The sequence below is a fragment of the Ranitomeya imitator genome, chromosome 5, assembly GCF_032444005.1.
Source record: "Ranitomeya imitator isolate aRanImi1 chromosome 5, aRanImi1.pri, whole genome shotgun sequence".
Taxonomy (NCBI): Eukaryota; Metazoa; Chordata; class Amphibia; order Anura; family Dendrobatidae; genus Ranitomeya; species Ranitomeya imitator.
In genome coordinates, this window is record NC_091286.1 from 244,639,778 (window position 1) to 244,711,866 (window position 72,089).

General features: G+C 39.6%; 1 protein-coding gene across 1 annotated transcript; it reads right to left on the reverse strand.

Moving 5' to 3' along the window:
* Positions 1-14,564: 14,564 nt before the first annotated feature.
* ARG1 (arginase 1) lies at positions 14,565-42,600 on the reverse strand. Its single transcript, XM_069726019.1, has 8 exons — positions 42,420-42,600; positions 38,229-38,301; positions 24,297-24,471; positions 22,901-23,060; positions 22,078-22,172; positions 20,937-21,041; positions 19,764-19,900; positions 14,565-17,839 (listed from the first exon to the last, which is right to left on the reverse strand). Exons 1-8 carry the CDS (start codon positions 42,477-42,479, stop codon positions 17,673-17,675), a joined length of 972 nt encoding a protein of 323 aa, XP_069582120.1. The 5' UTR covers positions 42,480-42,600; the 3' UTR covers positions 14,565-17,672.
* Between the last annotated feature and the right edge of the window lie 29,489 nt (positions 42,601-72,089).

The window sequence follows — 72,089 nt, forward strand, 5'->3', positions numbered from 1 at the left end:
ACTAAGGACCTCTACAAGCGCCAATTGAGACAGGTACAAAGTCTTGCAAATACTTTCTGGGACAGGTGGCGCAAACAATATTTGTCTACCCTGCAGCCACATACAAAGTGGCAATCTACTAAACATAATCTGAACATAGGTGATCTTGTTCTTGTGAAAGACTGTCAAATTCACCGGAACCAGTGGCAACTTGGTCTAGTTACCGCAACGTTCCCGAGCAAGGACAGCAACGTCCGCAAAGTTGAGCTAAGGATGACCAAAAGGAATGAACCTAAGACATTTTCCAGACCGGTATCTGAACTGCTTCTATTGTTGCCTTCAGAAGAAAGGAGTAGTGACATCCGTTGATGTCAGACGGGGAGTGTTCTGTCTCAGCCATACAATTTGTTCATACCTTTATTTCTTTGTAGTGCTTTGGCTCCCTCTAGCGATCAGAGTCATGTTGACAGTTCTATTTTCTGTTTTTTTGTATTTTCCATGTCTTATTCTCCTCCCCCTTTGCAATGCATTATGGTAGCTCAGCCTCCATTTCCCTCCATTTTCCTTTCACTTCCTCCAGTTTGCTTTCAAGGAAAGACGCTTGCACTTCATCCCCCTTGCGATTGCATTGCCGGTATGTCTTTATGCTTTCTGTAGTCTGCTCTAGATTAGCCTAGCTTAACCAGTTGTACTCCTAGTTCAGTTACTAGCTTTCTAAATGTTATGCATAATGTACATCATGTGTAGTATGTATTTGTTCTATACCATGCACTGATTCTATGCATATCTTTGTTCAGAGTTTCACCGCATCAATATACCACTACATTTAATAAAGCACAGACTCAACCACAGTCTCCTTATTGGACTCCGGTATAGTGGTTTAGCTGACTGTATAGCTACGTGGGCCTGTCTCATTTAGTGAGGATAGAACAGGGAGGCATCGCTCAGCTGATCTCCTCTGGTGCTAAGACTTTCACGGATCTAATATTGATGATCTTTACTAAGGATAGTACTGGATGACACAAGGTCTACTTTCCTGAGGTTTTAATACTTCTTATTTTTCCTCTTTACTGAATTACCAACTGCCACTGTAAAGGTACGGCAGATATGTGCAATGTCTGTATAAGCAGCTCTGAATCTGAGCCTGCTTCATGCGCTTTGGATGCTGACGTTACATAGCCATCTCCTGAGAACAACTGATGCGATCGGAGCAAGCTCCAATTACAATAGTTTAATTCCTTTTAGATGCTTTAAAGGCAGAAGTTCTCAATAATGTAGAATGGCACTTCCTTCAGAATGCAACAACCATTAACCCAGACCAAGCAGTACATTAGGATGAGGAATGAAGAGGTCCATAATGTAAAAACTATTTTATGGAACGCATATAAACATGTCTCTGAAAAAGCAAACTTCTGCATAGGAGACACTGAAATGACTAGTAATAACTCAAAGTATGAGAAGCTGTAATTCTGTGAAGAATGGGGAAGAGAAACTACATGGTATTACAAAACAACCATATAGCTGTGTACATTGACTACAGGGCCAAAATAGCAGCACTAGTAATGGACAACCCCTTTAATAATCAGTATGGTGGTATTATCAATACTGTTTGTGTTGGTAATATTTGGGTATATTACCGTATTATTGTGGTATTACTATTATTACATCTTATATAGCAGTATTATTGAAAATATTGATAGTTTAGTATATCTTGATTTCCTCCAGACAGGGTAATATTAGTAATATAGATATCCCCCATCAGGACTTTGGTGGTGAGGACAGCGTGGGTCTGTGTGCTTTCAAATGCCAGGGCTGAATTTGTCCCATTCTGTCCCTACCTGGATGTTGAAATTCTGCATAAAATGTTTCTGTTTTTTTAAAAATGAAACAGAGACCAACATAAATAATTCTAAGCTATAATTCATGTTGAGTTATCTCAAGACATAAGCTGAAATATACCTGCCATTTATATTACCAGCTCTTAAAGGGAATCTGTCACCTCATTTTTCGCATATCAGCTACGGCCACCACCATTAGGGGCTTATCTACAGCATTCTGTAATGCTGTAAATAAGCCCCCGATGTAACATGAAAGATAAGAAAAACAAGTTAGATCATACTCATCTAGGTGCGGTCCGGGTCCAATGGGCGTTGTAGGTCCGGGTCCGGTGCCTCCCATCTTCATGCGATGACGTCCTCTTCCTTCCTTGCTTCTGGCACTGCTCATGCGCAGGTGTAATTCTCTGCCCTGTGGAGGGCAGATCAAAGTACTGCAGTGCGCAGGCACAGGGAAAACTCAGAGAGGCCCAACACCTGCGCACTGCAGTACTTTACTCTGCCCTCAACAGGGCAAATCAGTACGCCTGTGCAGTAGCCGCTACACAAAGCAAGGAGAATGATGACATTGTATGAAGATGGGAGGCACCAGACCCGGACCTGCGGCGCCCATCGGACCTGGACTGCACTGGACCGCCCCTGGGTGAGTATAATCTAACTTGTTTTTCTTATCTTTCAGATTACATCGGGGGCTTATTTACAGCATTACAGAATGCTGTAGATAAGCCCCTAATAGGGGTGGCAGCAGCTTATATGTGAAAATTGAGGTGACAGATTCCCTTTAAGTAACAAACTTAGAGGACCTACAAAATTAGCTAAAAATATCACAGAAACTTTTGTAACTTTAAAAATTATTATTTTTTCACTAGACCTTGGATGACGCCTGTCGTAAAGTTCTAATGTCATTGTGTGCATCATGTCAGTAAGATGTACAGTTACATTAAATTCTTGGTCAAGCTGGAAGTCCCAGTCCCATTGTAAAACAGGCCAATGGAGATGTGCACAATTAACGACTAACATTAAATGTGTAGCAACTAAGTTTGATTGTGAGAAAATCCAATTATAAGCTGCCATGTGTTTAACGACTGCATAAAATATTCCCTCGTCACAGATTTGTATATATATATATATATATATATATACATATATATATATATATATATATATATATATATACAGTATATATATTTGTAAAGATCCCTATAAGCTCAGATACACTGCTACATATATTTCACTGACTTCTTTATTTACTTCATTCAAGGTGGGTAATGTAGAAGTTCCAATGGAAGTCAGGGCAATAGATTTAAAGAGTGCCCCAATAATAATAATGATGATGAGGAGCTCTTGACTCACGAAGAGTCAACCTTCAGCACTTGGGAAAGGAAAAACCCCCAGTGGAGGAAACCTCTAGGGAACATGGCTGAATGACTGCCTTTCCCTTAGGCTGTAGATGTTCATTTGATGAGAACAGTGACCAAGCCTGGAATCTGTCTCATGGTGCAGCAGGTAACTCAATCCATTTATGAAGCTATCTAGCTGCATAATGACCATCAAATTTTTTATGCATTGATGAGAACAGAGATGGAGCCCGGAATCTCACTTTATTCGTGAGTGCGTCTAGCTGCATAATGTCCAGCTAATGTATCCAGTGGTGGAGAACAGATACCGAGTAAGGAATCTGCCTCGTTGTGCAGTAGGAAACTCACTAATTTTGTAAGTGCGTCTAGCTGCGGAACATCCAGTAATGTCGTATTCAATGGTGGAAAACAGATGCCGAGTAAGAAATCTGCCTCATTGCGCAGTAGGAAACTCACTAATTTTGTGAGTGCTTCAAGCTGCAGAAAGTCCAGTAATGTCGTATTCATAGTTGGAGAACAGAGACCGAGCCCGGAATCTGCCTCGTTGTGCAGGAGGAAACTCACATATTCTGTGAGTGCTTCTAGCTGCAGAAAGTCCAGTAATGTCGTATTCATAGTTGGAGAACAGAGACCGAGCCCGGAATCTGCCTCGTTGTGCAGAAGGAAACTCACTTATTTTATGAGTGTGTCTAGCTGCAGAAAGTCCAGTAATGTCGTATTCATAGTTGGAGAACAGAGACCGAGCCCGGAATCTGCCTCGTTGTGCAGAAGGAAACTCACTTATTTTATGAGTGTGTCTAGCTGCAGAAAGTCCAGTAATGTCATATTCATAGTTGGAGAACAGAGACCGAGCCCGGAATCTGCCTCGTTGTGCAGGAGGAAACTCACATATTCTGTGAGTGCTTCTAGCTGCGGAAAGTCCAGTAATGTCATATTCATAGTTGGAGAACAGAGACCAAGCCCGGAATCTGCCTCGTACAGAAGGAAACTCACTTATTTTATGAGTGCGTCTAGCTGCAGAAAATCCAGTAATGTCATATTCATAGTTGGAGAACAGAGACCGAGCCCGGAATCTGCCTCGTGCAGAAGGAAACTCACTTATTTTATGAGTGCGTCTAGCTGCAGAAAGTCCAGTAATGTCGTATTCATAGTTGAGAACAGAGACCGAGCCCGGAATCTGCCTCGTTGTGCAGGAGGAAACTCACATATTCTGTGAGTGCTTCTAGCTGTGGAAAGTCCAGTAATGTCGTATTCATAGTTGGAGAACAGAGACCGAGCCCGGAATCTGCCTCGTACAGAAGGAAACTCACTTATTTTATGAGTGCGTCTAGCTGCAGAAAGTCCAGTAATGTCATATTCATAGTTGGAGAACAGAGACCGAGCCCGGAATCTGCCTCATGCAGAAGGAAACTCACTTATTTTATGAGTGCGTCTAGCTGCAGAAAGTCCAGTAATGTCATATTCATAGTTGGAGAACAGAGACCGAGCCCGGAATCTGCCTCGTGCAGAAGGAAACTCACTTATTTTATGAGTGCGTCTAGCTGCAGAAAGTCCAGTAATGTCGCATTCATAGTTGGAGTACAGAGACCGAGCCCGGAATCTGCCTCGTGCAGAAGGAAACTCACTTATTTTATGAGTGCGTCTAGCTGCGGAAAGTCCAGTAATGTCGTATTCATAGTTGGAGAACAGAGACCGAGCCCGGAATCTGCCTCGTGCAGAAGGAAACTCACTTATTTTATGAGTGCGTCTAGCTACAGAAAGTCCAGTAATGTCGTATTCATAGTTGGAGAACAGAGACCGAGCCTGGAATCTGCCTCGTTGTGCAGGAGGAAACTCACATATTCTGTGAGTGCTTCTAGCTGCGGAAAGTCCAGTAATGTTGTATTCATCGTTGGAGAACAGAGACCGAGCCCGGAATCTGCCTCGTTGTGCAGAAGGAAACTCACTTATTTTATGAGTGTGTCTAGCTGCAGAAAGTCCAGTAATGTCATATTCATAGTTGGAGAACAGAGACCGAGCCCGGAATCTGCCTCGTTGTGCAGGAGGAAACTCACATATTCTGTGAGTGCTTCTAGCTGCGGAAAGTCCAGTAATGTCATATTCATAGTTGGAGAACAGAGACCAAGCCCGGAATCTGCCTCGTACAGAAGGAAACTCACTTATTTTATGAGTGCGTCTAGCTGCAGAAAATCCAGTAATGTCATATTCATAGTTGGAGAACAGAGACCGAGCCCGGAATCTGCCTCGTGCAGAAGGAAACTAACTTATTTTATGAGTGCGTCTAGCTGCAGAAAGTCCAGTAATGTCGTATTCATAGTTGAGAACAGAGACCGAGCCCGGAATCTGCCTCGTTGTGCAGGAGGAAACTCACATATTCTGTGAGTGCTTCTAGCTGTGGAAAGTCCAGTAATGTCGTATTCATAGTTGGAGAACAGAGACCGAGCCCGGAATCTGCCTCGTACAGAAGGAAACTCACTTATTTTATGAGTGCGTCTAGCTGCAGAAAGTCCAGTAATGTCATATTCATAGTTGGAGAACAGAGACCGAGCCCGGAATCTGCCTAATGCAGAAGGAAACTCACTTATTTTATGAGTGCGTCTAGCTGCAGAAAGTCCAGTAATGTCATATTCATAGTTGGAGAACAGAGACCGAGCCCGGAATCTGCCTCGTGCAGAAGGAAACTCACTTATTTTATGAGTGCGTCTAGCTGCAGAAAGTCCAGTAATGTCGTATTCATAGTTGGAGTACAGAGACCGAGCCCGGAATCTGCCTCGTGCAGAAGGAAACTCACTTATTTTATGAGTGTGTCTAGCTACAGAAAGTCCAGTAATGTCATATTCATAGTTGGAGAACAGAGACCGAGCCCGGAATCTGCCTCATTGTGCAGTAGGAAACTCACTTATTTTGTGAGTGCATCTAGCTGCACAAAGTCCAGTAAATGTCACATCTGGTGGTTGGGAACAGAGACCGAGCCCGGAATCTGCCTCTTTGCACTGATGTAAAGTTGTTCTCTCCAGCTGGATCCCATGTTCACTGTGGGTTCACAGTGAGACCTCTCTGCCTCATCTGCAATAAGAATGTCACAAAATTAGCAAAACAGTAAAGATTAATATATGTATATGGAGACAGATTATAATGTGTGGGGCAACTGAAGATGTTTACATGTCATCCATTATCTCTAGATTATAATACAGAACTATGTAATATATAGTGGGCATCATTTAATGTCTATGTACAGGTATGTTCTACATCCTATCAGTGCTGTGATAGGAATTGTACCCTGCCTATTATTTTTTGATCTTCTATAATGAGATTACAGCTATCCCTCGTCATGGTACAAATACAGCACTCCACCCCATTTCCTATAACCCCATGAAAAAGCTGTGATGGTGAAACAACTGTCAGGGTTAAGTGTATTAGAACAAGCACTTACTTATGGCATCTGGAAGTACATTTGATATTGAGCATCTTTTATCCTGCCATCAGCTATTTTGATTTATACATTTGCACTTTAAGCCAGTATTGCTATACATCAAATGTGATCATGACAAAATATTAATCTATTTGTTTTTGCCATGACAACCCACTCTTGTTTGTACTTTCAATGTGTTAGTCATGTGCTCAGCCAATTTTGTTTTGTATTGTGATTTATTATAGATGATTTATATTGTTCTTTATCATATTCATGATTAGTGAATAACAACACCCATTCTCCAGTAGTCCAGCAAGTCTTATCTCACAGACTGATGATATAGTTTGCATAAAGAAAAGTAATGCTGTCAACGTTTCGTCAACGTTAGTGCCCAATTTCTAATTATTTAAAATATTGCATGTTAATACTAATACATAACATACATCATAAAACACATTTTAAAGCCATAGGCCAGAAGTTCCTAAAAGACAAGCTTCACGAGGATTTTATATTTCTCTAGGTCTTTGTCCAGGCCAAGATGTTTATCAAAATATTAGCATGTATTAGCACACATCGCAGGAGAAATATGAAATGTTTTTATGGGTGATACATGGAGAGTCAGGGGGTTACATAAGTACTTAGGGAATATGCATAGCTGACACTGAATAAAATTATATTTTTAACAGGTAGGACAGAAAAGTGGTGACAGGTTCCCTTTAAATTATATAGGTATTATAATCTTTAAATGGTTCAGTTATGAAAATAGATGGAGCAAACCCTCAGAGTAACATTTATTTATAGGGTTATTCACTGACATGCTATTTTTGAGATTTTTTTTATTAGGTAGTTTTTTCCTGTTAAATACATGTTATAGTAAACATTATAAAACCCTGAGAACTTACTGTCAGAGGAGATGATCATATCTTCATATAGGTCCATAGTAGTTATGACATAATGGGGGCCAGGCGTAGAGATGTTGGAGTTTTTGAGGACCTCTCTCTCTTCAGCCATGGGTCCATGAGGAGTAGCCTCATTTGCAATCATTATTTCATCCTCATGTTCTCCTGTAACACAGAACATTGAATTCAGCATTTCAAAAGGAAAATATTCTGTTTCTTCTAGATTGTTTCCTCTATTAAAGGGACACTGTCACCTGAATTTGGAGGGAACAATCTTCAGCCATGGAGGCGGGGGTTTTGGGTTTTTGATTCACCCTTTCCTTACCCGCTGGCTGCATGCTGGCCGCAATATTGGATTGAAGTTCATTCTCTATCCTCCGTAGTACACGCCTGCGCAAGGTAATCTTGCCTTGCGCAGGCGTGTACTATGGAGGACAGAGAATGAACTTCAATCCAATATTGCAGCCAGTATGCAGCCAGCGGGTAAGGAAAGGGTGAATCAAAAACCCCGCCTCCATGGCTGAAGATTGTTCCCTCCAAATTCAGGTGACAGTGTCCCTTTAAGTAGTTTTTCCGGTTAAATACATGTTATAGTACACATTATAAAATCCAAAGAACTTACTATCAGAGGAGATGATCATATCTTCATATAGGTCGATAGTAGTTATGACATAATGGGGGCCAGGCGTAGAGATGTTGGAGTTTTTGAGGACATCTCTCTCTTCAGCCATGGGTCCATGAGGAGTAGCCTCATTTACAATCAATGTTTCATCCTCATGTTCTCCTGTAACACAGAACATTGAAATCAGCATTTCAAAAGGAAAATATTCTGTTTCTTCTAGATTGTTTCCTCTATTAAGTAGTTTTTCCTGTTAAATACTGTACATGTTATAATACACATTATAAAATCCAGAGAACTTACTGTCAGAGGAGATGATCTTATCTTCATATGGGTCTATAGTAGTTACGACATAATGGGGGCCAGGCGTAGAGATGTTGGAGTTTTTGAGGACATCTCTCTCTTCAACCATGGGTCCATGAGGAGCATCCTGATTTACAATCATTATTTCATCCTCATTTTCTCCTGTAACACAGAACATTGAAATCAGGATTTCAAAAGGAAAATATTCTGTTTCTTCTAGATTGTTTCCGCTAGGTCTACAGTAAATTCACTGTCATTGAGAGACTATTCTTAGGTTACAAGGTTGCATTTTCTTTTAAACAGATTTCATATATTGAAAGAAAGGAATAAGAATGTTACTAGAGTAATTATTCAGCTTTACAATGTGAATTGTGTCCATGTAATAAAAAAGCTGCCAAGAAGTACCGTATTTTTCAGACCATAAGATGCACTTTTTTACCAAAATGTTTTTTGAGGAAATGGGGGTGCATCTTATAGTCGCAATATACTTACAAATCCTGGCGGTGGTCCGGTGGCTGAGGTCCCTATTCACCTGGTGCGGCTGTAGCTTTGTGGTGTGGCGGCAGCGGGGCTCTGTGCTGGGGGGCTCCGCCAGCAGTTCGTCAAAGCCCGGAAACCCCCGTAGCTCCGTTGCTCTGATGCGATGGCCTCTGGAAATATGGCCAGCAGGGGCGGTACATGCTCAGATTCAAACTCGGCATTGAGATCTCATCCAGAGATCGCGTCTCCTGAAATCTTGTTGCCGAGATCTGAATCTGAGCATGCGCTGCCCCCAGCGGCCATCTTTCTGTAGGCCTCCGCATCACAGCAAAAGAGCTGTGGGGGCTTCCGGGCTTTGATGAAATGCCAGCGGAGCACTCCACGCAGCACAGAGAGCTGCTGCCACCCCAGCACACAACCCCGACACTGCGGCCCAGCCGCCCCACAGAGCCCCGCCACACCACAGAGAACCACAGGCCACTGCAGCCCCACAGAGCAGCAGCATGATCGCACCTGCCTGGGATGGGATTTTCTGGAGGCCACTGCACCAGCCTGGACCACCGAACAACCTCCTACTCCAGTGCCGAAACCCCTCCCCGGTAAGCTGAATTCAGACTGTAAAATGGACCCCCATTTGACACTTTTTTTTTGCCTATTTTCCTTCTGAAAATTTGGGGTGCATCTTATGGTCTGGTGCGTCTTATAGTCCGAAAAATAAATATGGTAGTTGTATGTACATAGATAATAATGTCAGATGTGTTAGGCTGTACGTACCGGTGGGATTAGCCCTATTCTTTATGCCTGTGTCCATGGAATCTTGTCCTGTAACATTTCCCCCAGATATTTTCTTTTTCAGATATCTTTAAAATGATAAAACAGAAGTCAACTTGCAAAGAAAACTATTTCTGTGTTCTGCAGAAAGTTATAAAGGCATTTATTTTTATTCATCTATTTTATCTATCCCTATCTGCAGAAAAGTCCATTGTGCTCGGACAGATCAGACCCAGCTCATGAACGACTAAACATCTCCCACTAAATTGTACCCCATGCTGAATCGTGTGATATTTCTTATACAGCCTCCCGTGTAGCCCATAAATCATTATAAGACTTACCCATATGTGATGGTACAGATGACACCGAAAATGAATCCAAAGAAGAAGTAGACGGCAGGAGCTATATCAAACATGAAGTGTTCTATTGGAAGAAAAGATCAAAAATATTTCAGGTATTTAGAGCTACTAATGTATACATTATATTTTGTTCCTCATTTACTTAACTAGACCTAGGACCATTCCTATGAGTAAGGGGACACATGCACAATAGCTGTCGGCCCATGGTTCAGCTGATCTGTTCAGTCGGCAGATATTTCTCCTGACTCCTCCATACGCAGGAGCGCTACCTCTGCTGATCGCACCTGTGTTCTCTGTAAGTAAGCCACTGGCAGAGGCTTACTTTGGCAGAGGCTTTTTTAGCAGAGAACAAAACACTTAGAAATTGTACATTGGACTGTCAGCAGAGCTGCTGATATCGGCAAATTTAACTGTCGTTAGTCTCATGTATATGGGGTGTAGGACTGAACATTTCAGGAACACAGTAAATCCCAACAAGTTGGAGAAATTCCCCAATTACCATACATTTGTTATTTTTTCTCCCAAAAGTATTGGTGAAGTCACACATATGAAGATCAAACACATATGTAACTTATATTCCGCTTACAGGGGATCTCCATTCAAGCTTACAATTTGTTTGAGCCTGGAATAGTGAACACATGATGGGAGAAGGCTCCTGGAATTACAAGTAACACATGAAGAATCCTCCATGAAATGTATCATGTGATTATTAACACTAACCCCATATTGGATGAATATCTGGTAAAGTACTTACCTGCAGGGGTCAAAGCCCTGGAATCATGGCGGCGGATGTTGATAGGAGCGCCTTGTACAGATGTAAGTAGCACGGTCACGATTAGAAGAAATCGAAACAGCATTTTAGCCAGGAGGAAAATCGCTTATTGTGTGATACACAGTGAGCCTCTCCAGACAAAGCCTCTTTCTGCAGGGTCATTCCATATAACCACACAGTCCGTGATGTCACAATGCTGAGCTCAGTGTGACATCATGAGGAGCGGAACATGAGTGATGTCACAATGGGTCAGATAGCGAACCACTAGAGATGAAGCAGCTTCAACCATTTTTATGTGTTTCTTACAATTCCTAGTTTTGTCTGTAGATCACTGATCAGAATACAACATTACACAGGATTCAGGCTGGAATATGACCATCCTCAGGGTTAAGTAGTAAATGCAATAGGCAGGGAGTAACTGGAGAACTGAAGGATCAGAGGATTTTCTGATCAGTGCTGACTACACAGATAGCGTGGCCTTTATATCTGTAGGTCCCATGGTGCTGACGTCCCCTTTAACCCTTTCATGACCTTGGGATTTTCCATTTTTCAGTGTTCGTTTTTCACTCCCCTCCTTCCCAGAGCCATAACTTTTTTATTTTTCCATCAATATGGCCATGTGAGGGCTTATTTTTCCAAACTTTGCTAAAAAAAAAACAATTTTTCATGATCTGGGATCGGTTGAGGACTTATTTTTGCGCGCCGAGCTGACGTTTTTATTGATACCACTTTGTGCAGATACGTTCTTTTGATCGCCCGTTATTGCATTTTAATGCAATGTCGCGGCGACCAAAAAAACATAATTCTGGCTTTCAAATTTTTTCCTCGCTACGCTGTTTAACGATCACATTAATGCTTTTTTTAAATTGATAGATCTGGCGATTTTGAACGCGGCGATACAAAATATGTGTAGGTTTGATTTTTTTTATTGTTTTATTTTGAATGGGGCGAAAGGGGGTGATTTATTAAACTTTTTTTTTTTTCCCCACTTTTTTTTTACCTTTTTTTTTTTTACTTTTGCCATGCTAGAAGCTGGCACAACTCGATCGACTCAGCTACATAGCAGCGATCATCAGACCTGCTGTTGTATGTAGGCCTTCAGACACCTGTGTAGCACTTAGGCCGGCGTCACACTCAGCATAGGGAAATACGGTCCGTATTTTACAGGCGTAATACGCAGACATGATCCCAAAGCAGTGATCTGTATGTCATCCGTAGGCAAGGTGTGGCTGCGTATTTTGGGCATGTAAACCTCCTTATGTAATCCGTATGGCATCCATACGCGGCTTACAAAATTGACATAGAATGGATCCATGGGCTCAAATATTCATGAAAACATATATACAGTATATATATATATATATATATATATATATATATATATATATGTGTGTCAGTGAGATATATATATATATATATATATATATATTTATATTTCATACAGCGCTAGATAGCAGAAAAGCCGGTAATTCAATTGCCGGCTTTTGCCATCTCCTTCCCAAACTCGACATGATATGAGACCTGGTTTACATACAGTAAACCATTTCATGTCCTTTTATAAGAGTATAATAAACTATTACAACACCCTGTGACTTTATTTCAATAAAATACATTTTCCTAATGTGTGTGTGTTTTATTAACCATTTACTACTATTGGATTAATAATGGATAGGTGTCTTATTGACGCCTCTCCATTATCAATCTGGCTTAATGTCACCTTACAATAGCAAGGTGACATAAACCCTTCATTACCCCATATCCCACCGCTACACGGGAGTGGGAAGAGAGTGGCCAAGTGCCAGAATAGGCGCATCTTCCAGATGTGCCTTTTCTGGGGTGGCTGGGGGCAGATGTTTTTAGCCAGGGGGGGCCAATAACCATGGACCCTCTCCAGGCTATTAATATCTGCCCTCAGTCACTGGCTTTACTACTCTGACGGAGAAAATTGCGCGGGAGCCCACACCAGTTTTTTCTGTGAATTAACCCTTTATGTAAACAGCTAGAGCCACAAAATTTTGCACACACACTACTAACATTAGTAATGAGGAATATGCAAAAAAAAAAGGATATGAAATGGTTTACTGTATGTAAACCATGTCTCCTATCATGTCGGGTTTGATAAGGAGATAGCAAAAGCCGGCAATTGAATTACCGGCTTTTATGCTATCTAGCGCTGTATTAAATATAAATATATAAATATATATATATATATGTGTCTCAATGACATATATATATATATATATATATATATATATACCTATACTATGTGTAGACATTTATTCTATCTATTCTAACCTGTCAGTGTGATTTTACTGTACACCGCACTGAATTGCCGGCTTTTCTCTAGAACACCGCTGCATATTTCTCGCAAGTCACACTGTTGGTCCGTGTGTAATCCATATTTTTCTCGCCCCCATAGACTTTCATTGGCAGACAAATGCAGCATGCTGCGATTTTCTACACACATAAAATACAGCTGAGAAATATACGGCAGATAGGAGCTGCCCCATAGAGAATCATTGGTCCGTGTGCAATGCGTAGTTTTTGCGCCTCTCACACGTCCGTAAAACTCTCTAATGTGACGACGGCCTTATTCTTATTAAATGTTTTATGGCTCTTTGGAATAAGGGTCTTTAAAGAAGCCCAGAGATATGGGCCATTTTATTTTGTGTTTAAGGGTACCGTCACACTATAACATTTCGATCGCTACGACGGTACGATTCGTGACGTTCCAGCGATATCGTTACGATATCGCTGTGTCTGACACGCAGCAGCGATCAGGGATCCTGCTGAGAATCGTACGTCGTAGCAGATCGTTTAGAACTTTCTTTCATCGCTGGATCTCCCGCTGTCATTGCTAGATCGGTGTGTGTGACACCGATCTAGCGATCTAGCGATGCGATCCAGCGATGCGTTAGCTTGTAACCAGGGTAAACATCGGGTAACTAAGCGCAGGACCGCGCTTAGTTACCCGATGTTTACCCTGGTTACAAGCGTTAAACTAAAAAAAAACAAACAGCACATACTTACATTCTGGTGTCCGTCAGGTCCCTTGCCGTCTTTGCTTCCAGCACTGTGACTGCCGGCCGTAAAGTGAAAGCAGAGCACAGCGGCTGTGCTTTCACTTTCACTTTACGGCCGGCAGTCACAGTGCGGGAAGCAGAGACTGCAAGGGACGTGACGGACACCAGATGTAAGTATGTGCTGTTTGTTTTTTTTTAGTTTAACGCTTGTAACCAGGGTAAACATCGGGTAACTAAGCGCGGTCCTGCGCTTAGTTACCCGATGTTTACCCTGGTTACCCAGGGACCTCGGCATCGTTGGTCGCTGGAGAGCTGTCTGTGTGACAGCTCCCCAGCGACCACACTATGATTTACCTACGATCACGGCCAGGTCATATCGCTGGTCGTGATCGTAGGTAAATCGTATAATGTGACGGTACCCTAACAGTCTAAAGATCATTTAGGAGTTAAAGGCATTGTCTGGCCAAAACCGTTCATTACTTATTCACAGTTCAGGTGATAACTTGTTGATCAGTTGGAGTCTGACCATTTTCTAGCCTCATTTGCATATAGATTCAAACACCACCATGGTTTGAACTGATGAAGAAGTGTGTCACTTTAAAACCCTTTGACTAAGAACCTGCATTCCTGGATTTTCCATGCCTCACAATCCTTATTTGCCAGCAGTGCAGATTTAACCCATTTTACTTCAGTCTTTTGAGGGCACTAGACCTGTTAGATCGCTGATGAAAATAAGGCAGCATAACATGAGAAAATTTTTTAAAAGTAAATATTTAATCTGATCTATATTAACAAACACATACAAATAAGAGAGACATTTAAACCGACATAGACAGAAAATGGTTAGGTTTTAAGCCACTTACAAAGTAAATTCCGGTAAAAATTCACCTTTAAACACCATTTGGTTTACAGATATCATTTTGGCTGTGGGTTGCATTTATGTTATGCATGTGTTATAGCTAAGAGCAGCATTCACAATTCTTCACACCTCAGACATGAAATATTACGGCACTCCTGTATGTGCAGAGCGTGCTGTAGTTCTGTTTGCTTTATTGCTTTCTGTTAAGTGACTTCTTTACTTCAGGTACTGTATATAAAAACCAAGCGCCCTCCCAGCTTGAAGCTAGTCTAAAAATCCACATCACAATCCCAAATGAATTAATAATTTCTCATGGATTTTGCCCTTTAAGACTTATTCACACGTCCGTATTTGGTCGGCATTTTGCATCAGTATTTGTATGCCAAAAGCAAGTATGGAACTTGGAGAGAAACTATAATTGAAAGTTTGAAACCTCTTTTGCGTTAAGGAGCCACTCCTGGTTTTGGCGTAGAAATACTGATGAGTGAATAAAGCCTTACCCAAGGTTAAATTACGTTGTACAGTCTCTAAGTTCTACAGAATTGTAATACAGAATCCAAAAAAGTGCAAGTATCCTTACTGTACCCCCATACACCTCAAATTTTAGGCTGGTCCAAGGTATGGACAATTATATTTTACCACCATATGGCCACAAGACCATATTTGTGCAGGACCTGAATTCAAGAGGACAGAGCTGGAGGAAAAGGAGAGAGCCCCGATGTAAGTTGCTGTGTGTAAAGGGTATCTATTAATTTATGGGTTTAGTCTGGGATCTGTATGATTGTCTCGTCAAAGTCTGAATGTATTTAAGGGTTTTCTTTTTGGGATCTGTTTTACTTTAGGTCTCATGGTTTGGTCTCATGTCTGTCATTTTTGGTTGGGGATCTGTACGTTTGGCTTGTGGTTTGCAATTTCTATTTATTTAGTTCTCTGGAGCCTTTAGGTTTAATGGATCCAGGTGTATTAATTTATTTCAAAGTCTAAGGAGTTGTGTTAATTATCGACTTTGATGAAGGAGTCATTAGCACTGCTTGTGATGCAAATGCATTAGCAGGGTTTGAAGGTATGGTGTATGCAAATTGGTATTCACATGGTAAAACAGTGCATTGTTTAGAAGACTTCTTTTTGGAATGTCCCTGATGCCCCCAGTCCAAAGTAGAGGAGCAGGGTGTGTGAATAAGTTGTATTGTTGTGCAAACCTGTCTTTATGTAAGGACAATTTCACGCAGCAGTATTCTGCTCCTAATTATGCATGAATATTTATGGGAAAATACAGAGAAAAAAACTTTAAAGGCTTGCACACCTTCTGTGTTTTGGACCTACAAATTTTTTTTCAAATTCTGGTGCAAAATAGTGTTCTCAGAAAAGCATAAAGAACTATGGGACTGCATAGTATGACAAACATCAAGAAAAGAGAATCACTATACTCTAAAAGAATTCTAACCACACAGGGAAATACACATGGGATCCAGGCATCCCACCCCAATGGATAACCTAAGCTTTACATTTTAGGGTCCATCTCTATTTTATATGTGGCTTTTCATTATCTTGGCCATTTGGAATATCAATGTCGTTGTATAATCTTTATTGTAAATAAGGCTATGTGCTACATATGCCCCTGACTTTTTTTTATATGTTAAGGGGTTACCATGGCTAACTTAGACTGACTTTCTGCCTATGTTTGTTATAAACGTCCGGTTGCAGCAGTTGGCTCGGTACATATTCTACCATGTTGGATCCCTTCTTTTTAGCTCTTCTTGTGGGAATTATTTACTACGTTGGTTAATTATATGATTTGTCTTTGGTCTCACCCTTTATATTGTTTTTATTGTATGTCGTTTATATCTGGAAGATGGGGTCGCTCAAGCTTAGAACTTTGGTGTTTTTAATGTTGTTTGTGATGATTACAATAAAGGATTTATTTGTGTGCTCCCATTTTCCACTCTAGTCTTTTTCTTTGTCTAATGGTCTTGCAAAATATTGTGCGAAAGTAACCTATAAGTCACCGCATTCCTGGCACTTAGGCTACAATCACACACCCATGTGACACATCTGAGTGTAGTCAATTGTTTTCTTGGACAGCAAACAGAACCATAGAGTTTCATTGATTCATACATATTTCTGTTTTAAAAACTGATCCCTGGGACAAAGAGTATTTCCTATTCTCATCCATTTTGCACATCAGACTCTGCCATACAAAGATCTGTATAAAACGGGTAGACATGGAAGACAAACTTTGGACTTCAGCGTTCCATCTGTTTTTCAATGATCCATTGTCAAGTCAATGGGTAGACAAAAGTTCAGCTTACCTACAGTGTGCCTCCTTCAGTTTTTAAAAATGGATACAAAAAAAAAACACAGATGCAATATGGATAACACATGAGAAAAAAATAGTCCATCTCTTATGCATGTAAAAATTCACAAGGAGGTAGCCTAACTTTCAGTCCTCCAAGCCTAGATATGGAGCACAGCGCTGGAGCTTGAGGATGTGTGTAAAACGATGGACAACCAATACTTGGCTCTCTGAAATGTTCCTATTAATCCCTCTAATACTAATAACCCAATCATTATCACTCTCGGTTGCTTAAGGTTGGGGAGGGTATAATTCACTTTAACTACTGAGGACATTAAGATGTCTTATTGCGGTACTGCTCCGACTTCATTCTCTATATCCCTGTTGTAGAAGCAAGGTAACTCAGGAGAGATGCAAAAGTATAATGATGCATTTACTCAAATCCTTAAGTATGTTAAATCTCCACATATAAGCCAAGTAAAATAGTGCTGAAAGGTGAACATGCGTATTCTTCCAGTTTATGCAGTCAATTTTCAAAAATGAATATAATAATTGCCATGATGTTGAAATATGCCGCGCTATGGTTTCACATCAGCGTTTCAGCTAAAGTCTATCAGTATGCAATCTGTGCTTCATCTTGGATGCTTCTTATTGATTTGTAAGCAGAAAGTGATTAGCGTATAATGTGAAAGTAGCGGATGGTTAAAGGTCTAGCTGATATCTGGAAGGTAAAGTGTTGATGCGTGAAATCCTTCCCGTGCTTTTCCAAAGCAGGATAATATCATATTGAGTGCGGTGTTCACAGTCAGCTGAGTATCGCCTTCTGTTTCCCCACGAGATGGGTTGACTTCCATCATATCCACGGCAGACAATAAACCTGAATTAAATACATTTTCATAATTTAGTTTCATGTTAAGTCAGTTTCACAAAACTCTATTTTCTTTTTTAGAAAAAACCTTTGCGGTAATTAGCTCTATCCAACACATCGTAAAATCAGAGGCACAGTATGGATGTACGGAGCCCTACACCAAAAGCTTTCCAGATATCATGCAAATGGCCTCCCATGCCACTTTTTCCAATGCTGACATTACATATCCATTCTGGTTTATTTTAAGACCGAGTGGGAGGGAATATGATAGATGCTGATTAAACCTCTTTAACCCATGAGTGAAATTATAATTTACATATAAATGCAGTTTAATGTGGCTACGGATTGCTTTCCATAGAGGTAGCATTGCAGTCACTATGGGACACATGGATAAAAGGGTGCCTAGCCCTGATTAGTATCACTGTGTTTGGTACTGGATAGCGAGAACTTATATAAAACAGATTGGAGTCTTATACAGGTTCTCATAACACAGTAGCAAAGAAATTGATACTAGAGGTGAGCGAACCTCGTCAGCTCAATCCTTATTCAGCAAGCTATAGCTCTTAGCAAAGAAGCTGCATCAGGATCCCGGATACCTGGAGCGCTCCCGATAATCAGCTGTTCTGAGCCACAACTGCATGTGTCGCGGCTGTGTGACAGTCACAACAAACAGGCTCTCCATGCATGCATTGGGACTGTCACAAACTCATGACACATGCAACTGCCGCACCGAACACCTGATTATCGGGAGCGCTCCAGGTACCCAGGTTTCCAATGCAGCTTCTTCGGAAAGCGCTATAGCTTGCCAAATAAGGAGGGAGCCGACGATCTTCGTTCATCTCTAATTGATACCAACCAGACTTGGGCACAGGTCTGTATTTAAATCTTATGCTTCCCTCGGCATTATTGGTGCTTGTACCACTATTGATGATTCAGGCTAATGCCAGTATTACACAACCATGTAAAACTGGCAATGCACAGACTGACTGCGGTATTCCTGACCCATATTCGACATCTATGAGGTTAACAAATTCGGTTGAGGAGACTTTGGGGTAAGTAATCACTGACTGTTCTCAGATGCAGGAAACCAACCTTAAAGTTGCTGATTGTGTTATGGGAAGGGTGGAGGATGATGGCGTCAAAATAGACACCCCAGGATCGAACCACTCAAACGCAGACATAAGTTTTCCTCACAAACTGACCAACACTTCTGTCCATAAATGGCTGCTGGTGGAGGAGCATGTGACCAGACCTGTCCATCAGCATCCTCCAATAGAAAAAACATTTTCCCATGGGTAGTATATTGCAAATTGAGGAGGCTGATGGACTAAACTGGTCACATGCTCCTATATCAGCAGCCATTTTCTGGACAGAAGGTCAATTCAGTTTGGGTAGAAAACTGCACTAACAACAGAAAATGGTAATCCTCTTTAAGTGGCAAACAGCAAAGACTGGAGCTTACTATATAGAACAGCCGGCACTTACTGTATATGGAGTGGGCTCAATGAAGGAGGCTTGTATTTTAATGTCTCTATACATCTTGGTACTGACGTGCTGCGTGTATACTACCCTTCCCACTTTCTGGGGATGTACGATGAAAATGAGAATGTAAAAAACCTTTAAACAATCTGCTACCCTAAACACCAGACCGCCAGTACTTAATGGAAAATATGGCCCTTGCTGGGCCAACTCTTTCCAAGTGCCCCATCTCTGCAGGGATTTTAAATGAGAGAGAGTTGAATTGGCCCCATGGATTTGCAAACCCCACAGCAGTCAGTGAATGCTGGTGGGAGCCGTAGTCCTGTAGCAGCTGAGGAGTCACAGGTTGGAGAACAATATAATCTGATGTTTTTGACTTCATCAAATCTTTGCAAAATAAAAAATATATCTATTCTGCCAGTTGCAACCAATGAGAGCAGAGCGATTAGTTTACCTGTGTTATAAACTTGTTCTGTAATGTACATGCCCTCCCTGTAAGTCAGTCCACCATGGACAGGTGTTCCAGTAGCGGGTGCCACGCTGGGGTCCAGACCATCTATATCAAAACTTAAATGGATTGGTCTTTTCTTCCTTAACAGATGGAAAAAAGAATTGTTAATGTTTTATAATGGCGAAAAGGTAAAAGATGTAATCATAACAATTGTAATACACATTCAAGAGGGAATTCATGCATAGCTTGCCCTTGATTTAGTATGCACACCCAGATATAAAATAAATAACATTTCATCTTTAGGTCATGTAAAATGTCTCATCGCAAAAACACAGAGCTATATCTACGATGTATCAGGGACTGTCTGGTTCATAAATTACGTTGCCAAGGAAAGTAGCCAAGGTAACTAGCATCGACTAAATGTTATCTTATTCCAATTTTGTCCTTTTACTTTATATCTGGTTGTGCATCTTTTATATAATATACAATTCTTCTTGTATATAGGTGCAAAAGAGATTCCAGCATTCACTTGAGAAATAGTCACAGTAGTTTTTATCTGCTGGTCAATGCAATAGCCAACATTAAAAAGTGCTGAAGTCTACTAGATGTCTGCCTTCTGTCGAAATTACTGTCCCCCGACTACTTTTCACCACTTAACAAAGAACCTAGACATGTTTGGTGTCTATGAACTTGTAATGACCTGGAGAATCATCATGGCAGGTCAGTTTTACCATTTACAGAAGACAACATGGTAACATTTTTTTTTTTTGGGGGGGGAGGGGTGAATTGCACTTTTTTGCAAATTTAACACACTTGGAATTTTTTTCCTAATTTCCAGTACACTATATGGTAAAATCAATTGTGCTGTTCCAAAAAACAAGCCCTCACACGACATATTGTTGGAAAAATAAAAAAGTTATGTCTCTGGGTAGAAGGGGAGTGAAAAACAAAAATTCAAAAATGGAAAATGCCAAGGCCATGAATGGGTTAAACCCCAAATACTCAAAGTAAACTTTTTTGTCTGGAATATGAAGTATCCCTAACTCGATTCAAGCTGGACCAGTTCATTGGAGGCTATATATCATTTCTTTAACACAGACCTTGACTTGGTTTAATTGCTTGACGAAACGTTTGAAATGATTAATTTTTCCACCTAGTCATTATTTGCATACTTACTTTCCCACTAAGTATTCAATAGTTTCATCCATCACTCTGTTAATTGTCAGTCTATCCACATCCGACATGGAATAGGCCTTTATACCCAATGTCTTCAGAATCAAACTATGAAAAAACACAAGTACGTTATCGCATGTCACACTTTGAGTTGCTGTGGTTTATTTTTCTTTTCTGGATATTAATGGTTAATATTCGGCTATTTTCCCCATTTACTGCTAAAGGGACGAAGGAAATGCGAAATATGAAATAAAGAAAATAAATTCTGTATTCGGTCACTAACGTAAGGCAATTCGATTTGTTAGTAGTATTTTTTTTGCTATGGTACCCTCTATGTATATTATTTGTTGCCATTTCCTCCTTTATTTTCTTTAGTCTAGTAACGTGTTCTGGCAAGTCTGTGCATCATGGAGAGGGAGCGTTTTGTACAGCAAGACTTCACTTGACCAATTACTAAGTATGTAAAGAGTGGTAACCTACGCCACAAAACACAAATGGAACATGTGAATGGGTGCTGTATTTACAATACTGTAGCTCATGATACTTTAAACTGTAATGATTGATATTTTCTGATATACTTCTTGTTTTAGTTCTCTCCTTGAATTCGAAATGTAAATGTTATTAGCGCTGGGGTTGCCATAAAAACTTTTGCGCACCCAGGGTGAATAAACACGATTGTCAAAGCTTGCATTGTAAAATATCATGTCTCAGAAATGGAAAATGAAAGGCTAATTTGCCTTAAGAAGATAAATAATCATATGAAACTATTACTGCATTTTGTGATTTGTGTATAAGCAATTGCTGCCATGATATCATCAATCGCCTATCTATTTTACAAAAACATCCTGACCGATCAGTCCCAATTCATTAATACTGGCACTTTGCATGCTGGTCTTATGGCTAGTTCACACCACCATATTTTCAGTCTGATCGCTATCCGTTGAAAAAACGGACTGCACTCAGATCAATGTTATTCAATGGGGCAGTGAGCAATTTTTTCTAACAGAAAGAATTTTTTCTAACAATAATTCTGGATTTTGAACAGGTATGTAAATGTAGATCCTATGTATATTAGCTGTCAAATATTACTAAATAGAGAAAGTATTTCAAGAATCTGAATGTTCTGACATGAAGATGAACTTACTGCTCTCCAGGATCCACATCTCTCAATCCTATGTAGACTATGTCTTTAGCAGACAAACATGGTCTCACCCAAGAAAATCCTGGGATGTCTGGGACCTACGAGACAAATATTTAGTAAGAATTTAAGCCAATTAATAAAACCTAAAATTTATTCTGCTAAACGGCTTCTTGTACAGTAAAAAGTTTACATTCAGCATCCAGTAGTCCAACAATATCATATATCTGGCACAGAATGGTAAAATAATGGTATCTTTCTGCACAGGATACTGACAAGAGAACAAAAATGATCTATGGGTCTCATTTTAAACCTCAATTATTTTTAAATTAACACAAAATATTGGAGAAACTAGAATTTAATCTAGAGATGAGCAAGTCAATACGTTGGACCCTGGTCCAGCAACAACAATAGTCGGTGGCCACCGGACGGGATCCATGCAAACTGGATATATCTCGTGATTTGCAGGCCCAGAACGATGTCCCACTGGGCCTACAAATTAGAACAGGTGTTAGACATTTAGACAGGTATAAGGCAGTAGCAAGAACCTTTCCAGTAGCTTGAATCCACTGACTTGGCCAATTAGATCATCTCTAGTCAGATTTATTACAGTACGTTGTTATACCATTTGTATTGTTAGCATAGAAGTCTGAATTCTGTACCGGGAGAGGCTGCACCAGTTGTTGGGTACAACAACCCTAAGTGATGATAATGAATATATAATTTGTTTTCAAAAGGATGGGGATGTAAAAACTAAGCTAGGTAAACTTCTATCAGTTCAGTTACTTGAAAACTAGGACATAATGGTCGCACCAAAGTCATTGTTCACCTTGTTTTGCAGTTCTTTTATTAGGAAAGAGACAGGCTGTCCATGAAGGTTGCCACTGGGTGATGTTGATGGAGTGTTGATGTCGGCATGGGCATCCACCCAAACTACACACAGATCAGGGTGAACCTTAGCATGACCTGCGATGGTCCCAACTGCCAAGCTGCATCAGCACAAACAAAAGATATGGGTAAACAATCAGAATGTCACAATCTTCTCATTTGGGACATCTAGTCCATGTGTGACTAAAGTACTGCTGTTGAAACATCATGTGATAGATTGCTTATGAATGTGCCAGAGGAACTGCTTATCTTACATTTCTCTTATAGCAGCACAACAAATATCATCCGCCCAGCGAGGTGATAGGACAGGTGGAAATTGACCCTCGAACACCATATAATTCTGTTTCCTTTGTATAAACTGCATATTTATATATATATATATATATATATATATATATATATATATAGTATATACGCATACAAATAAAGTTGTGAAACTTGTAATAAGCCATATGTGTAAAGGCAACATTTGAGAGACGTTATATAAATATATATACTGTATATATATATATCCATATATAGAGTATATACTGTATGTATGTGTGATATATAGGAGAGAGATTAATTTCTGTGAAAAACAGAAGTTCTAGACTTACGGTACATTTTAGAAATTTAGTAAGAGTCTTGAGGTCTAGAGTCCCATCCTCAAGTATTGCACTAAGCTACTGGTTTCTTGGCCCCTCCTGCTAATTTTCTTTCCTCGATGTAAGACTTTGTTTAAAAATTTACAGAAACAATTGCCTTTGTCAATTTTTGAGATCTGTGCAGTAAGTCCCTCCCCGGGAATTTACTTGCTATATCTATATATGTTGGGCTGCTGTAAGAAATGTAATGGAAGTGATTATTTAGAACATACATCTGTTTTCCTTCAGTCCCGTTGGCAGCACATGGCTCCCTACAGATAATATTTTAATAAAAATTTGCAATACGCAAAGGGCAGCGGAGATTGGAACACCTTTTGTTTTGTTCAGGTGGCAATTAAATTTTCCACCTGTCCAATGAGCTCTCGGGGCAGAGAATGTCCCCATCGGTTGTGCTGCTGACGGGACTAAGGGAAATCAGATTAATATGCTAAATCATCACTCTTCCTGGGTTAATCATTAAGGACAACTATAAGCGGTCTATTTTAGAATCTTGGTGTAGTTGTAAGATGTAGTGCTTGTAGAAGGAGCTGTGAGGCACATTACTACTCTCTGATTTATGCTGGGCATCAGAACTTTTTTCATTTTTTTTTAACACAACTTTGCACTAAATTTGCAGTTGCCTTAAGATGAATAATATTGTTTTCCAAGTCAAATCATTTAAGTTAATATATTAAAAATCCAACAAAGTCAGACCTGTGGTCCCCGCCGAGGGTCAGGCACACTCTGCCTGTCTTCTTGACGTCAGCAACTGTATTAGCAACCTTCTCAGTAGCTTGGCCAACAGTTCTGGGGTTTTTCACGTTTTGAAATGGTTCATCATTGGGTAACTCAGGAAAATGCAGATCACCAAAATCCTTCACATCATATTCTGCAAGAAAACAAGGAAACTACAGATTATTGCTTTATTGGAGATAGTATGGGAGACATTTAAGGGGTTTTCCAAAATTAGTTGAATTCATGGAAACATATCTGCATTTGCTAGTCAGATTTATATACAAATATGGAGGACGTTCTTGACTTTAATACGAAATCAACTGTCTGAAACCAGTTTACTTTCACTGCATGTGATGATGTATGTAAAAATGGTTTGAAGACAGCTTTGTTTGCACAACCAAGACATTTTATCAGTACATTCACATATTTTTTTCACTAGTTTTATTTAACTGGTTGTCCAGTATTTTTATATTGATGGCTTATTTTTAGTATGAGTCATCAATATCAGATTGGTGGTGGTGTGACATCTGGCACCCCTTTTGATTAGCTGTTCCCCCATGCTGACTGGTTGCCAGATGTGACTAGTTGCAGAGCTGCACGGTACAGTCAATTGTGAAGTGGTTGCGACCAGGTACTGTACATATACCCATATTTGAACGAATATTGTGGATCTACAGTACCCCACTGTGGCCATTATACAGTTGTTAGAGCTGTGATGTTTCACTCCATAACTGATCAAATTCACCGTTGGCACCGGTAACAGCTTATCATGGGCATGCCATATAATGCGCCCCAACAGATCTGATATTGCTCTATTCTGAGGATAGGCCATCAATTCTGCTACAGATGGATCTGGATAAGTTGGAAACTTGGGCTGAAAGGTGGCAGATGAGGTTTAACAATGATAAATGTAAGGTTATACACATGGGAAGAAGGAATCAATATCACCATTACACACTGAATGGGAAACCACTGGGTAAATCTGACAGGGAGAAGGACTTGGGGATCCTAGTTAATGATAAACTTACCTGGAGCAGCCAGTGCCAGGCAGCAGCTGCCAAGGCAAACAGGATCATGGGGTGCATTAAAAGAGGTCTGGATACACATGATGAGAGCATTATACTGCCTCTGTACAAATCCCTAGTTAGACCGCACATGGAGTACTATGTCCAGTTTTGGGCACCGGTGCTCAGGAAGGATATAATGGAACTAGAGAGAGTACAAAGGAGGGCAACAAAATTAATAAAGGGGATGGGAGAACTACAATACCCAGATACATTAGCGAAATTAGGATTATTTAGTCTAGAAAAAAGACGACTGAGGGGCGATCTAATAACCATGTATAAGTATATAAGGGGACAATACAAATATCTCGCTGAGGATCTGTTTATACCAAGGAAGGTGACGGGCACAAGGGGGCATTCTTTGCGTCTGGAGGAGAGAAGGTTTTTCCACCAACATAGAAGAGGATTCTTTACTGTTAGGGCAGTGAGAATCTGGAATTGCTTGCCTGAGGAGGTGGTGATGGCGAACTCAGTCGAGGGGTTCAAGAGAGGCCTGGATGTCTTCCTGGAGCAGAACAATATTGTATCATACAATTATTAGGTTCTGTAGAAGGACGTAGATCTGGGGATTTATTATGATGGAATATAGGCTGAACTGGATGGACAAATGTCTTTTTTCGGCCTTACTAACTATGTTACTATGTTACTATGTTACAAAAGTACTGGACAACCCCATTAAGTATCTTCCTGAAAGTTATGGGTCTTTTACACAAGGTGATAATCTACTGATCGTTCCTGAGTACAAACATGTCCAGTAAGACTGTAGGAAGATGGACCAGGCTAGTGGTCCCTCTTGCGTGTCAGGGCCGGAACTGTCGGGGCTGCCACCATTGTTGCCGGGGTAAAGAGTTTCTGACTGGAGCAGCACCTGACTGATGGGGGTGGGTCGGAGATAAAAGAGATTTAGCATGGGAAAATGGGGCTTTTGGCGGATACCCAGCGTGTGCGACAAGAGAAGGTTGGCTCCCTCTCCGCTGTTCAATGCTTATTGACAGGGCTGCGTAAACTGACTACGGTCCCCGCTCAGACAGACATTGCATCTGTAGGGAACTCTCCCACTCTTCCCTCTGACCCCAATACCGCTTGCCACACTGTATCGCTGACAACTGCAGATGCACCGCACAGTACCGATCCTGCGGTGCAAGCTGAATGCAGGAGTGAGGCTGTGGCCTGCTTCCCCAGACAGTTTATTTCACCTGCGGTGCTATGTACTTGCTAGCGGACAGCATCCCATACCAAGATCAGGAGATCACGTGCAGGAAGACCCAGATACTTCACCGCCGCACAGAGGCAGTGCTTTACTTGCCTCCAGGACCGGCTTAGAGACTTCTTGCGTCACCTACGGCACCATCATGGGATTTTCCAGCCTCCATCATCCAGGATCCAGAGGCTGATAAGTAATCTTGTTACTTGACCCTCTGCCATTACCCTGTTGTCATTAACGTTTTAGTGTTACCCACCACTTATTGTTTCCCCCATGCTCCCTGTGTGGAGAATTACTGCTGTTTAGTTAAACATAAAGAAGCTGTTAACTCTTTCTCTGACTCCTGCTTGTCACTGACAACCACAAACGAATATATACTAGTTTTTTTTCTTTTTTAGAATATCTTTTAGTAGGACAAAAAAATAATTGCTCGTTGGCAGTGCATTTCCTTGTGTAAAAAGGCACGTGCCACTGACATCAATGGAATGAACGGATTGTACAATCATTTGTTTGAAGTGATTCTGATAATTCCAGCTTTTGTATTTGCTTGTGCGCAATGTATTGTAGCATGAAACAGGCCGTAATGGAGTAATGTCAGTCTCTAACCTTATCTCCTGTGCTGTGTCCACATTAGCTGTGCACGATTCATGCTTCCTGTCATGCGAAGTTCATAGCTATGGATGGAGCAGCAGTGCAAACCGTTCTGGCAGCCTATGTCAAGCGGCCCGCCGCCCGACCTGTTCTCACTGCTGGAAGAAGTCACTGTCGCAGTCCTGGTGCCCATCTACTGTCATACTCACAGCTACTCAGTGTTCAGAGCACAACAGTCAAATTATAACCAGCTGCTGCACTCTTCACATTAACCATACTGTAAAATTTGGGATGTCTACTATATAGTGCCATAAAGAATTTCTCCAACCTACAGACATGTATTATCTGTGATTTGTGCTATGTAACCTGTATTATTTGTGTCCTGTGCTATTTTTACTGGTATTACCTGTGCCCTGTGCTATTTCAATCTGGTAACATCTGTGTCCCGTGCTGTATTACCTGTGCTGTGATACCTGGTATTACCTATATCCAGTGTTCTGTACCTGGCATAACCTGTGCTGTGATACCTGGTATTACCTATATCCAGTGTTCTGTACCTGGCATAACCTGTGCTGTGATACCTGGTATTACCTATATCCAGTGTTCTGTACCTGGCATAACCTGGGCTGTGATACCTGGTATTACCTATATCCAGTGTTCTGTACCTGGCATAACCTGTGCTGTGATACCTGGTATTACCTATATCCAGTGTTCTGTACCTGGCATAACCTGTGCTATGATACCTGGCATTATCTGTGTCCTGTGTTATGTACCTGTGCTATGATACCTGCTATTACCTGGGTTATGTACCTGTGACATGATACCTGCTATTACCTGGGTTATGTACCTGGTATAACCTGTGCCCTATGCTATACCCTGTATTACCTGTGTCCTTTGTTGTGTACCTGTGCTATGTTATCTGGTAATACCTGTGTTCTGTGCTATACTACCCGGTGGTATTACTTGTGTCCTGTGTTGTGTACCTGGTATATCCTGCACCCTGTTCTATGATACCTGGTATTACTTGTGTCCTGTGTTGTATACCTGGTATACCCTATGCTATGTCATCTGGTAATACCTGTGCCTTGTGTTGTATTGCCTGTGCTATACTACCAGGTGGTATTTCCTATGTCATGTGTTGTGTACCTGGTATATCTAGAGTCCTGTGCTATGTTATCTGGTATTACTTGTGTACATTGTTGTATACCTGGTATAATGTGTGCCCTCTGCTATGTTATCTGGTAATACCTGTGTCCTGTGTTGCATTACCTGTAATATACTACCAGGTGGTGTTACCTATGTTCTGTGTTGTGTACCTGGTATAACTTGTGCCCTGTGCTATGATACCTGGTATTATTTGTGTCCTGTGTTGTTGTGTACCTGTTATAACCTGTGCCCTGTGCTATGATACCTGGTATTATTTGTGTCCTGTGTTGTTGTGTACCTGTTATAACCTGTGCCCTGTGCTATGATACCTGGTATTATTTGTGTCCTGTGTTGTGTACCTGGTATAACCTGTGCCCTGTGCTATGATACCTGGTATTACTTGTGCCCTGTGTTGTGTACATGGTATAACCTGTGCTCTATCTGGTATTATTTGTGCCCTGTGTTGTGTATCTGGTATAACCTGTGCTCTCTCTGGTATTATTTGTGTCATGTGTGGTGTACCTGGTATAATGTGTGCGCTGTTACCTGTGCTATATTACTTAGTATTACGGTACCTGTGGCCTTTGTTTTGTTACCTATTATTATCTGCGCCCAATGGTATATTACCTGGTATTACCTCTATGTAAAAATAAATAAATTAAAAAAATTACAAGACAAACATAGTTTGTCACTGCATCCATAAAAATCTGGTCTCTCAAAATGTAATCGTAATAATCCCCTAAGATTTATGCTGTGAACTGAAAAATAACTGAAATGTCAGAATGTGGCTTTTCGGTCCCCAGAACTCCTTAAAAAATGCTATAACAAACAATAAAAACATCATATACAGTATATCAGTAAATCAGTATCACTAAAACCTCAGCTCACTAAACAAGACAAAAAAACAAGCCATTAAACATCTCTATCAACAGAAAAATACAAATGTTACAGGTGTCGGAAAATGGTGACGCAAACTATGTATATATATATATATATATATATATATATATATATATATATATATATATATATATCATATATACATATATATATATATATATATATACATACATATATTTTTTTTTGTTAAATGTCTGCAATTTTTGTCAGAGGTTCTCAGTGACACGGTCTGCACATCGAAATCACATTGCAGTCACCAGTCCTAAAGTTTATCCTCTCCTGTCCTTTTGCAAACACCCAGACAAGTGACATTACACAAAACAGAGCTGATGTTGCAACTGTAATGTGAACTAATACTACAATTTGTTTTCATGTTAAGTGTCAGCTGCTTAAAAGTTGAAAATATTAAAGCCTTTTTTTTTTTTTTTTTATTCCACTAAATAAAATGAAAATATTTTGTTTAAAAAAATGAAAGCATTACTACTTTAAACATTTTAATATTGTTTTGTATTTTTTAGGATAATTATCTTTTAAGCAACAATAACCTGTTATGGCAGTTATCACAGCAACTTACTAATGAAGAGCCACTTCCTAAGATAATCATTAACCATTAATCCAACAAAATAGAAATGTTTGCATGGACTGTTGCCTCGTCCATCACATCTTACCTAATCATCAATGATACAGTCAGGATGTCAACAAAAAATAAATACCGGTAATTAGCAAAATACTCAAAATACAAACTTTAATGCACCCCATGATAGGGGATGGCGAGAGCAGCAAAATAATGGAAGACTCAAATAGATGGTTCTATTAATAATAAAGAAGGGGTACTATGTAACAATGGACACGGTTAAACATAACGAAAGAGCACACAAGGCAAGAAGGGGCAATGTTATACGCAACTATGGAAAACAATATATACAAGTGCCTCTCACTAAATTAGAATATCATCAAAAAGTTAATTTATTTCAGTTGTTCAATACACAAAAGTGAAACTCATATGTTATATAAAGTCATTACAAATAGAGTGATCTATTGCAAGTGTTTATTTCTGCAAATATTGATGATTGTGGCTTACAGCCAATGAAAACCCCCAAATCATTATCTCAGTAAATTAGAATAATTAACAAAAACACCTGTAAAGGCTTCCTAAGCTTTTAAAAAGGTCCCTTAGTATGTTTCAGTAGGCTCCACAATCATGGGGAAGACTGCTGACTTGACAAATGTCCAGAAGACAGTCATTGACACACACCACAAGGAGAGTAAGCCACAAAAGGTAATTGCTAAAGAAGCTGGTTGTTCACAGAGTGCTGTGTCCAAAAATATTAATGGAAAAGTTGAGTGGAAGGAAAAGTGAGGCAGAAAAAGGTGCACAAGCAACCGGGATAACCGCAGCCTTGAAAGAATTGTTAAGAGAAGGCCATTCAAAAATTTGGGGGAGATTCACAAGAAGTGGACTGCTGCTGGAGTCATTGCTTCAAGAGCCACCACACACAGATGTATCCAGGACATGGGCTACAAGTGTCACATTCCTTGTGTCAAACCATTCATGACCAATAGACAACACCAGAAGCATCTTACCTGGGCCAAGGAGAAAAAGAACTGGACTGTTGCTCAGTGGTCCAAGGTGTTGTTTTTAGATAAAAGTAATTTGCATTTCATTTGGAAATCAAGGTCCCAGAGTCTGGAGGAAGAGTGGGAAGGCCACAATCCAAGCTGCTTGAGGTCTAGTGTGAAGTTTCCACAATCAGTGATGGTTTGGGGAGCCATGTCATCTGCTGGTGTTGGTCCACTGTGTTTTATCAAGACCAAAGTCAGTGCAGCCGTCTACCAGGAAATTTTAGAGCACTTCATGCTTCCCTCTGCCGAGAAGCTTTTTGGAGATGGAAATTTCATTCTCCGGCAGGACTTGGCACTGTCCACTCTGCCAAGAGTATCAATACCTGGTTTAAAAACAACAGTATCACTGTCCTTGATTGGCCAGCAAACTTGTCTGACCTTAACCTCATAGAAAATCTATGGGGTATTGTCAAGGGGAAGATGAGAGACATCAGACCAAACAATGCAGATGAGCTGAAGGCTGCTCTCAAAGCAGCCATAACCCTCAGCAGTGCCACAGGCTGATCGCCTCCATGCTACACCGCATTGATGCAGTAATTGATGCAAAAAGAGCCCCATGAAGGAGTTAAAATAGCAGTGCATGCAAGACGACACAGAAATGTCATAGAACTGGAAAAATTTTCCCGGGAAGAATGGATGAAAATCCCTCAAGCAAGAATTGGAAAAACTCTCATCTGACTATAAAAAGTGCTTACAAGCTATGATACTTTCAAAAGGGGTGCCACTAGGTGCTAACCATGCAGGGTGCCAAAACTTTTGCATCACGTCATTTTCATTTGCAATTTTTAAGATGTAACAGATGAAAATATATATATTTTTTTTGCCTAAAATACAAAGCAAATGTGTCATCTTTAGCTTAAGGTCATATAGAGATCATTTGCTTAACTGCTCACAATAACAGTAATTTTGACCAGGGGTGCCTAAAATTTTACATGCCACTCTATGCTGTTATATATTTTTGCAGGCAGTGGAGCGGCAGGAAGGTTTCTTGATTGGTGATGCATGCTGTTCGTAGTGGCGAAATAGATTACAATATTGTCAATCTGGATATGGCCCCCTACCCTTCAGAGACTTGGTCCCATGGTGATAGTCCAATTTGTCTTCATTGTAATCTATCCCTGCCAAAAATCCTGTTGCCCACCACTGAAGGTTTTGCATTCACTTGGACAATGCTAATGGGAACTCGTGTCTAAAGAGTAATGACATTACCTTTGTGAATAACTATAGTGTAAATCTGCATGTAATCCAACATGAGGTAAGCACCAAAAAAATCCACATCTGCATTAGCAGCCATCTCAGTAACTCGACCAACAATGGATCATCATTGGGAATGCAGGAATATGCAGATCACCAAAATCCTTAGCATTATAAAATAGTAAGGAAATAGCTGTGTATTGCAATTTTGCATAACGATATATAGCTGATGAAATGAGTATTAAACATGTCACCAATTTTCCAAGTGAATCTAATTCTAAAGGTGATATTCTCACCAAATGTTGGTAACAATACATCAAATCATAGATGTCCATAAATGTAAGTTATGCGTAATAATGAGAAATGACATGGAAAAAGGTTTTGAACACGAATCATCAAGATCTGCTGCTGGCAGCTCCCATGGCAATTGCTGACCCACATCCAGCACCAAAGCAGGTGGAATTTTGCATTCTGATGAGTTATTGGACCACAAAGGGCCCAAATACTGTTTTGCCACAGGAGCCCTGTTCTGTCCGTGTCCGTCAGTGCATTAATGTGTATTATAATAAGTCAGCTTAAACTTACAAGCACAAAGACCTCATAGCCCAAACAGTGCTGAAGGTTACGAGGAGCTTGCACAATGTTGAAGGCTGCTGTCATGTGTTGAACAAGAAATAACGTCACTCGTGTGAATCACAACACTGTAAATCTACATGTATCACATTACGGGGTAAATATTACATAGACAGGAAGTTAATTTCACAATATAAACTTACTAGTCATATATACGTGCAGTCAGTCAGAATAAGAACATTGGCCTGCTCACAGTAGCACTATTAATACGTGGATTATCTTTGTCATGTTGAAAACAACTCCTACTCCAAAAATAACAGGTTATTCCCTATATGCTCTATAGGGAAAAACTTGTAATTCAGAGAATAGATCTGTGGAACCTGGGAACTGTGCTCTGTATAGCCCAGCCTTGAATAAGGTGGAATTGCACATGGTTGACTTCCATGCAATTCATTGTCTATGGAACTGCATGAAATGGTACTCTACTTTCTTCAGCAGTCCCATAGACAATGAGTTGTATGAAAGTCAATCATGCACAACTCCATTCAACATAAAGCTCAGCAGAGCCCTATTCTGGTGGTTCCAGAGCCTTGTTTTTGTGTTTACTGGGGGTGCCAGTAGTTTTTGATATCCCACTAATAAGCATGTTATCCCCTATACTATGCAAGTGGAATATTTTGCTGTCTTGTAAATAACCCCTTAATTCATAGGGCTCTTTCATATTCAGTGATCCAGTGAATTCAGTTGTGTGCACCAACTGGACCATTCACTATAATGGTGCCGACAGAGTCAACATGTGCATCATTTTTTGGCACATACGCCAACTGGAGATGGACACACAGATAAATTACAAGTGTGTAAATACATTTTTAGTTCAGACTAGATTTAGTTTTTAAGTTTTTAGTTTGTAGCTCTTAATAAATAATTTTTTTTTACATCTGACTGAAAACTTTTTAATGCAGGTGCGGACATATAGGTACAACCTATGCAGCTGCACAGGGACCCAAGAGGTAGGCCCCAAAGCAGGTGACACTTTGCATTCTGATGGTACTAATGTACACATGAACTCCAATATTGCTGTAAACGTTAAAAACGAAAGGCACTTACAGTAGTATGAAAAAGTGTTTGTCCCTTCCTGATTTCCTATTCTTTTGCATGTCTGTCACACTTAAATGGTTCAGATCACCAAACAAATGTAAATATTAGACAACGATAACACAAGTAACCACAAAATGCAAGTATTTAAATGAAGGTTTTTATTATTAACAGAAAAAGAAATCCAAACCTACAGAACCCTGTGTGAAAAAATCATTGCCTCCTAAACCTAATAACTGGTTGGGCCACCCTTACCAGCAACAGCTGCTATCATGCGTTTGCGATGACTGGCAATTAGTCTTTTACAACGCTCTGGATGAATTTTGCCCCATACATCTTTGCAGAATTGTTGTAGTTCAGCCACATTTGAGGGTTTTCGAGAATTAACCGCCTTTTTAAGGTCATGTCACAGCATCTCAATCAGATTAAGGTCATGAGTTTGACTAGGCCACCCCAAAGTCTTAATTTTGTTTTTCTTAGTCCATTCAGGGGCGGACTTGCTGGTGTGTTTTGGATCATTGTCCTCCTGGATAACCCAAGTTCTCTTCAGTTTGAGGTCATGAGCGGATGGATGGACATTCTCCCTCAGGATTTTTTGGGAGACAGTGGAATTCATGGTTTCATTTACCACAGCAAGTCGTCAAGGTCCTGAAACAGCAAAGCAGCACCAGACCATCTCGCTACCACCACCATATTTTACTGTTGGTATAATTCTCCTTTTCTGAAATGCTGTTTTACTTCTATGCCAGATGTTATGGGACATACACCTTCCAAAAAGTTAAACTTTTGTCTCCTCAGTCCACAGAATACTTTCCCAAAAGTCTTGGGGAACATCATGATGTTTTATGGCAAAACTGAGATGAGCCTTTATGTTCTTATTGCTCAGCAGTGTTTTTCTTTTGGGAATTCTGCCATGCAGGCCATTTTTGCCCAGTCTCTTTCTTATGGTGGAGTCATGAACACTGATATTAACTAAGGCAAGTGAGGCCTGCAGTTCTTTAGATGTTGTTGTATTGTCTCTTGTGACCTCTTGGATGAGTTGTTGCTGCCCTATTGGGGTAATTTTAGTCAGCCTGTCACTCCTGGGAAGGTTCACTACTGTTTCATATTTTTGTCATTTGTGGATAATGGCTCTCACTGGGGTTCACTAGAGTCCCAAAGCTTTAGAAATGGCTTTATAATCTTTTCCAGACTGATAGATTTCATTTACTTTTTCTTATTTGTTCAAGAATTTCTTTGGATCGTGGAATGCTGTCTAGCTTTTGAGGATCTTTTGGTCTTCACTTTGTCAGGCAGGTCCTATTTAAGTGATTTCTTGATTGAGAACATGTGGGGCAGTGATCAGGTCTGGGCGTGTCTAATAAATTTGAACGCCGCTTCCCATAGAAGTGATAAGCCACAGTTAATTTATATTTTAGGCACTGTAGGTTTGGATTTCTTTGTCCCTTAATTATAAAGACCTTCATTTAAAAACTGCATTTTGTGTTCTCTTGTGTTATATTTATCTCATATTTAATTTTGTTTGGTGATCTGAAACATTTAAGTGTAACAAACATTCAAAGGAACAGGAAACCAGGAAGGGAGCAAACACTTTTTCACACCACTGTAGTTAGCGTTTTTTGATCAAACAGCACAAAAGCAATCTGACCACATCATGGTGACCTTTTAATTTGAATGGTCCTTAAACACTAATGTCCTTCCTCTCTATGTGCTAAACCAGCCTGATGTGAATGGGGAGTGAAAAAGAAACCAGGTATAGCTCCTAATTAAAACCTTTTATGGGAAAGATGTATAAGGCTGCTGAGCCCTGGATAGGTAGTACATATAGTAGTTAGGAACCATCCATATTAAAAGGTACACCTTGACGTGGTTGGATGGCTTTTGTTGTATTTGATCAAAAACCGCTAACTGAAGTTTTTAACGTTTAGAGCAATATTGGAGTTCATGTATTCATTTATTTACTTTTTGCTGACTCATAATGTATGTGTAGGTTAATATACTTGCCACACTGCATATTTGTGCATCTGTGCACTAATTTCATACTAAGGGTGTGTGAGTTCAATTTTTTCTTTTTGTGTAGTTCGTATCAGGGGGTGTGGTTCCCTCCAGGGCTCAGCACCCTTATCCACCCATCTTTCTCATACAAGATTTTAATTGAGAGCTATGCCTGGTATCCTTTTTAATCCTCATTGACATTAGGCGAGTTTGACACAGAGAGGTAGGACATATAGTGGTTAGAGACTGTCCATATTAAAAGGTCACCTTGATGTGGTTGGGTGGCTTTTGCATTTTCTGATCAAAAAACGCTAAGTACCTTATGTTTTTAACGTTTATAGCCATATTGGAGTTAATATATTCATTAGTCGCAGTGTGCTGACACATAGTGTATGTATCTGTTTGTGTATTAGCCACACAGGGTATTTGTGCACCTGCGCATTAATTTAATGCTAAAGGTGTAAGGGCCCTATTTTTTCTATTTTTATAACATAAACTTACTAGTAATTTATACATACAGGCAGTTAGAATTAGAACAATGGCCTGGCGGTGCTGCCGGCCATTGTAGCATGTTTTGAACATACAACTGCTAACAGTAGCTCTATTAATATGCGGACTGTAGTTGTCATATGGAAACACAACTCCTAATCCAAAAATAGCAGGTTATCCCTTATCGGCTGTATAGGGATAACTTGTTAATTGATGGAGTCCGACCTCTGGGTCCTGGGAAATGCTCTGTGTAGTTAAGCCTGGGGTTAGGTGAAGTTGTGCATGATTGACTTTTATACAATTCATTGTTGATGGAACTGCTGTAATTAACTGAAGATGTTCTTTGCTTTCTCTGGGCAGTCCCATAGACAATGAATAGTATGAAAGTCAATTATGTACAACTCTACTTTATTCAACATAAAGCTCTACAGAGCTCTATTCTTGTGGCTCCAGAGCCCTGTTTTTGTGTTTACCCGGGGGTGCATTATGCATTTTAATGTCAAGCATGTCGCAGTGCTTGTCAGATGAAGATGGTGGCACTCCAAAACAAGGATTCGTGCAGAGAGTGAAGACTGAGTATTATTGAAAAGCAGCTCCACCGCCATCAGTGATGTGCTCCTCTAATTCTGGCTAATCCTGGTGTTCAGAAGGAACAGAGAAGAAGCAGTGCCTGCAGAGCCAACAAAAGGGTATGTGATCCACACCAAGATGCACTCATAGAAGCCGCACTGGTAATTAAAGCATCTTAGAAAAGCGATTGCTAAGAAAAGTTAGGACCCATGAGAAGGGGCCCAAATAGTAGTGGACACCCCTTTAAGAATCTTTCTGGGCATTTTTTTTGTCCAAGCCACGATATTAAAAGAAAAACATCGTAACATCTTGCCATTTTTTTGCTCACGAAGTCTAATATTGGGCTGATACCTCTTGACAATTTTGCCAACTTGATTTCTTATTTTTTCTGGGCAGCTTCTCAAAAAGATCTCGGACAACAACATTTTTTATGGACACATCAGATGACCCGTATCAGACATTATGGTTATGAGTGATACATGTCTACAGCCCAGAATTCCTATATGAAAATAGGCTTAAAAAACAGCTTAAAAAAAAATAACGGACACATCACATTTTTTTTTATCAATGGGAAAGAAAAGTGCTCTATTTTTATACGCTGTCTAGGAATGTCTGGACGTTTGGCAGCTCTGCTTCTTCTGTAGAGATGACTTTTCAGCAGTCATCTAATTGCCATCACACTCAGGATTACAATGAAAGTATCACCTACATTTACATAACACAGGACTACACCATGACAATCAGTGACGGGCACAGGTCAGTCCCTCCTGTCCTTGAGTGATGAACTTTTTAGACTCTTGAGTCAGAGTCAATTCTTTGGCTCCACAGAAGATTTCAGTGGATTCGTAAAATAATATAGGAGGTATATTGCCTTTGAAACAGCACTAGACAGATTGTTAGAGCCCATGACCGGGTTCCTATCTATGCAGAGTACATTTTCATGACCACAGCCCAATGAACCTAACAAAAGTAGACCATTTGTTGCAACACCATAGTAACAAAGTATGAATTGAGATATTTGTCATGTGCCTTGTGACTTTTTGCTAAATATGTCTGTTATTAAAGGGAACCTGTCACCTGAATTTGGCGGGACTGGTTTTGGGTCATATGGGCGGAGTTTTCGGGTGTTTGATTTACCCTTTCCTTACCCGATGGCTGCATGCTGGCCGCAATATTGGATTGAAGTTCATTCTCTGTCCTCCGTAGTACACGCCTGCGCAATGTTCGTGAGTGTAACATTCCTATAGGCGTCCATTCACCAGATGGAGGCCAAAAGTGTGTTCTTTTATTCATTTCCAATACAGGACTTTCCGATAAAGGACTACGGCAGTGTATGATTCTTTAAAATGGATCCCTATGGTGGATGGATACTTCTGACTATTCCCACTATCAGGCACATGCCTCCTGATTGTATGTGCCTGACATTATGCACATATGTAGTGTGAATTGAGCCTTACAAAGTCTTACCCAGTTCTCTCAGTTTTTCAATTAAGCCAGCTCTTCTTATATATATTGGGCCTTCTTCCACTCCTCCTCTTGGCTAAGATAAAAGAAAAAAGAAGACGAAGATGTTTTAGAAGATTACATGCTTTATTGTCATGGTCATGTGCTACATAAATATATACAGTGGCATATAAACATTTTGGCAACCCTGGTCAAAATTACTGTTATTATGAACAGTTAAGCAAGTTGAAGATGAAATGATCTTTAAAAGGACTAAAGTTAAAGATGGCACATTTCCTTTGTGTTTTATGCAACAAAAAATAGTCATATTTTACATTTTAAAGATTACAAAAAGGAAAATAGGCCTCTGCAAAAGTGTGGGCACTCCTGGTTATTTGTGTCCTCAGATAACTTTGACCAAGGGTTCAGACCTTAATTAGCCTGTTAAGGTTATGGCTTGTTCCCTTAAATCCTTAGGAAAGGCCAGGTGATGTAAATTTCCAAGCTTTATGAAAACCCAACCGCCTCTAACCTTGTGTAAAAAAAAAGCAGCCATAGGTTCTTCTAAGAAGCTGCCTAGCACTATGAAAATGGTACAGACCCACAAAGCAGGAGAAGGCTACAAGCGGACAGAAAGAATTTTCATGTTACCCTTTCCTCAGTTCAAAATGTAATTAAGAAATGGCCGTTAATGGGAACATTGGAGGACTGTAAAACCAAGTGACATTTCAGTGAGAGCTGCTCATAAGATTGCTAGAGAGGCAAATCTGAACCCCCGCTTGACAGCAAAAAGCAGAGAAAAGAAAGATTTAACAGACTTTGGAGTGGTGGTTCATTGTTCTACTTTTCAGAGACACCTGCATAAACATGGCCTTCCTGGAAAAGTCATAAGAAAACCTCTCCTGCGTCCTCACAATAAAATTCAGCATCAGAAGTATGCAGAAGAACATCTAAGCAAGACTGATGCAATTTGCAAACAAGTCCTGAGAACCAATGAAGTTAAAATAGAACTCTTTGGCCACCATAATCAAAGGTATGTGTGGCGATAAAAGGGCACAGAATTTCAGGAAAAGAACATCTTGTCAACCATTAAAGGGAATCTGTCACCCCAAAAATGGCCTATAAACTAAGGCCAGTGGCTTCAGGGGCTTATCTACAGCATTCTGTAATGCTGTAGATAAGCCCCCGATGTATCCTGAAAGATAAGAAAAACAGGTGAGATTATACTCACCAAGGGGCGGTCCCGCTGTGGTCTGGTCCGATGGGCGTCGCGGTCCAGGTCTGGCACCTCCCAACTATATACGATGACGTCCTATTCTTGACTTCTTGCTACAGCTCCTGCGTAGGCGTACTTTGTCTGCCCTGTTGAGGGCAGAGCAATGTACTGCAGTGCGCAGGTGCCAGGAAAGGTCAGAGAGACCCGGCGCCTGCACACTGCAGTACTTTGCTCTGCCCTCAACAGGGCAGACAAAGTACGCCTGCGCAGGAGCCGCGGCAAGAAGACAAGAAGAGGATGTCATTGTATGAATATGGGAGGCGCCGTACCCGGCCTGCGACACCCATCGGACCGGACCGCAGCGGGACCGCCCCTGGGTGAGTATAATCTAACCTCTTTTTCTTACCTTTCAGGATACATCGGGGGCTTATCTACAGCATTACAGAATGCTGTAGATAAGCTCCTGATGCCAGTGGCCTTAGTTTATAGGCCATTTTTGGGGTGACAGATTCCCTTTAAGCATGGGGGTGGATCAATCATGCTTTTGGGTTTTGTTGCAGCCAATGGCATGGGGAACCTTTCACAGGTAGAGGAAAGAATGGATTCAATGAAATTTCAACAAACTCTTGATGCAAACATAACACCATCTGTTAAAAAAAAGCTGAAGTTGAAAAGAGGATGGCTTTTACAAATTGATAATGATTCTCATCACACCTCAAAAATCCACAATAGACAACCTCAAAAGGCCCAAGCTCAGTGTTTTATAATGCACTCATAGTCCCTGATCTGAACATCATTGAAAATCTGAGGCTAGACCTCAAAATCTGATCAGCTCTCATGTGCCCCTAACAGCTGTGGGTGGAATTGTGATCCACCCTAAGCTGTTAACATGTTAATTGCCACTGTCAATCTCTGACAGCGGCACTTGACTCATGCAAACCAAAAGTGTGTCACTAGCTCCGCCCATCGGCACCCGTGTCCAATGATTCCAGGACACTGATAAGTTGGCATGACAACCCGCGGTCTGCAGGAGACCCCTGTGGCTGTCATTGCAGATCTGCTATGAACGTCACCCCGTGACCAGCACTCATAGTAGATGATCAATTCTGCTACCCAAAGAAGGGCTGAATCCCCGCTATGTGTAGCATAAGCGATGGGATGATCACAGCTTTAAGTCTCCTTAAATAAAAAAGAACCTATACATGTTTGGTATCTACAAACTTGTAATGACCTGTAGCAGGTCAGTTTTAGCATTTAGTGAACATTGTAAAAAAGCTAAAAAAAAATTAAAACAATTGTGGAAATGCACTTTGTTTTGCAATTTTACCACAGTGGTCGGGTGACGTGAACAGCCCGTAATGTTACAAGTCACCTGACTGCTGCAGCCCATCACAAGCCGCAGCGGTCCTCTGGCTGCTTGAACGATGCTGTCATCACCCCTTACAGCGGCCTCTAATGTAGAAGTGAGTGATGGTAATGTTTTAGACTTGATCTTGATTGCATCAATTGCAGTCTGTAGTCAACCTGAATATTGCTTCAAAGATAATCTATATATTCGGAGCAAAAACTGGATCATCAGTTATAAGCAAATATCTCTAATTTTTTTCTGAGGTGAAAACACTTTTTTGATGGCACATGAAGGGATCTCAGTCTATGAATGCAAGATCCGTTCGCATTTTCAATAGGGTCTGATCCAGCTAGTAAGAAAAGCCGGAAGCCATGTAAACAGGTTTATTCTTATTTAATGAGGTTTGCGAACACTTTTCATTTGGGTGCTTCACTATTCCTGTAAATGGCATGTAAATGTACACCAAACTCTAAGATAGGGTCATTAACATGATTGTTCAGCAAATTACTTTGTCATTATTTGTTGGAGATCTTTTCGTCTATGTATGGATTTTTTTTTTCTATTTTGAATTAAAGTAGCAGATTGTAGCTGTTTCCTATAAATTCTCACTAAACCTATCACTATGAGCAGACATGTATTACAATAACTGTTATTGTATGAAAAAAACATAAAATATCAAGAAAGAGAAAATATATAATTGGTGATATCAACACAAAAAGGTATTCTCCCCCAAAAGTTACATCATGTACAGATGATAATTAGCCAATGGGTACAGAGAATACATAACCAAAATGAATATAGTATGTAGTGTTAGGAAAAAAATGACTGCGAGAGTTAAAGGCGATATAATGGCAAATATTAATATATCATCTATAGCAAACATATATACGGTAATGTTGTAATATACAGTATAAAAGATGTGATATATACCATAATAAAAGTAGAGATTAACTTAGCGCTAAGAAGAATAAGAAAAGTGAGCATAGTTCACATATACATCATAGTCATTAAATAAGTCACACACCATATATCATAGCGTGTCATAACTAACAATGTATAATGTATACCATACAGAGGTAAAAGTAAGTTTGATAAGTAAAGTACGCATAGTGATAGTGGTCACTAAATTAGTCACACATCGTATATCACAGCAATCTCACACTTGACAAAAGTAGCAAAGTAATCTTATGTAGGAATTTGAGCATGGCGCGTGATATGTTACCTTTTTGATACCCGACTGTGCTACTTTTGTCACGATTGACATTGCTTTGATATATGATGTGCTGACAAATGAACTCAGTTTGATGACCTGAAAATAATACATGTAATTTATGTAGCCCCTATCTAGCCAGGCTTAAATGAGATTCAGCTTCCAAACATATCCTCGAAAAATGATCTTAGAATGTCATGTCATTAAAAAGTAATAACAAGATTCCATGGGAAATCCAGTAGGAATAATTAAAAAATAAAATAACCATAATAATGTCTTTTGTTTTATAACAGTGCAGCTTAAAAAAAAATCAATTAATTGAACAGAGAATTTACCACTAGGGACAAGATAATTTTAGAAAATTACTAATATAATCAGTTTAGCTTCTTTTCCTAAATTCTAACACGGACACATAAGCATTCATTGTGGGAATATGCTCACCTGGCCCTTGGAGAAAGGAGCTCCAACCAGTCCCACTGATCTTTTAGCCCGTCCACTCATTGTGCCTGGTTACTCTCTTGTGTACTTCTGATTGCAAACATTCTCCCTTTTGTACATTTCTACTCTGCATTACTAAGAGATCAAGAGGTGTAACATCTCCACCCAGGAACAAAAATTATGCAATGTTTCTTTGGAAAAGCATCAGCTGCTGCAACTCGGTATTCACCCGATGATGTCCTTATCAAAAAGCAGATTGGTCCATTTTAACTAACCCACCTCAGAAATCACATGATTATATATAACTAACCCATGTCTGAAATCACAGGAATATACATTATAAATAACTCATGTCTGAAAACACAGGATTAAACAATATAACTACCCCATGTATGAAACCAAAAGATTATACATTATAACTCACTCATCTGAAATGACAGGATTATATATTAGAACTAACCCATGTATGAAACCAAGTGATTAGGCATTATAACTAACCCATATCTGAAAACACAGGATTAAACACTATAACTAATTAATATCTGAAAACACAGGATTAAATGCTATAACTAACTCATCTGAAATGACAGGATTATATATTATAACTAACCCATGTCTGAAACCAAGTGATTAGGCATTATAACTAACCCATATCTGAAAACACAGGATTAAACACTATAACTAATTAATATCTGAAAACACAGGATTAAATGCTATAACTAACTCATCTGAAATGACAGGATTATATATTATAACTAACCCATGTATGAAACCAAAAGATTATACATTATAACTAACTCATCTGAAATAACAGGATTATATATTATAACTAACCCATGTATGAAACCAAAAGATTATACATTATAACTCACTCATCTGAAATGACAGGATTATATATTAGAACTAACCCATGTATGAAACCAAGTGATTAGGCATTATAACTAACCCATATCTGAAAACACAGGATTAAACACTATAACTAATTAATATCTGAAAACACAGGATTAAATGCTATAACTAACTCATCTGAAATGACAGGATTATATATTATAACTAACCCATGTCTGAAACCAAGTGATTAGGCATTATAACTAACCCATATCTGAAAACACAGGATTAAACACTATAACTAATTAATATCTGAAAACACAGGATTAAATGCTATAACTAACTCATCTGAAATGACAGGATTATATATTATAACTAACCCATGTATGAAACCAAAAGATTATACATTATAACTAACTCATCTGAAATAACAGGATTATATATTATAACTAACCCATGTATGAAACCAAAAGATTATACATTATAACTCACTCATCTGAAATGACAGGATTATATATTAGAACTAACCCATGTATGAAACCAAGTGATTAGGCATTATAACTAACCCATATCTGAAAACACAGGATTAAACACTATAACTAATTAATATCTGAAAACACAGGATTAAATGCTATAACTAACTCATCTGAAATGACAGGATTATATATTATAACTAACCCATGTCTGAAACCAAGTGATTAGGCATTATAACTAACCCATATCTGAAAACACAGGATTAAACACTATAACTAATTAATATCTGAAAACACAGGATTAAATGCTATAACTAACTCATCTGAAATGACAGGATTATATATTATAACTAACCCATGTATGAAACCAAAAGATTATACATTATAACTAACTCATCTGAAATAACAGGATTATATATTATAACTAACCCATGTATGAAACCAAAAGATTATACATTATAACTCACTCATCTGAAATGACAGGATTATATATTAGAACTAACCCATGTATGAAACCAAGTGATTAGGCATTATAACTAACCCATATCTGAAAACACAGGATTAAACACTATAACTAATTAATATCTGAAAACACAGGATTAAATGCTATAACTAACTCATCTGAAATGACAGGATTATATATTAGAACTAACCCATGTATGAAACCAAGTGATTAGGCATTATAAGTAACCCATATCTAAAAACACAGGATTAAACGCTATAACTAACTCATCTGAAAACACAGGATTAAACACTATAACTAACCCATATCTGAAAACACAGGATTAAACGCTATAACTAACTCATCTGAAAACACAGGATTGAACACTATAACTAACTCATATCTGAAAACACAGGATTGAACACTATAACTAACTCATATCTGAAAACACAGGATTGAACACGATAACTAACTCATATCTGAAAACACAGGATTAAACACTAACTAATTAATATCTGAAAACACAGGATTAAATGCTATAACTAACTCATCTGAAAACACAGGATTAAACACTATAACTAACCCATATCTGAAAACACAGGATTAAACGCTATAACTAACTCATCTGAAAACACAGGATTAAACACTATAACTAACCCATATCTGAAAACACAGGATTAAACGCTATAACTAACTCATCTGAAAACACAGGATTGAACACTATAACTAACTCATATCTGAAAACACAGGATTGAACACTATAACTAACTCATATCTGAAAACACAGGATTGAACACGATAACTAACTCATATCTGAAAACACAGGATTAAACACTAACTAATTAATATCTGAAAACACAGGATTAAATGCTATAACTAACTCATCTGAAAACACAGGATTAAACACTATAACTAACCCATATCTGAAAACACAGGATTAAACGCTATAACTAACTCATCTGAAAACACAGGATTAAACACTATAACTAACCCATATCTGAAAACACAGGATTAAACACTATAACTAATTAATATCTGAAAACACAGGATTAAACGCTATAACTAACTCATCTGAAAACACAGGATTAAACACTATAACTAATTAATATCTGAAAACACAGGATTAAACGCTATAAATAACTCATATCTGAAAACACAGGATTAAACACTATAACTAACCCATATCTGAAAACACAGGATTAAACACTATAACTAACTCATCTGAAAACACAGGATTGAACACTATAACTAACTCATATCTGAAAACACAGGATTGAACACTATAACTAACTCATATCTGAAAACACAGGATTGAACACGATAACTAACTCATATCTGAAAACACAGGATTAAACACTAACTAATTAATATTTGAAAACACAGGATTAAATGCTATAACTAACTCATCTGAAAACACAGGATTAAACACTACAACTAACCCATATCTGAAAACACAGGATTAAACGCTATAACTAACTCATCTGAAAACACAGGGTTAAACACTATAACTAACCCATATCTGAAAACACAGGATTAAACACTATAACTAATTAATATCTGAAAACACAGGATTAAACGCTATAACGAACTCATCTGAAAACACAGGATTAAACACTATAACTAATTAATATCTGAAAACACAGGATTAAACGCTATAAATAACTCATCTGAAAACACAGGATTAAACACTATAACTAACCCATATCTGAAAACACAGGATTAAACGCTATAACTAACTCATCTGAAAACACAGGATTAAACACTATAACTAACTCATATCTGAAAACACAGGATTGAACACTATAACTAACTCATATCTGAAAACACAGGATTAAACACTATAACTAATTAATATCTGAAAACACAGGATTAAACACTAACTAATTAATATCTGAAAACACAGGATTAAATGCTATAACTAACTCATCTGAAAACACAGGATTAAACACTATAACTAACCCATATCTGAAAACACAGGATTAAACGCTATAACTAACTCATCTGAAAACACAGGATTAAACGCTATAACTAACTCATATCTGAAAACACAGGATTAAACACTAAAACTAATTAATATCTGAAAACACAGGATTAAACGCTATAACTAACTCATCTGAAAACTCAGGATTAAACACTATAACTAATTAATATCTGAAAACACAGGATTAAACGCTATAACTAACTCATCTAAAAACACAGGATTAAACACTATAACTAACCCATATCTGAAAACACAGGATTAAACGCTATAACTAACTCATCGGAAAACACAGGATTGAACACTATAACTAACTCATATCTGAAAACACAGGATTGAACACTATAACTAACTCATATCTGAAAACACAGGATTGAACACTATAACTAACTCATATCTGAAAACACAGGATTAAACACTATAACTAACTCATATCTGAAAACACAGGATTAAAAGCTATAACTAACTCATCTAAAAACACAGGATTAAACACTATAACTAACCCATATCTGAAAACACAGGATTAAACGCTATAACTAACTCATCGGAAAACACAGGATTGAACACTATAACTAACTCATATCTGAAAACACAGGATTGAACACTATAACTAACTCATATCTGAAAACACAGGATTGAACACTATAACTAACTCATATCTGAAAACACAGGATTAAACACTATAACTAACTCATATCTGAAAACACAGGATTAAACACTATAACTAACTCATCTGAAAACACAGGATTAAACACTATAACTAACCCATATCTGAAAACACAGGATTAAACGCTATAACTAACTCATCGGAAAACACAGGATTAAACACTATAACTAACCCATATCTGAAAACACAGGATTAAACGCTATAACTAACTCATCGGAAAACACAGGATTGAACACTATAACTAACTCATATCTGAAAACACAGGATTAAACGCTATAACTAACTCATCTGAAAACACAGGATTGAACACTATAACTAACTCATATCTGAAAACACAGGATTGAACACTATAACTAACTCATATCTGAAAACACAGGATTGAACACTATAACTAACTCATATCTGAAAACACAGGATTAAACACTATAACTAACTCATATCTGAAAACACAGGATTAAACACTATAACTAATTAATATCTGAAAACACAGGATTAAACACTATAACTAACTCATATCTGAAAACACAGGATTAAACACTATAACTAACCCATATCTGAAAACACAGGATTAAACGCTATAACTAACTCATCGGAAAACACAGGATTGAACACTATAACTAACTCATATCTGAAAACACAGGATTGAACACTATAACTAACTCATATCTGAAAACACAGGATTGAACACTATAACTAACTCATATCTGAAAACACAGGATTAAACACTATAACTAACTCATATCTGAAAACACAGGATTAAACACTATAACTAACTCATCTGAAAACACAGGATTAAACACTATAACTAACTCATATCTGAAAACACAGGATTAAACACTATAACTAACTCATCTGAAAACACAGGATTAAACACTATAACTAACCCATATCTGAAAACACAGGATTAAACGCTATAACTAACTCATCGGAAAACACAGGATTAAACACTATAACTAACCCATATCTGAAAACACAGGATTAAACGCTATAACTAACTCATCGGAAAACACAGGATTGAACACTATAACTAACTCATATCTGAAAACACAGGATTAAACGCTATAACTAACTCATCTGAAAACACAGGATTGAACACTATAACTAACTCATATCTGAAAACACAGGATTGAACACTATAACTAACTCATATCTGAAAACACAGGATTGAACACTATAACTAACTCATATCTGAAAACACAGGATTAAACACTATAACTAACTCATATCTGAAAACACAGGATTAAACACTATAACTAATTAATATCTGAAAACACAGGATTAAACACTATAACTAACTCATATCTGAAAACACAGGATTAAACACTATAACTAACCCATATCTGAAAACACAGGATTAAACGCTATAACTAACTCATCGGAAAACACAGGATTGAACACTATAACTAACTAATATCTGAAAACACAGGATTGAACACTATAACTAACTCATATCTGAAAACACAGGATTAAACACTATAACTAACTCATATCTGAAAACACAGGATTAAACACTATAACTAACTCATCTGAAAACACAGGATTAAACACTATAACTAACCCATATCTGAAAACACAGGATTAAACGCTATAACTAACTCATCGGAAAACACAGGATTAAACACTATAACTAACCCATATCTGAAAACACAGGATTAAACGCTATAACTAACTCATCGGAAAACACAGGATTGAACACTATAACTAACTCATATCTGAAAACACAGGATTAAACGCTATAACTAACTCATCTGAAAACACAGGATTGAACACTATAACTAACTCATATCTGAAAACACAGGATTGAACACTATAACTAACTCATATCTGAAAACACAGGATTGAACACTATAACTAACTCATATCTGAAAACACAGGATTAAACACTATAACTAACTCATATCTGAAAACACAGGATTAAACACTATAACTAATTAATATCTGAAAACACAGGATTAAACACTATGACTAACTCATATCTGAAAACACAGGATTAAACACTATAACTAACTCATATCTGAAGTCACAGGATTATATATTATAACTAACCCATGTCTGAAATCCCAGAAATTGGGACTCTGAAGAGCCCTCTTTGAGTGGAGCAGTGGCCGATCTTGCGCACCTCTGCTCCATTAATTCCTAATGCGAGCGCTGAAGACCAGTTGAACTCTGTGCTCTCCTATTTCCGGCAGTGAAGACTGAGAATGAATGGATAAGAATTGCTCATGATTGACCACTGCTCCATTCACACTAGGGGGTTCTGGAGTTTGGTGGGGGTTTCAGAAGTTAAGTTAATCCCTATTGCAAGGATAGAGGATAACTGCCAAACTTGGCACAGTCTGTTTAAAGGGACTCTGTCACCTGAATTTGGCGGGACTGGTTTTGGGTCATATGGGCGGAGTTTTCGGGTGTTTGATTCACCCTTTCCTTACCCGCTGGCTGCATGCTGGCCGCAATATTGTATTGAAGTTCATTCTCTGTCCTCCATAGTACACGCCTGCGCAAGGCCAGATTGCCTGGTGCAGGCGTGTACTATGGAGGACAGAGAATGAACTTCAATACAATATTGCGGCCAGCATGCAGCCAGCGGGTAAGGAAAGGGTGAATCAAACACCCGAAAACTCCGCCCATATGACCCAAAACCAGTCCCGCCAAATTCAGGTGACAGAGTCCCTTTAACTACAAAATGAAAATCAGAGCGCACTCAGACGATGCACAGATATCATACAAGTGCTATCCATTTTTTTCATGAACCTATTCACTTAAATGGGTGAATTTGTTCCACAACACGGAATAACGTATCATATACCTTTGTTTATTTTTGTGGACAATTGGCACATTGATTGCAAAGAGTCTATATCTATTAAATGAATGGATTACACCTGTCCCCCGATAAACTTCATGTGTGAAAAATTCTAAAAGCTAGATCCCCCAACCTCCATTTGAAACGTGTATATACATTATATACATATGTGAATGTATGTTTGCATATAAATATATATACAGTATATATATATATATATATATATATATATATATATATATATATATATATGTACGGTATATATATTTGCGTTAATGCTCTCGCACAGGGTTTTTAGATAAAAAAAGAATAAAATGTATTGTCCTTCATAAACGTTTCAGCTACCAAATGAAAACAGCTTTTCTTCAGTACAAATCAATAACATAAACAGGCCTTTGTTCAGACGCAATGAAACAAAGTCAATGTAACAGCCTCACCAATCTCCTTATTCCAGGCAGCAGCTCAGGCAATTTTACACACATTCACCAAACAAACACAACTCTCTTCAGCTCCACTCTGCTGAGCTAACCCAGCTGCTGTTATTAGGCCTGTAAGCCCCGCTCTGGATTATGGAAACGACGTTGACCTTTCCCATCCAGACTCTTCTGGTTGCCTCTAAATCCCAGGACCAAAATTCAGTCATATTAAAACTCTCTCCATAACCTTGTGTTACTAGTACAGACTTTAATAAAATGTTTAATGGTTGTCTGAGGCATGTTCTGCGACACTGATTGCACTTGGGCAAGCAAATCATCACAATCTGTTGCTGGCAGCTACCATTGCCAGTGATGTTCCAGATGAGCTTGATAAGAGACAAGTCCTGAGACACTGCAGGCCATGACAGAACATTTAGACCACACAGGTTGCTCACAGTAGCACAAGCAGTATGTGTTCTGGTGTATGAATGTGGAAATAACCCAACCTGGGACACTTTAGAGACGTGGCCGTACCACTGGTTTCACAACCAAATTAATGTATTGCCGAGCTGTGAGTTTATTTGGAATGAAGACTAGAGTGGCCTGACTACAATACACTGTACCACCCCAGAACATTCCCTCATGATGGCTTCTTAATGGCACTACCGACGTGGTCTCATTAAATTCAAAGAAACACACAATGTGACCCATTCTTTACTGTATGTGGGGGCGGAACAAAGGGTAAACACTCACCTAGGGCGTTGCTTTCCAAAGGGGGTGAGGGGGCGCAGCATTTTTTTAAACAAAATCCTGACATTGCTAAGTGCCCTTGGCTGCCTGGTCCTTTCCTCTGGCCACAGGCATTCAGCACAGTAAAGGCCGGGACACAAGTACAGTGAGCATTGTCAGTGAGTTATTGACACTGTTCACCCCTCTGCTCCTTCCCCACACTTAATTATATTTCCATCTCTCAGACATGAATATAATTGCCGTAAGTGCTGCTGATACAGGAGCAGGAACCCCTTGATAGTAGGTTTATGCTATACAAATGTGTATGTGGCTGACTTGACATTGCAATTGATTGCTGTACTAAGCCTGTTTTTTGTATTCAAGTGCTTATCGTTGTTCTGGTGATGTATTCCTGTACTAATGGTGGTTCTGTTGATGTACTTATTTACCGATGATGGTTCTGGTGCTGTATTCATATAATATTGACGGCTTTCGTGTTCTATTTATGTACTGATGATGATTTTGGTTTCATATTTATATACTGATGATAATTCTGTTGATGAATACATTACTAAAGCCATCATCACTCCATGAATACATTACCAGAACCACCAACCATCAGTTTTGCTGCAAGTGGTATTTGTCACATAATGGATGTAAAAACCATTTATACATATCCATTTATTTATAATGAGCAGTAGCGTAGCTACTGTGGGGGCAGAGGGTGTGGCTGCCCTGGCACCCACCTGGAGTTTTGCTACTTTGAACTGTATGGGCACGTGCAGGAACACGAGCTCTGTGCACTGCCTTACTGCTGATATGGGGCATGTGATCTGGGGAGCCTCCCTGCTTGTCATCGCAAGTTCATCTAGATGCTGATACAGTTGAAAACAATAATGGGAGAGGGAGCAAAAGATGATGCTCTCTCTCCCATCTTTCCCCCTCTGCGTCTGATGTCTCAGAACAGCTGGTGCAATGACGTCACCCCATGGCACCTGCTGTGCTGAGATGGGCAGGTGCTCACAAAGCTCGTCGCAGAGATTGGAGCAGCGAAGGAACGAGAAGGTGAGGCGAGTATTGTATTTTTTCTATTGGGAGTGAATTATACTGTATAGTGGCCTATGGGGAGCGCATTATACTATATGAAGGACTATGGGGAGTGCATTATACTATATGGAGGCTATTTTAGGGAGCCATCATAAAGTGTGGGGGCTATCATAGTGTGGGAACTTATGTGGGGGCCATTATGCAGTGTTCGGGCCATCAAACAGTTTGGGCTATTAATGGGTCAGTATACTGTGTGGGTGCAACTATACAGTGTGCTAATCTTTATACTGTGTACAAGAGAGCATCATACTGGGGGAGACTCGGGACATTATTAAATATTAAGTGGGCATTTATTGTTATAAGGGAACTCAGGTTATTGTGACTGTCAAAGGGGGCACACAGAGGGCATTATTACTTTCTATGGGGCAGAATGTGGGCACTGTTTTCTAGGGCACTTGCACAGGGCATTAATATATTCTATCTAATCTAATATATATACCATCTAGAGGGCACACAGTACCACACAGCTGGTGCACTAATAGGGATACATACAACAGTGGTTCAGTAATGGGGTATTTACAGGACAAGGAGTTTGTGCAGGTTGGGGATAGATGGGAATGGAGCTGGAAATGTAAGAAGTTATACATGTCTATGTTGTAATCTCTGCAGCCGAGTCCTAGCTGGAAAAAATGGTCATGAGGTTATCCTACATTCACTATTGGGGTGCGCCACCATAGTTGTAACCAATCGACTCCTATTATAGTTAAGCTATATCAGTTTCCCTGACTGTTCATGGTTCTGACATTTAAAATATATCACGATATGTCCCACTCAATGTGTAAATGGTCCACAAACAATTATCGATTCTATATGTTACTTTGCAATTGAAAACGATAACTATTCTAGTGGATGTGGTCGTTGGAGCTTGTTACCGTACCCATGGGGGGGCGTTAGGTGTCCTGTTACCTTAGTCTCTGACCTATTCCTTTGCTTTGGGGGAGGGGTTCCATCCGTTTTACCATGGCCTGCAGTGTTTCCAGCCTTTTGCCCAATCAATCGCATCAGGAAGTCATCGGTCTACAATTGCAAAGTGAGCTGCCAGCAGCGGATCTTGATGATTTGCATGCCCAAGTGCATTGCAGCACTTTCCTCAGACAACCATTAATAACCTCACTGATAGCATATAAGTACATGTATTTCTTCATGTGGCGCTCATACATGGTATTGAATAAATCGAGATGTTATGAAAATTTTGCTTCCATTTTTACTTAATTTACATGTCATTAAAGTATCTATAAAGCCTGTGAGTTCCATATAGGCCTAGAATTTTTAAAGTGGTCGTATGATTTTTTACAAAAATGTTACAAAAATAGTATAGAATGTGTAAAGGTCTAAAATGATTTGATAGACATAACATAGTTAATGAAAAGATGCAAAGTGATACAGATTATATTAGATATACTGTACGGGAAGTATGTGTAACGCAGTTGTGGACTGAACTCTAATTTCATGTGGACTTTTTGATGATATAAGAGAATAGTATTGGTAATGGTATAGAATGATGTCATTCACTGGTATTTTTGATACAAGAACACTATAGCAGACATGCTGGAAACTCTAAAATACAAATACAAACAGGGTCTAAATCTACCTTTTAGGCTGCCGTGACACTAGCAGTATTTGGTCAGTATTTTACATCAGTATTTGTAAGCCAAAACGAGGAGTGGAACAATTAGAGGAAAAGTATAATAGAAGCATATGCACCACTTCTGTATTTATCACCCACTCCTGGTTTTGGCTTACAAATACTGATAAAAATACTGCTAGTGTGACGGCAGCCTTATAATGGAATAAATGCCAAAAAAAGGAGCAACAAGTTGGTGACAAAAAATAACTAAATATGATACGATACGATACGATACGATACGATACACTTTATTGATCCCGTGGGAAATTATGGTATCACAGCAGCACAACTTAAATCATAAAAATCATAATGGAATTACAAAAATAACGAAAAAATAAAGTATCATGCCTAAGTAATCATTACTCAAGTAACTGAGCTCCCCCTCCCAAATACATTAAATGAAAACATATTATATTAACCCCTTTACCTCCAAGAGTGGTTTGCACGTCAATGGCCAGGCCAATTTTTACAATTCTGACCACTGTCCCTTTATGAGGTTATAACTCTGGAACGCTTAAACGGATCCTGGTGATTCTGACAATGTTTTCTCGTGACATATTGTACTTCATGATAGTGGTAAAATTTCTTTGATATTACCTGCGTTTATTTGTGAAAAAAACGGAAATTTGGCGAAAATTTGAAAATTTCGCAATTTTCCAACTTTGAATTTTTATGCAATTAAATCACAGAGATATGTCACACAAAATACTTAATAAGTAACATTTCCCACATGTCTACTTTACATCAGCACAATTTTGGAACCAAATTTTTTTTTTAGGGAGTTATAAGGGTTAAAAGTTGACCAGCAATTTCTCATTTTTACAACACCACTTTTTTAAAGGGACCACATCTCATTTGAAGTCATTTTGAGGGGTGTGTATGATAGAAAATACCCAAGTGTGACACCATTCTAAAAACTACACCCCTCAAAGTGCTCAAAACCACATTCAAAAAGTTTATTAATCCTTCAGGTGTTTCACAGGAATTTTTGGAATGTTTAAATAAAAATGACCATTTAACTTTTTTCACCAAAAATTTACTTCAGCTCCAATTTGTTTTATTTTACCAAGGGTAACAGGAGAAAATGGACCCCAAAAGTTGTTGTACAATTTGTCTTGAGTACACAGATACCCGATATGTGGGGGTAAACCACTGTTTGGGCGCATGACAGAGCTCGGAAGGGAAGGAGGGCAATTTGACTTTTCAATGCAAATTGACAGGAATTGAGATGGGACGCCATGTTGCGTTTGGAGAGCCACTAATGTGCCTAAACATTGAAACCCCCCACAAGTGACACCATTTTGGAAAGTAGACCCCCTAAGGAACTTATCTGGATGTGTGGTGAGCACTTTGACCCACTAAAGGCTTCACAGAAGTTTATAATGCAGAGCCGTAAAAATAAAACAAAGTTTTTTTCCCCAAAAAATTATTTTTTAGCCCCCAGTTTTGTATTTTCCCGAGGGTAACAATTGGACTGCAAAAGTTGTTGTCCAATTTGTTCTGAGTACGCTGATACCCCATATGTGGGGGGGGGAACCACCGATTGGGCGCATGGGTGGGCTCGGAAGGGAAGGAGCGCCATTTGGAATGCAGACTTAGGCCGGCTTCACACTTGCGAGTTTTACGGACGTAAGAGCGCAGAAACTACGTCCGTAAAACTCGCAAAAAATACGGCACAATTATTCTCTATGCCCCTGCTCCTCTCTGCCGTATTAAACTGATCATTATTATACGGCTTTCTACGGCCGTAGAAAATCGCAGCATGCTGCGTTTGTCACCGTATTGCGCAAATAAAACGTCAATGAAAATCTATGGAAGCCCCAAAAATACGGATTACACACGGACCAGCAGTGTGACTTGCGAGAAATACGCAGCGGTGTTAGAGAGAAAAGCCGGCAATTCAGATCGAGATCATAAGAGGGCGCCCTCTGCTGGTTGTCCTCATATGAACTCGAGCCAGGGACCTTTCTAGGAAAGTTCCCACTATCTAGGAACAGCCAGCAGAGGGCGCCTCACCACAAATGAAGCTAAATATAGGTCATTGACCTACTTTACCTTCATTCGCTGGGGTTTTGCAGGCAGGAGTAGCGTTGCATTAGCAGAACTCCTGCCTGCAAAATATTTTAACCCCTTCAGATGGATTTACATCGTTGGACCTTACAGATCCTCGGAAGGTATGTATATTCTTGGTTTATTTTTATTTTTTTGATTTACAGATCGAGTGTCTTCAGTGAGTGGATTGAGAGTAGAATAAATTAATACAACAACCTTTGTGTTTTTTTCATTAAATTAATTTTTAATAATGTGTGTGTGTTTTTTTTTTAACCCTTTACTAGTAATGGATTAATAATGGATAGGTGTCATAATTGACGCCTCTCCATTATTAATTTGGCTTAATGTCACCTTACAATAGCAAGGTGACATTAACCCTTCATTACCCCATATCCAACCGCTACACGGGAATGGGAAGAGAGTGGCCAAGTGCCAGAATAGGCGCATCTTCCAGATGTGCCTTTTCTGGGGTGGGGGCAGATGTTTTTAGCCGGGGGGGGCAATAACCATGGACCCTCTCCAGGCTATTAATATCTGCCCTCAGTCACTGGCTTTACTACTCTGGCGGAGAAAATTGTGCGGGAGCCCACGCCAATTTTTTCCGCCATTTAACCCCTTAATTTACTAGCTAGAACGGCCAAATTTTGCATATACACACTACTGACATTAGTAGTGTGGAATATGCAAAAAAAAATGGGGATATGAGATGGTTTACTGTATGTAAACCAGGTCTCATATCATGTCGGGTTTTAGGAAGGAGAAAGCAAAAGCCGGTAATTGAATTACCGACTTTCTGCTATATCGCGCTGGATGAAATATTAATATATATACATATATGTGTCTACTGACATATATATATATATATATATATATATAGACAGTATATATGGTTTTTTTTTTTTACACATGGATCCCTTGTATAGCCGTATGTCGGTTTTGCAAGCCTGCGATAAAAACACGCATTACGGCTGCCATACGGATTGCATACGGAGGATGCCATGCGCAAAAAACGCTGAAACACCCTGCCTACGGAGGAGCTACAGACCACTATTTTCGGGACTTTTCAGCGTATTACGGCCGTAATATACGGACCGTATTTTCATACGCTGTGTGTGACGCCGGCCTTAGATGGAATCTTCTGCAGGCGTCACATTGCGTTTGCAGAGCCCCTAATGTACCTAAACAGTAGAAACCCTCCACAAGTGACACCATTTTGGAAAGTAGACCCCCTAAGGAAATCATCTAGATGTGTTGTGAGAGCTTTGAACCCCCAAGTGTTTCACTACAGTTTATAACGCAGAGCCGTGCAAATAAAAAATATTTTTTTTTCCACTAAAATTATTTTTTAGCCCCCAGTTTTGTATTTTTTCAAGGGTAACAGGAGAAATTGGACCCTAAATGTTGTTGTCCAATTTGTCCTGAGTACGCTGATACCCGATATGTGGGGGGAACCACCGTTTGAGTGCATGGTAGAGCTCGGAAGGGAAGGAGCATCATTTGGAATGCAGACTTAGATGGATTGGTCTGCAGGCGTCACACTGCGTTTGCAGAGCCCCTAATGTACCTAAACAGTAGAAACCCCCCACAAGTGACCCCATATTGGAAACTAGACCCCAAAAGGACCGTATCTAGATGTGTTGTGAGAACTTTGAACCCCCCAGTGTTTCACTACAGTTTGTAACGCAGAGACGTAAAAATAAAAATTTTTTTTTTTTTTCCACAAAAATTATTTTTTAGCCCCCAGTTTTGTATTTTCCCAAGGGTAACAGGAGAAATTGGACCCCAAAAGTTGTTGTCCAATTTGTCCTGAGTACGCTAATACCCCATATGTTGGGGTAAACCCCTGTTTGGGCACACGGGAGAGCTCGGAAGGGAAGGAGCACTGTTTTACTTTTTCAACGCAGAATTGGCTGGAATTGAGATCGGACACCATGTCGCATTTGGAGAGCCCCTGATGTGCCTAAACAGTGGAAACCCCCCAATTATAACTGAAACCCTAATGCAAACACACCCCTAACCCTAATCCCAACGGTAATCCTAACCACACCTCTAACCCAGACACACCCCTAACCCTAATCCCAACCCTATTCCCAACCGTAAATGTAATTCAAACCCTAACCCTAACTTTAGCCCCAACCCTAACCCTAACTTTAGCCCCAACCCTAACTGTAGCCTTAACCGTAGCCCTAACCCTAGCCCTAACCCAAACCCTAGCCCTAACCCTAACCCTAACCTTAGCCCTAGCCCTAACCCTAGCCCTAACCCTATCCCTAGCCCTAACCCTAGCCCTAACCCTAACCCTAGCCCTAACCCTATCCCTAGCCCTAACCCTAACCCTAGCCCTAACCCTAACCCTAGCCCTAATGGGAAAATGGAAATAAATACATTTTTAGAATTTTTTTATTTTTCCCTAACTGAGGGGGTGATGAAGGGGGGTTTGATTTACTTTTATAGCGGGTTTTTTAGCGGATTTTTATGATTGGCAGCCGTCACACACTGAAAGACGCTTTTTATTGCAAAAAAATTTTTTTGCGTTACCACATTTTGAGAGCTATAATTTTTCCAGGGGGGCATCATGTTATAGTGTAAGATCGCTGATCTGACACCTCGCTCTAAGCAGGCACTGTGAAGCCACCTCCCTCCCTGCAGGACCCGGATGCCGTGGCTATCTTGGATCCGGGCCTGCAGCGAGGAAGGAGAGGTAAGAGACCCTCGCAGCAACGTGATCACATCGCGTTGCTGCGGGGGTCTCAGGGAAGCCCGCAGGGAGCCCCCTCCCTGTGCGATGCTTCCCTATACCGCCGGCACACCGCGATCATGTTTGATCACGGTGTGCCGGGGGTTAATGTGCCGGGGGGCGGTCCGTCCGTAACCGCTCCTGGCACATAGCGCCGGATGTCAGCTGCGATAGGCAGCTGACACCCGGCCGCGCTCCCCCCGTGAGCGCGGCCGATCGCTATGACGTACTATCTCGTCGAGGGTAATAACCCAAAAGAGAAATGGACACAGTGAGCTAAAATATAACAATTTTTATTATGTATAATTATTAAACAATAGAGAGAAGTAAAAAGCTTATTTAACAAGATGCACAAAAGAATAAAATAAGAGAGGCGACACTAGTGCCGCACACGGAGCAAATGATGTACTATAGGGGCAACACAAAGACTAAGATTATATGTAGTTCTACCACATTACCAATGTAAAAAGTATATATAAAATATATATAAGAGACAGTCCTCACTGAAAGTCATGTATAATGCATAAATGCAGATAGAGAAAGGACCGGCTAGTAGAATAAAATATATGAATCTATGGCAAGTAATGTATAGTATGTGTGCTCCCAGAGATATTAATACAGGACGATATACACTATGATATGCAAAAAGAAAACAGTGATAAAGTGCCTAGTGCAAGATATATATATCTATATATTCAAAGGTAATCCATACCATAGGAAGAGTGGCAGAATATGTAATACGGCACAAGATAAGCCAAAATAAAGCCAAGCTATAGTGGACGATATATACTAGGATATGCAAAAAGTAAGCAGAAATAAAGTGCTTAGTGCAGAGTATGCCTGAAGTATCTGAGAAGTACAATATGCATAGATAGGGTACCGACCTGGATCCGTGTGCGGGAGAGGGAGCCCCGACGCGCGTTTCGCATGTATTGCTTCCTCGGGGGGCGCTAGTGTGAGAGGGAATGGGGGTCTCTTTATATCCAAGCGGTAGCGTCGGCGCCTGCCCCGGCAGTGCACTTACCGGAAGCGGCAGAGTCAGCGTCCAACGTCACGAGACCGCGCCCCGCACTGACGCGTCAGTGGGAGGGGCCGGAGACGTGATGCAAGTAGGACGCGTATCTACGGCAACCCGAGCAAGCCGGCCGTGACATGCGCACACCGCGGCGGACAGAGATGAAAGAAGGAGGCGGACATAGAGATGGTGCCGGGCTGATAGAAGCTGAGGACAACTAATGCCCATACAAACAATAAGAAGAGATAATAGTGCATATGTGTGGTATAGGGCCTGCAGAGGAAAAATACAATGCCAGAAACACTATAGAGTAAGCACTATAAGGGAAGCACTATAAGAAGGAGGGACACTGTTCAATGGTGGGGGAAGGAACCCCAAATATCAGGAGGCTATGTGATGTGCATATTGAGGTGCAAATATATATAGTTAAATTGAAAAAATGCACAAGTGTATGCATAGAAGAGATGATAATAAAAAGCAATGTGAATGCGCAGTGAGATAGACAGTGAGTCATGGCAAAAATTGATAAATAGATAGCAATTTGAGTACAATAACAAATATTTTAATATTGGTCGATAAGAACCAAGAAGGACCAACCACAAACAAATACAATAAAATACGTAGAAACGCAGTGTAGACACGGTGAGCTTTATCCTCAGCTACATCAGCAACAAGAAGAAGAATCAGTAGACGACTCCTAAGATCGATGGGATGAAACAAAATATAATGAGGACAATCTGTTAAAATAAGAGAGAGAACGATAAGTATCAAAGAAAAAATACATGAATAAAAAACCACAAAACACTAGACTAAAACAGGTTTGATATAGGAAATACTGTATTGATCATAGACCTATAAAAAACCTTTATAAAAATGGAACAAAACTAAGGACCTCATTTAGGCCCTTAGGGCGAACGCAATCGATGCGAACTATCCACTGTGCCTCTAGCTGGGCAAGACGCTTCTTCATGTCACCGCCGCGGCCATCTGCCAATACCCGATCAATGCCCCGTATCATCAGAAGCTGACTGTTACAGCTATGTTTTTCTTTAAAGTGTCTAGGTATTGGCTTCAAGAATTCATCAGCCGATGAATTCAATGCCGCTTTTATATCCCGGATGTGTTCCCTGGTTCTAACTCTTAGCTGACGCGATGTAAGGCCCACATAGATGAGTCCACAGGGACATGTGGCGTAATACACCACATGATCGGTGGAACAGGTGATGTGCTGGGTTATCTGAAATTCCTTGGATCCATCGCTGGAGACACAGGAGAAACAACGTTCCAGATTTTTGCATGCAGTGCAGTCGCGGCAGGGGAAAAAACCCCATCTAAGACCCTTAGAGCCAAAGGCACATTTGGATTCTTGGCCTCTATAGTAGCTGTGGGTTAACAAATCACGGAGATTTTTATTTCTGCGATACGTTATGGAGGGTTGATTGGTAAGACAGTTGGTGAGTGTGGTATCATATTTAATGATGGGCCAGTATTTGTTCAAAATATCTCTCACCATTGTGGATTTATTTGAATAGGTGGCTATAAATCTCACCTGGTTGGATACTTGAGTTTCCCTTTTGGACCTCAGGAGGCTAGTCCTATCAATCCTGGAAGCTCTCCTCCTGCATCGTCTGACTATCCTAGAGGAATATCCTCGGTCCAAGAACCGGTCAGAGATGTCTTCTGCTTGCTTTTGGTAAGATGTGTCCCGAGAGCAGATACGTTTTGCTCTGAGAAATTGTCCATAGGGGATACTGTTTTTAAGATGTCTTGGGTGGGCAGATGTGGAGTGTAATAGACTGTTGACTGAGGTCTCTTTCCGATGTAGGTCACTCTGTAATAGATCGTCGTCATCCCTGTGGATACGCACATCAAGGAAGTCAATGCTGTCACGGCTGTAATGGCAGGTAAGTTTGATATTAGAGTCGTTACTATTTAATTCTTCAACAAACTTCAACAAATCACTTTCAGTACCCTGCCAGATTGCAAAAATATCGTCTATATATCTAGTCCACATGAGTATATTAGACGATAGAGGGGTAGCATCCGTGATAAAAACTCTTCTCTCCCACAGCCCCAGGAACAGACACGCATAGGACGGCGCAAAGGCCGCCCCCATGGCTGTTCCCTGGAGCTGTAGGTAGAGTGCCTCCTTAAAGATAAAAGATCTACCTCTGTCTTTCAGGCCGAATTGTTTGATATATTGGATGAAGCATTTACCGATGGCCTAATCACTAAGGATCTAATGGATGGCTTAATCCCGGATGCACCACGCACACCCTGCCTGTATTTGCTGCCAAAGATTCATAAGAATTTAACGTGCCCTAGTGGTGGACCTATTGTCTCCGGGAATGGGGGACTCACTGAGAACATTGGTAAGATGTTGGACTTTTATCTAAAACCGATTGTTGAGACTCTACCATCTTATCTTAGGGATACAGGAGACATATTATCCAAGATTTTGAACATCAATATGGAACCAGATATGTGGTTAGTTGTATTGGACGTAGAGTCTCTGTACACCTCCATTAGGCATGCAGATGGCATGGAGGCAGTGAACTTTTTTCTCAGAAATTCTGACATCGATGACCATTTCAGCAGACTACTGCTGTCTCTACTGGATTTTGCGCTTACTCACAACTTTTTTATCTTTAAGGAGGCACTCTACCTACAGCTCCAGGGAACAGCCATGGGGGCGGCCTTTGCGCCGTCCTATGCGTGTCTGTTCCTGGGGCTGTGGGAGAGAAGAGTTTTTATCACGGATGCTACCCCTCTATCGTCTAATATACTCATGTGGACTAGATATATAGACGATATTTTTGCAATCTGGCAGGGTACTGAAAGTGATTTGTTGAAGTTTGTTGAAGAATTAAATAGTAACGACTCTAATATCAAACTTACCTGCCATTACAGCCGTGACAGCGTTGACTTCCTTGATGTGCGTATCCACAGGGATGACGACGATCTATTACAGAGTGACCTACATCGGAAAGAGACCTCAGTCAACAGTCTATTACACTCCACATCTGCCCACCCAAGACATCTTAAAAACAGTATCCCCTATGGACAATTTCTCAGAGCAAAACGTATCTGCTCTCAGGACACATCTTACCAAAAGCAAGCAGAAGACATCTCTGACCGGTTCTTGGACCGAGGATATTCCTCTAGGATAGTCAGACGATGCAGGAGGAGAGCTTCCAGGATTGATAGGACTAGCCTCCTGAGGTCCAAAAGGGAAACTCAAGTATCCAACCAGGTGAGATTTATAGCCACCTATTCAAATAAATCCACAATGGTGAGAGATATTTTGAACAAATACTGGCCCATCATTAAATATGATACCACACTCACCAACTGTCTTACCAATCAACCCTCCATAACGTATCGCAGAAATAAAAATCTCCGTGATTTGTTAACCCACAGCTACTATAGAGGCCAAGAATCCAAATGTGCCTTTGGCTCTAAGGGTCTTAGATGGGGTTTTTTCCCCTGCCGCGACTGCACTGCATGCAAAAATCTGGAACGTTGTTTCTCCTGTGTCTCCAGCGATGGATCCAAGGAATTTCAGATAACCCAGCACATCACCTGTTCCACCGATCATGTGGTGTATTACGCCACATGTCCCTGTGGACTCATCTATGTGGGCCTTACATCGCGTCAGCTAAGAGTTAGAACCAGGGAACACATCCGGGATATAAAAGCGGCATTGAATTCATCGGCTGATGAATTCTTGAAGCCAATACCTAGACACTTTAAAGAAAAACATAGCTGTAACAGTCAGCTTCTGATGATACGGGGCATTGATCGGGTATTGGCAGATGGCCGCGGCGGTGACATGAAGAAGCGTCTTGCCCAGCTAGAGGCACAGTGGATAGTTCGCATCGATTGCGTTCGCCCTAAGGGCCTAAATGAGGTCCTTAGTTTTGTTCCATTTTTATAAAGGTTTTTTATAGGTCTATGATCAATACAGTATTTCCTATATCAAACCTGTTTTAGTCTAGTGTTTTGTGGTTTTTTATTCATGTATTTTTTCTTTGATACTTATCGTTCTCTCTCTTATTTTAACAGATTGTCCTCATTATATTTTGTTTCATCCCATCGATCTTAGGAGTCGTCTACTGATTCTTCTTCTTGTTGCTGATGTAGCTGAGGATAAAGCTCACCGTGTCTACACTGCGTTTCTACGTATTTTATTGTATTTGTTTGTGGTTGGTCCTTCTTGGTTCTTATCGACCAATATTAAAATATTTGTTATTGTACTCAAATTGCTATCTATTTATCAATTTTTGCCATGACTCACTGTCTATCTCACTGCGCATTCACATTGCTTTTTATTATCATCTCTTCTATGCATACACTTGTGCATTTTTTCAATTTAACTATATATATTTGCACCTCAATATGCACATCACATAGCCTCCTGATATTTGGGGTTCCTTCCCCCACCATTGAACAGTGTCCCTCCTTCTTATAGTGCTTCCCTTATAGTGCTTACTCTATAGTGTTTCTGGCATTGTATTTTTCCTCTGCAGGCCCTATACCACACATATGCACTATTATCTCTTCTTATTGTTTGTATGGGCATTAGTTGTCCTCAGCTTCTATCAGCCCGGCACCATCTCTATGTCCGCCTCCTTCTTTCATCTCTGTCCGCCGCGGTGTGCGCATGTCACGGCCGGCTTGCTCGGGTTGCCGTAGATACGCGTCCTACTTGCATCACGTCTCCGGCCCCTCCCACTGACGCGTCAGTGCGGGGCGCGGTCTCGTGACGTTGGACGCTGACTCTGCCGCTTCCGGTAAGTGCAGTGCCGGGGCAGGCGCCGACGCTACCGCTTGGATATAAAGAGACCCCCATTCCCTCTCACACTAGCGCCCCCCGAGGAAGCAATACATGCGAAACGCGCGTCGGGGCTCCCTCTCCCGCACACGGATCCAGGTCGGTACCCTATCTATGCATATTGTACTTCTCAGATACTTCAGGCATACTCTGCACTAAGCACTTTATTTCTGCTTACTTTTTGCATATCCTAGTATATATCGTCCACTATAGCTTGGCTTTATTTTGGCTTATCTTGTGCCGTATTACATATTCTGCCACTCTTCCTATGGTATGGATTACCTTTGAATATATAGATATATATATCTTGCACTAGGCACTTTATCACTGTTTTCTTTTTGCATATCATAGTGTATATCGTCCTGTATTAATATCTCTGGGAGCACACATACTATACATTACTTGCCATAGATTCATATATTTTATTCTACTAGCCGGTCCTTTCTCTATCTGCATTTATGCATTATACATGACTTTCAGTGAGGACTGTCTCTTATATATATTTTATATATACTTTTTACATTGGTAATGTGGTAGAACTACATATAATCTTAGTCTTTGTGTTGCCCCTATAGTACATCATTTGCTCCGTGTGCGGCACTAGTGTCGCCTCTCTTATTTTATTCTTTTGTGCATCTTGTTAAATAAGCTTTTTACTTCTCTCTATTGTTTAATAATTATACATAATAAAAATTGTTATATTTTGGCTCACTGTGTCCATTTCTCTTTTGGGTTATTATATTAGATATTATGGCGGAGCTCTGTATCTCCGGTGCCCTATTTATAGGTTTATTTATCTCGTCGAGGGTCAGATAGGCCCAGGGCACCTCGACGGGATTGTACGTCTAAGGTCAGAGAGGGGTTAACACATTGATATATTTTTATGAAAACATTTATTATGCCCAGAAAAATCTTTAGCATTTCTAGGAAAATGTGTGTTTTTTTTCAATTTTATGACCTAGATAGGAAAACAAATAAAATGTAAAGGTTAAAAAATGAAGTAGGTTTCCATCCGTATTATCAGGGAAACAAAAAAGTAAAAAAAAAAATGCCAGTCAAATTGGCTTTGACTCTGAATAATATTGAATAAATCCATAGCGTGAAAGTTCACTACATGTCTGTGCAACATTGTCACTATTGGTTTTTTTTTCCTTTTAACTTTGGTGCAACATGCAGAGAGACCACATTCCAAGTATCGAGTAAACAGGATGCTGTGCTGGTTACCCTACGGCAAATATCATGTTTGACATCATAGTTCTAATGTCAAAATGATCACACTTCAGAAAACCTTCAAGAAGGAAGCTCTAATTTAAAGGAACCTAACTGCAGGATTTACCGCCATAAAGTGTTAGGATTTAGAAGTGCTGTATCAGCCTCCTAATGTTTGTAGCAATATCTTTATTATAAATGTGTTTTAGTTATTTACAATAAAAGTCATGTACTCCTGTTCCAGGACTTGGCATCCTGCCCATTACAGCATGATTGACAAACCAGCAAGTGCAGAGAGAACAGGGAACATGTTCTCCCTGCACATGCTGGTTTGTCAATCAAACTACTTATTTTATATATTGTATTGTAATTTTACTAACTGTACTATTTTGTTTTAATTTTAATAATTGATTTGATTAATTTTAATTTATTTTAAAAATTCTATAGAAATGATATTTAGCGATTATTTAATAAAGTTAGAAAGCATAAAGCTAGAATAGCTAGGCAAATGGTGCTCCAAACTTATTACAGTACATGCACTCTCTGTGATAAATTAAGCATATCTCCCTATCTCTTATTGATTTACTTCGTATCAATATTTTGGATATAAGTGTCAAAACATAACTAATGAGTCAAATGGTTATTTAAAATAAACAAAAAAGTTATCCCCTAAGAATTATAGATATATATATATATATATATAAATATATATATATATATATATATATATAGATATGTAGATATATATATATATATATATATATATATATACATATATATATATAATTGTAAAGCGCTGCAGAATATGTTGGTGCTATATAAATAAAATTATTATTATTATTATTAATAGACTCCAGGTATCCTGAGATTCGGGCTCTGGAATCCTGAAAATTGTACCCAGTTCTGATTGGACATGTGCCTTTTGTTCCATTCATTTTGATGGGGACTTCCGAGACAGTTGAGCACTGTGCTTGTTTTGAGTGATAATTAATTGAAAGTCAGAGAAAAGATGTCAAGGGCAATGAAATGGCGACAATAAAAAAGTAATTCCGACACTATTTTTACGGTTTCGTCTTTACAGTGTTTATTGAGTATTAAATATGACCCTGCAACATGATGCTTCTGGTTTGTATTATTATTTTGATACCAAATTTATATAGTTTTTAAAATTATTTCAGAGGAGTACAAAAAATTCTGAGGTTTGTAAAATTAAAATTTGGTCTGTGCTGTCATTTTCCAAGACCCATAATTTTATTTGTCTGTATGGGGTTGTTTTTTTTTCTGTGTGTGGCCACCTGTTGTTTGTATTGGCACTATTTTGCGGTACAAATAATGTTTTGACTTCTTTATATTGCAATTTTTTCAAAGGAGCACTAAGGTGTTGTGATAAAGGCTTTCAGGAGGCCATGGTAACTCATTGTCCCAAGACAATCTTGTTGTGGAAGTTTAATGGACACTTGAACAGTGGCAAGCATGGCAACATTTGTCTGGCTTATTTTGCTTTGCAAATCTCCAATCTGGGACAGCCATATTGAAGGCACATACTTCGTTCCTGTATTACCTGCGTATGCAAAGCATCAGGCTATGTGTGCTTTATGACCGCAGGCTGAAGATGACTGTCAGAGACCAACGATTGATAAAATGGATGCAAACAAAGCCTTATTTGTGTACGGTTATGTTTCTACTTTATCCAGGTTCCAATCACCACAACAGAACTGTCAATACCTTACCTGCCCTTTAATAAGGATGTCTCTGCTCATTCTGTACTAGGCTATACAGCAGAGCTTGTAGCAACAGATTTCAAATGCATATGCCACTCCTGGAATCAGCTCTAGAACCTTTACCTGCTTAATTAATAATGCATTAAGCCCATGCAGCCCATTACAGAGTTTTCGAGATAATTGTCCAATTACTTTTGGTGCCATGAAAAAGAGGCGGCTACATGTTAGGCTACGTTCACACTAGCGTTGCGCTGCCCTGCGTCGGCGACGCAACGCGCGACGCACGGAAAAACGCGCGCAAACGCGCGCAAAAACGCGCGCTTTTTGCGACGCGTGCGTCGTTTTTTGACGAAATCGGACGCAAGAAAAATGCAACTTGTAGCGTTTTCTTGCGTCCGACGCTAGCGTCTAAAATGACGCACGTGTCGGAAAACAGCGACGCGACAGCGACGCGACGCTAATGTGAACGTAGCCTTATAGAGTTGTAATTCCTAAACCCTTAGCCCAATTGAGATGTGAGTACCCTCAAAATAAAGCTGAGAGTCTGCACTTTAACCCCATATTGATTATCCAAACCTATTCAAGATACAGTTATAAAAATGGTTAAAATGACAAAACTTGTGTCACTGTCCAAATATTTCTGAACCTAACTGTATGTCAAACTGTTGAGCACCCATTATTCAGAAAGTAACAACAGCATATGCCAGTGATGTACCATCACTTTAAGAGACAAAAACAATATTTAATTTAAAAGTCTGGGAAAATTTTCAAACATTTCATCCATCCTTTTACACATTACTAAATTATTAATAATATGCAAATGCTATAAGTTAGATTGTAGATGACTGTAAAAATGCTAACATATTGATAACTTGTCCATAGGATAGGTCATCAATATTAACCTGCACATTGGTACTTCGAGCCAGCAGTAGTGCAGGTAACGTAGACACGGCATAATTCTAGGACCCTTTCATCCAAAGTTGGACCTTCAGAATCCTAAAAGTGATGACCTGTTTAATCAATTCTTCTAATGGGAATGCAGTATCTCTTGACTTAATACCTCTTTAATCTTTATTGACCCCGACTGATCTTTTTGTCAGGTGTTCAGAAGCTTTTTACACAACTTTAGTTTTGCAATTGTTTGCAGGAATTTCACTTTCAGACATGTGACATTAAGGACATTAAATAAAAAACACTACTGTGTGTCATATGAATGCTTTCAGTTATTTAGTCGATCTTTCACTGTCACATTGATGGAAATGCTGAAATCTAGAGTCAATACATAGAAAGCCAAGTAAAATCTCACCCTATAATCTGTTTACACATTCGTAAAAGTCTGATAGATGTTGTGTGACTTCAGTTATTCCTCGTCGCCACTTCTACCACCATCTGTATGAGTAAAGGTAGGGTGCACAATCTAACAACATAAATCATGAACATAACGAGTATAGGAAGAGAGGGAAGAAAAAGTTGATACATCTACAATGTAAACACCTGGATAATGAATGGAAGTATGCACAATTGACACAAATGGACAGAACAAGGAAATCTAAAATAGTTTAAAATCACAAAAAGTGCAAAATAGCAGCGCCCCTGAATGGACAATAATGAAACAATCATATGTAGATGGTAATACACTATGTAAGTACAGAAAATGATATTGGCTAACGGTGCCAATAGAATAAACGGAATGACACTAAGATTGACAATGCTGGATCAAATGAAGGATATTAGAAACACCATAAGGAGGCAGCATGCGGTGTGTGTTAGGATACAAAAATCCTAGAAATTGTACCTGATGCCTTGGAAGTAGAAGGGTGGGTAACAATACAGGGAGAAAATACACCATATTCAAAAAAAGTGCCAAGGGAAAGATACATAGCCACAGTAAATGGTAGTCGAAATGATCAGGGCGCCTTATTGTATGATGTGCAAATTTTTTATCATTTTGGTGATGCAGTACCATGGTTATTATTCCCAGCTCATGAGACGTACCATTGATTTGTGTATTAAAGGAAAAGGCTTTAAGACTATCTACATACAACTTGATGTTCTTGTTACTACAGTTGTACACATTATTCAGAAAATTAAAGAGAACCTGTCAGCACGATTTTGTAATTTAAATTAGAAACATGCATGTAGTGGCGCTGTGATACTGATTTAATTGATACCTTTGGTGAAGAAATTTGCTTTCTTGTTCTTCTTTAAAGGGAATCTGTCACCTCATTTTGCCGCTATAAACAGTGGCTGCCGCCATCAGGGGCTTATCTACAGCATTCTGTAATGCTGTAGATAATCCCCCGATGTAACCTGAAAGATGAGAAAAAGAGGTTATAATATACTCACCCAGGGGAGGTCCGGGTCCGATGGGCATCGCTGGTCCGGTTCTGGTGCCTCCCATCTTCAAGCGATGATGTCTTCTTCCTTGCTTCTGTCGTGGCTCCTGCGCAGGCGTAATTCTCTGCCCTGTTGAGGGCAGAGCAAAGTACTGCAGTGCGCAGGCGCCGAGAAAGGTCAGAGAGGCCCGGCGCCTGCGCACTGCAGTACTTTACACTGCGCTCAACAGGGCAAATCAGTACGCCTGTGCAGTAGCCACTACACGAAGCAAGGAAGAGGACGTCATAGCATGAAGAAGGGAGGTGCCGGACTCAGACCTGTGACACCCATCAGACCCGAACAGAACCGGGACCGCTCCTGGCTGAGTATAATCTAACTTGTTTTTCTTATCATTCAGGTTACATCGGGGGCTTATCTACAGCATTACAGAATGCTGTGGATAAGCCCCTAATGGCGGTGGCCGCATCTTATATGTGAAAAACTAGGTGACAGATTCTCTTTAATCACCATTTGAAATTTACTGTTAATTAGATTTCCGTGCACAGGGAAGGCGCTGTGCAATGGGTGTTTTCCCGACTATCTGTGTTTGTCTGCCCCTCTGATTGCCTCCAGCCTTTGAATGACCTGGCTCTTCTGTTTGAATCTCAGCAGTGACCTATTATTAAGGACTAAAGGCAAGTGGAGGACCTGGAGATTCACATGTCGACTAGAAAGGAAACCACTGTTGAATGCAAATCATAAAAAAACGAGCCTGGAATTTGCCAAAATGCATTTTGATGAGCCACAAAGCTTCTGGGAGAATGTTCTTTGGACAGATGAGACAATATTAGAGCATTTTGGTAAGTCACATTAGCTCTATGTTCACAGATGCAAAAATGAAGCATACAAAAAACATTGTACCTACTGTGAAACATGGAGGAGACTCGGTTATGTTTTGAGCTGCTTTGCTGAATATGGCAAAGGGTGTCTTGAGTCTCTGCAGAATACAATGCAATTTCAAGACTATCAAGGCATTCTGGAGTGAAATGTGCTGCCCAGTGTCAGATAGCTTGGTCTGAGTTGCAGGTCATAGGTCCTCCAAAAGACTTAAACAATAAGGTTAAAATATCCAAGAGTTGCTGAGCAAAGCCTTGGCCTATTCTGAAGTGGCCTTTTTTTTAGCCCTGATCTAAATCCTATTAAATATCTGTGGAAGGAACTGAAACATGAATTCTGGAACTGGTATCTTCAAACCTGAGACATCTGGAGCAGTTTTTTCACGATTAGTGGGCTAAAATATCTGTGGACAGATGCAGAAGTCTATTTGAGTGTTACATAAATTGTTTGCAGTGATTGCTTCACAAGGTTGTGCAACAAAATATGAAGTTAGGGGTACCATCTTTTTTGTCCAAACCATTTTCATTAGTCTGTGTTATTTTTTTGTCTTCATGTTCAACCACAATTCAAAAGCAATGTGAGACTTTCATTGGTTGATATATGGTAAATTTTAAATACTTTTGTGAGTTTTAAGTTATCAGTGACCATTTTGTTCAGTTTTTTACTTTAACAGAAAGGTAGTGACAATTTTGTCTGTGTGTATTTTCAGTGTATAGAAGAACAAGGAGTCGTGGATATCATGAAATGGACCTCACAGAGCCCCGATTTCAACTTCGCATCCATATGGCATTACATGAAGAGACAGAAGGATTTCACAAGCATACATCCACAGAGGATCTGTGGCTAGTTCTCCAATATGTTTGGAACAACATCCATGTGAAGCTCTTTGAAAAACTTTTTGCAATTGTACCTAGAAGGTCCAAAGGTTACATTTTTCATTGTGGAGAGCACCAAGTTGGCATGGAAACTTATAGGCTATGCAATATTCCGCTGGTAATTTAAATGTGTAAGTAACCTCATCAGAGAGGAAGAGGACAATAACGCTAGTGTCACCTATTGGAAGTAGGAATCCTGAAAGTCAATAGTGATCCTTTAAAGTGCCTTGCCATATGATTTAGGATTTAGGATTAGATGCCAAACCAGAAGGTGCATGTACAGTTTTGGGGTATTTGACCCCTATTCACTTCGAAGAAGGAAAACTGGCTTACTTGATGAGAGGCCTCTGACATGGATTTTAAAGGTCAAAGGTTCTCCTTGTGGAGATCACCAAGTTGGTGTAGGGAGACGTATAGGCCATGCAATGCTCCCCTACGATTTTATATATGTAAATAGCCTCTTCAACGAGGAAGAGGGTAGGAACTGAATATAATGTCACCTATTGGTAATAGCAATCCCAAAAATCAATACCAACACTTTAAAGTACCTTGTCACATGACTTAATAAGAAACCAAACTAGAAACTCCACTTGCAGATACATGATTTGGGGTGCATGTCCCTCATCAGTGCAAAGCAGGAAAACTGGTTTGCCTGGCTGAGAAGCGTCTGGAAGGAGGTCTAAAGAATAAAGTTTCTCCTTGTGGATAACGCCAAAATGGAGTAAGATGACTTTCTGTATGGGCCATGCAGTGATCCCATGTGTCTTCATCTTTCTGGAAAAGAAAGGAGTTTCTAGTTTTGCTTCTTTTAATAACTCATGTGACAATTTCCCTTAAATATTTTATGTGGATTTTTTTGTTTCATTCACTTAGTTTTGTTAATTGATAAAAAAAATAAAATACTAACAGTTCTATTTTTTAAAGCATTCTTATTTTGCAGCACTTTACGA

Coding starts and splice junctions, on each gene's coding strand:
- ARG1 (XM_069726019.1), bottom strand. CDS start 42,479: ATGAGTGGACGGGCTAAAAGATCAGTGGGACTGGTTGGAGCTCCTTTC. Junction 38,302..42,419: donor CTCCTTTCTCCAAGGGCCAG/GTGAGCATATTC, acceptor CTTTTATCTTAG/CCAAGAGGAGGAGTGGAAGA. Junction 22,173..22,900: donor TAAAAGAACTGCAAAACAAG/GTGAACAATGAC, acceptor TTTGTCTCGTAG/GTCCCAGACATCCCAGGATT.